The 72,089-nt window shown below is 34.1% G+C and overlaps 2 protein-coding genes and 1 long non-coding RNA gene across 7 annotated transcripts; 2 read left to right on the top strand and 1 right to left on the bottom strand.

Moving 5' to 3' along the window:
- Window positions 1-12,485: 12,485 nt before the first annotated feature.
- On the bottom strand, window positions 12,486-28,921 carry LOC143066321 (uncharacterized). The gene is made up of 3 exons (XR_012975553.1): window positions 28,595-28,921; window positions 26,112-26,219; window positions 12,486-12,644 (listed from the first exon to the last, which is right to left on the bottom strand). It is a non-coding gene; the product is annotated as an uncharacterized LOC143066321 (long non-coding RNA).
- A 5,179-nt stretch (window positions 28,922-34,100) lies between these two features.
- LOC143067211 (E3 ubiquitin-protein ligase TRIM45-like) lies at window positions 34,101-45,610 on the top strand. 4 transcript variants are annotated; one of them, XM_076240307.1, is made up of 8 exons: window positions 34,101-34,236; window positions 36,701-36,787; window positions 37,748-37,882; window positions 38,845-39,408; window positions 40,021-41,464; window positions 42,862-42,894; window positions 43,576-43,704; window positions 44,845-45,610. In XM_076240307.1, the coding sequence occupies exons 1-8, from the start codon at window positions 34,234-34,236 to the stop codon at window positions 45,453-45,455; spliced, it is 3,006 nt and encodes a 1,001-aa protein (XP_076096422.1). In that variant the 5' UTR covers window positions 34,101-34,233; the 3' UTR covers window positions 45,456-45,610. The 4 variants fall into 4 exon arrangements, with proteins under 4 accessions (XP_076096422.1, XP_076096423.1, XP_076096425.1 ...); XM_076240310.1 differs by lacking the exon at window positions 34,101-34,236 and adding an exon at window positions 35,743-35,841 and having other exon boundaries at window positions 44,845-45,609; XM_076240308.1 differs by lacking the exon at window positions 37,748-37,882 and having other exon boundaries at window positions 34,102-34,236; window positions 44,845-45,609.
- Window positions 45,611-53,200: 7,590 nt separating this feature from the next.
- On the top strand, window positions 53,201-63,608 carry LOC143067210 (uncharacterized). Of its 2 annotated transcripts, XR_012975878.1 has the most exons (5): window positions 53,201-53,569; window positions 53,951-53,984; window positions 55,551-55,640; window positions 59,534-60,379; window positions 61,715-61,820. XR_012975878.1 is itself a non-coding variant. In XM_076240306.1 (4 exons), exons 1-4 carry the CDS (start codon window positions 53,300-53,302, stop codon window positions 62,092-62,094), a joined length of 774 nt encoding a protein of 257 aa, XP_076096421.1. In that variant the 5' UTR covers window positions 53,209-53,299; the 3' UTR covers window positions 62,095-63,608. The 2 variants fall into 2 exon arrangements, 1 of the variants encoding a protein (XP_076096421.1); XM_076240306.1 differs by lacking the exon at window positions 59,534-60,379 and having other exon boundaries at window positions 53,209-53,569; window positions 61,715-63,608.
- Window positions 63,609-72,089: the final 8,481 nt, after the last annotated feature.

Here is a 72,089-nt window from a genome sequence, read left to right as displayed (position 1 = left end):
ACCTCCGACAGTAGGTATAAAGAAATACTATTGAAAGACGGTATATAAAGGAGCACTATATTTTACGTTAACCACTGACGGTAGGTATAAAGAAATACTGTTAATAGACGGTATGTAGGAGCACTATATTGTATGTTAACCACCGACGGTAGGTAAATTCAGATACTTTTGACAGACGGTATATATGAGCACTATATAATACGGACCATATAATACGTTATATTGACCATCGACGGTAGGTATCAATGAAAACTGTTGATAGACGGTTTATAGGAGCACTTTATTGTATGTTAACCACCGACAGTATGTATAGACACATAATTTTAATAGACAGCACTATATTTTACGTTAACCACCGACGGTAGGTATAGACAAATACTTTTGATATACGGTATATATGAGTACTGTATTGCTTGTTAACCACCGATGGTAGGTATAAACAAGTACTGTTGATATACGGTATATAGGAGGACTATATTGCATGTTAACCACCGACGATAGGTATAATAGGAGCACTATATTGTATGTTAACTACCAACAGTAGGTATAGACTAAAACTCTTGATATACGTTATATAGGAGTACTATATTGTATGTTAATCACCGACGGTAGGTATAGAGAAATACTGTTGATAGACGGTATATACACATGTAGGAGCACTATATTGTATGTTAACTACCGACAGTAGGTATAGACAAATACTGTTGATAGACGGTATATAGGAGCACTATATTGTATGTTTACTACCAACAGTAGGTAAAGACTAAAACTCTTGATAGACGGTATATGTAATAGCACTATATCGTATGTTAATCGCCGACGGTAGGTATAGACAAATACTGGTGATAGACAGTATATAGGAGCACTATATTGTATGTTAACTACCGACAGTAGGTATTGATAAAAACTGTTGGTAGACGGTATATAGGAGCACTATATCGCATGTTAACTACCGACGGTAGGTTTAGAAAAAAAAATAATAATAGACGGTATATAGGAGCATTTTATTGCATGTTAATCACCGACGGTAGGTATAGATAAATTCTGTTGATAGACGGTATATAGGAGCACTATATTGCATGTTAATCACCGACGGTAGGTATAGACAACTGTCAATAGACTGTGTAATGGAGCACTGTAGTGTATGTTAACCACCGACGGTAGGTACAGACAAATACTGTTGATATACGGTGTATAGGAGCACTATACTGTATGTTAACCACCGACGGCAGGTATAGACAAATTCTGTTGATAGACTGTATATAGGAGCACTATATTGTATGTTAACTACCGACGGTAGGTATAGACAAATACTGGTGATTGACGTTATATAGGAGCACTATATTGTATGTTAACTACCGACAGTAGGTATAGACAAATACTGTTGATAGACGGTATATAGGAGCACTATATTGTATGTTAACTACCTACAGTAGGTATAGACAAATACTGTTGATAGACGTTATATAGGAGCACTATATTGTATGTTAACCACCGACGGTAGGTATAGACAAATACTGTTGATATACGGTGAATAGGAGTACTGTATTGCATGTTAACCACCGACGGTAGGTATAGATAAATACTGTTGGTAGACGGTATATAGGAGCACTATATTGTATGTTAACTACCGACAGTACGTATTAGACAAATACTGTTGATAGACGGTATATAGGAGCACTATATTGTATGTTAACTACCGACAGTAGGTATAGACAAATACTGTTGATAGACGGTATAAAGGAGCACTATATTGTATGTTAACCACCGACGGTAGATATAGACAAATTCTGTTGATAGACTGTATATAGGAGCACTATATTGTATGTTAACTACCGACGGTAGGTATAGACAAATACTGGTGATAGACGTTATATAGGAGCACTATATTGTATGTTAACTACCGACAGTAGGTATAGACAAATACTGTTGATAGACGGTATATAGGAGCACTATATTGTATGTTAACTACCTACAGTAGGTATATACAAATACTGTTGATAGACGTTATATAGGAGCACTATATTGTATGTTAACCACCGACGGTAGGTATAGACAAATACTGTTGATATACGGTGAATAGGAGTACTGTATTGCATGTTAACCGACGACGGTAGGTATAGATAAATACTGTTGGTAGACGGTATATAGGAGCAATATATTGCATGTTAACTACCGACGGTAGGTTTAGAAAAAAAATAATAATAGACGGTATATAGGAGCATTTTATTGCATGTTTAAAATCACCGACGGTAGGTATAGATAAATTCTGTTGATAAACGGTATATAGGAGCACTATATTGCATGTTAATCACCGACGGTAGGTATAGACAACTGTCAATAGACTGTGTAATGAAGCACTGTAGTGTATGTTAACCACCGACGGTAGGTACAGACAAATACTGTTGATATACGGTGTATAGGAGCACTATACTGTATGTTAACTACCGACAGTAAGTATAGACAAATACTGTTGAAAGACGGTATATAGGAGCTCTATATTGTATGTTAACTACCAACGGTAGGTATAGACACATACTGTTGATAGACGGTATAATAGGAGCACTATATTGTATGTTAACTACCGACAGTAGGTATTAGACAAATACTGTTGATAGACGGTATATAGGAGCACTATATTGTATGTTAACTACCGACAGTAGGTATAGACAAATACTGTTGATAGACGGTATATAGGAGCACTATATTGTATGTTAACCACCGACGGTAGATATAGACAAATTCTGTTGATAGACTGTATATAGGAGCACTATATTGTATATTAACTACCGACGGTAGGTATAGACAAATACTGTTGATAGACGGTATATAGGAGCACTATATTGTATGTTAACTACCGACAGTAGGTATAGACAAATACTGTTGATAGACGGTATATAGGAGCACTATATTGTATGTTAGCTACCTACAGTAGGTATAGACAAATACTGTTGATAGACGTTATATAGGAGCACTATATTGTATGTTAACCACCGACGGTAGGTATAGACAAATACTGTTGATAGACGGTATATAGGAGCACTATATTGTATGTTAACTACCGATAGTAGGTATAGACAAATACTGTTGATAGACGGTATATAGGAGCACTATATTGTATGTTAACCACCGACGGTAGATATAGACAAATTCTGTTGATAGACTGTAAATAGGAGCACTATATTGTATGTTAACTACCGACGGTAGGTATAGACAAATACTGTTGATAGACGGTATATAGGAGCACTATATTGTATGTTAACTACCGACGGTATGTATAGACAAATACTGTTGATAGACGTTATATAGGAGCACTATATTGTATGTTAACTACCGACGGTAGGTATAGATAAATACTGTTGGTACACGGTATATAGGAGCACTATATCGCATGTTAACTACCGACGGTAGGTTTAGAAAAAAATTTAATAATAGACGGTATATAGGAGCATTTTATTGCATGTTAATCACCGACGGTAGGTATAGATAAATTCTGTTGATAGACGGTATATAGGAGCACTATATTGCATTTTATTCACCGACGGTAGGTAAAGACAACTGTCAATAGACTGTGTAATGGAGAACTGTATTGTATGTTAACTACCTACGGTAGGTATAGACACATACTGTTGATAGACGGTATATAGGAGCCCTATATTATATGTTAACTACCGACAGTAGGTACAGACAAATACTGTTGATAGACGATATATAGGAGTACTGTATGGCATGTTAACCACCAACGGTAGGTATAGACAAATACTGTTGATAGACAGTATATAGGAGCACAATATTGTATGTTAACTACCGACGGTATGTATAGACAAATACTGTTGATAGACGTTATATAGGAGCACTATATTGTATGTTAACCACCGACGGTAGGTATAGACAAATACTGTTGATAGACGTTATATAGGAGCACTATATTGTATGTTAACCACCGACGGTAGGTATAGACAAATACTGTTGATAGACGGTATATACACATGTAGGAGCACTATATTGTATGTTAACTACCGACAGTAGGTATAGACAAATACTGTTGATAGACGGTATTTAGGAGCACTATATTGTATGTTAACTACCGACGGTAGGTATAGACAAATACTGTTGATAGACGGTATATAGCAGCACTATATTGTATGTTAACTACCTACAGTAGGTATAGACAAATACTGTTGATAGACGTTATATAGGAGCACTATATTGTATGTTAACCACCGACGGTAGGTATAGACAAATACTGTTGATATACGGTGAATAGGAGTACTGTATTGCATGTTAACCACCGACGGTAGGTATAGATAAATACTGTTGGTAGACGGTATATAGAAGCACTATATCGCATGTTAACTACCAACGGTAGGTTTAGAAAAATACTGATAATAGACGGTATATAGGAGCATTATATTGCATGTTAACCACCGACGGTAGGTATAGACAAATACTGTTGATAGACGGTGTAAAGGAGTACTAATTCGTATGTTAACCACCGACGGTAGGTATAGACAAATACTGTTGATATACGGTGAATAGGAGTACTGTATTGCATGTTAACCACCGACGGTAGGTATAGAAAGAATGAAATTCAAAACAGTGTGGCTGTGGCCATTCATTGACACATTAAATTCATCCATTGACTGGGACAATTTACATGAGCGTTTGTCTGTAACGACCATTGTTCACGACGTACCTACGATAGACATTTAAACTGTGGGGTCAGCAAAGGTTTCTTTACGCCTTTAATTATAAAATAATTCAAAAAATTAATCAGGAATAACCTTTATGTTTTGATTTATATAATTGATATAAATCAAAACACCGTGTTATTTCTGATTAGTTTTTCGAATTACTTTATTAAGTTGTTGAGAACCTTTGGTGACCCCATAGTTTAAGTGTCTATAAAAAGTACATAGTGAGCACTGGTAGTTACATACAAACGTTCACCTTAATTGTCCCAGTCAATGGATGAATTTAATGTGTCAATCAATGGCCACAGCCACACTGTTTTGAATTGCATTATAAATACTGTTGGTAGACGGTATATAGGAGCACTATAACGCATGTTAACTACCGACGGTAGGTTTAGAAAAATACTGATAATAGACGGTATATAGGTGCATTATATTGCATGTTAACTACCGACAGTAGGTATAGACAAATGATGTTGATAGACGGTATATAGGAGCACTATATTGTATGTTAACTACCAACAGTAGGTATAGACTAAAACTCTTAATAGACGGTATATATAATAGCACTATATCGTATGTTAATCACCGACGGTAGGTATAGACAAATACTGGTGATAGACGGTATATAGGAGCACTATATTGTATGTTAACCACCGACGGTAGGTACAGACAAATACTGTTGATATACGGTGTATAGGAGCACTATACTGTATGTTAACTACCGACAGTAGGTATAGACAAATACTGTTGATAGACGGTATATAGGAGCACTATATTGTATGTTAACCACCGACGGTAGGTATAGATAAATACTGTTGGTAGACGATATATAGGAGCACTGTATTGTTATTGGTTGCTGTCTTTGATATTGATTTTACGTTTATCGTTTCAGCATTAATCGGGCTGTTTGTTTTCGTTTTTCGTCACATCTAGTCAGGAATGGGTTTTAATAGCATTTTACATGAATACATATGTGTAACTCATGGCTGATTCACATTCGTTTGTCTTTGGTGGATAAGTTTCTCATTGGCAATATTACCACATATCTTCTGAATTTTCATTGCATCATCTAAACATGTAAAATTCGTATATAGAAAATATATACGTATAGATAATATATATATAATATAAAAAAGTAGATGTTGTATGATTGCCAATAAGACAACAGTAGTGTTTGTGGGACAGAATGACCCCCATTAAGGTGGTCGTCGGACGCTGACGCCATATTCGAAAGTTGGCGCCGACGCCGACGCCATATTTGGGCCTTAAAGCGGACGCCATAGTCGACCCTGAAATCAAGACGCAAACTTCGGGTTGGACCATGTTACTCTGACATCGAGACGCCGACGCCGTATTTGTAAATCCTGGACGCTATTAATGTTTGACCAGGCTACCCTCCAGGGTGGATACTTTTAGTGACCCTAGAAAGAGTTTTTCAAAACTTGAGACCTGCTATACATCCATGTAGGTGTTTTAAGATTTTTTTTTCTTTCTTTTTTCATTATTTTTTTTTGTATCATTATTTTTCATTTAACCAAATAGAGCTACGAGTTTACTGTCATTCTGAATCGTGTCAGTGGATGAACAGTTGTTGATAATGTCCTTCATCTCGAGTCCCGACATCTCAATTTATAAACAAACGACAACCACTGAATTACAGTCTCCTAACTTGGGACAGCCACATACATAGAGAATGTGGCGGGGTTAAACATGTTAGCGGGATCCCAAACCTCCAATAACCTGGGACTTTGGTGTAACAGTACAACATAAGAACGAAATAAAAATCAGTTGAAAAAGGCTTACTCATCAGATGGAAAAAAATACAAATATATAAGATCCATACAATACATACAGACCATATATCGAAACCAATATATACTAAGCATTCAGCAAATCAAAAAAAATGCATGTTAGAACCAAAGATCATTTTCACACTGTATATGGGTTAGAGATCTTAAAACAGAGTTTTTTTGGACACTGTATATGGGTCAGAGATACAGTTTGTATACAGACTGTATCTAAAAATTAGACCCATAGATAAAGCATACAGAAAATGCATACAGACTGTATATAAGAGCCACAGGCAGTGCACACACTTTATCTTGCAGTAACAGGCAAAACATACAGACTTTTATTTCAACTTGGAACAACTTACAATGCATACATACTGTGTCTCTGATCCATAGACAGTGTTAACCGACTAAATCTAAGATATACCGACAATAGAAGTATCTTAGACTCATAGTCAAAGCATATAAACAATGTATAAAGACTAAGAACGACGTACAATACATAAACTTAATTTAATTTACAACAAAGAAAATGCATACAGACTGTATCTGGGAAGCACAGACAATGCATTGACTGTGTGTAATCAAAGAACCTTTGTGAGCACGCTCACATACTTCACAGCCCGACATTGTCACTAAGCAAACAAAATTTCAACAGATTATTTAGTTCACGCATGAAATTCTGTTGTGTAATTTCAGAAGATATGCAGAATAAAATTGAGAATGGAAATGGGGAATGTGTCAAAGAGACAACCCGACCAAATAAAAAACAACAGCAGAGGGTCACCAACAGGTCTTCAATGTAGCGAGAAATTCCCGCACCAGGAGGCGTCCTTCAGCTGGCCCCTAAACAAAGGCCAGAGGCTCCTGACTTGGGACAGGCGCAAAAGTGCGGCGGGGTTAAACATGTTTGTGAGATCTCAACCCTCCCCCTATACCTGTAACCAATGTAGAAAAGTAAACGCATAACAATACGCACATTAAAATTCAGTTCAAGAGAAGTCCGAGTCTGATGTCAGAAGATGTAACCAAAGAAAATAAACAAAATGACAATAATACATAAATAACAACAGACTACTAGCAGTTAACTGACATGCCAGCTCCAGACTTCAATTAAACTGACTGAAAGATTATGATTTCATCATATGAACATCATACCATCATAACATATATGAGAAGAACATAACCCGTGTCATGCCAACAACTGTTTTTAGAATAAATGTGTTTAGTTCCGATGCAAAGACCCTATCAGTGACTCAATATTAACGCCAAAATATGCAATCTTTAATGACTTGACAACAGTATCGTAATTATATCCCTTCTTAATAAGTCTATTCAAAGGTTTTGTAAGTTTCTGAGGTGAATACTGACACCTTTGTGCTTTAAAAAGAATATTTCCATAAAAAATTGGATGTGAAATACCTGAACGTATTAGAAGTCTGCATGTTGAGCTATATTTACGAATGATGTCTTTATACCGATGATAAAATTTAGTAAATGTTTTGACTAGTTTGTGATATCGAAAACCCTGGTGTAATAATTTTTGAGTAATTCATAAATTTGTCTCGTTAAAATCTAAAACATTGTTACATACACGAGCGAATCGTACAAGTTGAGATATATAAACCCCGTAAGATGGTGACAAGGGAACGTCACCATCTAAAAACGGATAATTAACGATAGGAAATGAAAAATCATCCCTTTTATCATAAATTTTAATATTCAGCTTTCCATTAGTGATATAGATATCAAGATCGAGAAAAGGGTAGTGGTCATTGTTAGTATTAGCTTTATTTAAAGTAAGTTCAACAGGATAAATTTCATTAATATACATATTGAAGTCGTCATTATTGAGAGCCAAAATATCATCCAAATATCTAAAAGTATTATTAAATTTGTTTATCAGATGTTGTTTCGATGGGTCTTTGCTTATTTTTGTCATGAATTGTAACTCATAACAATACAAAAACAGGTCCGCAATAAGTGGTGCACAGTTAGTCCCCATTGGAATTCCGATAATCTGACGATATACGGAATCCCCAAAGCGAACAAAAATGTTATCTAGTAAAAATTCAAGGGCATATATAGTATCAAAGCATGTCCAATTAACATAGTTTTTTTGTTTATTGCTACTAAAAAATGACCTAAAAGAGTTTGAACATATATATTCACATTCTGATTTTTTGAATGCCCATTTAATTAGGTGTGTGAATTTTTTCTTAATGAGAATGTGAGGCAATGTGGTATACAGGGTAGAAAAATCAAAACTTTGAACAGATTCAAAATCACCAATATAAGCATGCAATTTATCAAGTACTTCCAACGAGTTCTTGACACTCCAAAAGTAATTTATTCCACAGAAATATATTTAGGCCGAAATTCTAAGTTCAGAAGGCATAGTTCCTAATTCCTAACAAGAGTACACACGTTGAAATTTCTCGCCTTATTTATGTTGATAGACCTAAATATAAAGTTTACTACAATTATCACATAAACTTATTAATAACATGACCAAAGAAAATGAAATCTAGGTCATATGACCAAAATGAGGAATACATTTACACCTTACAATAATTCAATACAAATTAGGTCAAGGTCAGATGACACTTGGCACAAAAACTAAACACTGAACAATGAACCTCGAAAATGAGGTCAAGGTCAAATGAGACTTGCGAGGCTGACATCATAAGATATTTCCAGACACCAAATATAGTTGACCTATTGCATATAGTATTAGAAAAAACGAACAAAACTCAAAAGCTTAACTTTAACCATTGAACCAAGGAAATGAGGTCAAGATCAGATGACACCTGCCAGTTGGACACGTACACCTTACAATCCTTCCATACACCAAATATACAAGACATATTTCATATAGTATCTGAGATATAGACTTGACCACCAAAAACTTAACCCTTTTCACTGATCCATGAAATGATGGCGAGGTCAAGTGAAAACTGTCTGATGGGCATGCTGACCAAGGTACGCAAATACTAAACATAGTTACCCATAATATGAGAGAAATTACAAAAACTCTTAACTTTTTTTCAAGTACTCACTGAACCATGAACATGAGTTCAAGGACACTATTAATGGACATGTGACAGACGGAAACTTCCAAACGTAAGGCATCTGTATTTAAAGTATGGAGCATCCAGGTCGTTCGCCGTCTAAAATATAAAGCTTTTAAGAAGTGAACTAACGCTGTCGCCGCCGCCGCCGGATCACCATTCCTATGTCGAGCTTTCTGCGACAAAAGTCGCAGGCTCGACAAAAACAAGAATGTGTCTATCGTACACCGTTCCCCACTTGCCCTATCATTTTCTTTGTTCAGTGGACCGTGAAATAGGGCGAAAAAACCTTCTTTGGCATTAAGCTTAGAAAAAAACATACTATTGGAAACATATGTACTAAGTTTCAAGTTTATTTAACCTGACCTTCAACAAAAACTAACTTGACCAAAACATTTAACCTGAAGCGAGAAAACGGACGAAGGAGCAGACGCATAGACCGGAAAACTAATGCCCATGTACTATATATCGTAGGTGGGGCATAAAAAAATTAATCATGATTTTCTGCCAATATGCACATTTACATAGCATGTCCTAACTATCTAAAAAATTCATGAAACTCTGTTGTGGTCTTTAGACAGATTTTATGACAAACTGTTGTAGGAGTATATAGAAAATCAATGAATTGATAATTTCATAATTTCCTCATTATCTACAAAGATTTATAAAACTCTGTTATGTGGTTTCAGAGGAGATGCAATAACGAGAACAGGACTGACAGACCGATGGATCAAAAACATTGTACCATAAAGAACTTTGTTTGGTTTGGTATAATAAAGGGTCTGCTAAATAATGTAAGGCTGAGATAAATTAGTCATTTGGTCACACCAGTTTTTTGGCGAGGTTCGTTTTGTTCAGTCTGTGATGTTCTTTGTTGTGTTTTGCATTCTGTTGTTTGTTTTTTAATCTTTCTCTTTTTTTTTGCCGTGGTTTTGTCAGTTTATTATTGACTTATGTGTTTGAATAAGCCTTTAGTATCTTTCGCCTCTCTCTTCGGTCAATTTGATTATGTGGGACATACAGATTTAGACCCAAACTTGTCTCTGATTGTTTCGTGATTATTGCAGATGTAAATCATACTATAAAATTGAGTATGGAAATGGGGAATGTGTCAAGGAGACAACAACCCGACCATAGAGCAGACAACAGCCGAAGGCCACCGATAGATCTTCAATGTAGCGAGAAATCCCGCACACGGAGGTGTCCGTCAGCTGGCCCCTAAACAAATATGTATACTTGTTCAGTGATAATGGACGTCATACTAAGGACATACAGATTTAGACCCAAACTTGTCTCTGATTGTTTCGTGATTATTGCAGATGTAAATCATACTATAAAATTGAGTATGGAAATGGGGAATGTGTCAAGGAGACAACAACCCGACCATAGAGCAGACAACAGCCGAAGGCCACCGATAGATCTTCAATGTAGCGAGAAATCCCGCACACGGAGGTGTCCGTCAGCTGGCCCCTAAACAAATATGTATACTTGTTCAGTGATAATGGACGTCATACTAAGCTCCGAATTATACACAAGAAACTAAAATTATAAATCATACAAGACTAACAAAGGTTAGAGGCTCCTAACTTTGGACAGGCGCAAAATTGCGGCGGAATTAAACATGTTTTTTGAGATCTCAACCCTCCCCTATACCTGTAGCCAATGTAGAAAAAACAAACGTGAAACAATACGCACAGTAAAACTCAGTTTAAGAGAAGTCCGAGTCCGATGTCAGAATATGAAACAAAAGAAAATAAACAAAATGACAATAATACATAAATAACAACAGACTACTAGCAGTTATTGACATACCAGAACCAGACCTCAATTAAACTGATTGAAAGATTATGTCTTCATCATATGAATATCAGGCACAATCCCTCCTGTTAGGGTTTTAGTATTATACCGTCATGAAATATACAACCCTCTTATTTACAATATTATTTGATCAACACCTATTTACAAGGGTCTATTTGATATGATTTTTCTCATTGTGGAAGGCTGTATGGTTGCATATAACTGCTTACATCCACTTTATTTGAACTTGAGTGGATACATGTAGGTGTCTCATTGGCAATCATACCACATCTCCGTATTTTTACAGTATTGTATCAGTACTGTTACCTAATAACAGGACAAAACAAGACAGCAATTTGACAAAACTAAAGACATACATACTTGATTTTACTTCTCTAAAGATATAAACAAAATTTTCATAGTTCGTATCTGAACATGTACACAGCCAGGGAATTTTAAGGGACTATAGTTCAGTGTGCATTTATTTAGTAGCTAATCTGGCTACTTCCTGTTTATCAGACCGGTACCTTAGAAAAAAAATGTGACAATATATCCAATCTTTTCAAAAACCAAAGACTAACGTCACTAGAAGCAGCAGTTAGTTGTCATAGATACTCTAGATAGAAAGATAATCTGCCACTTTTATAAAAGGGACTACACATAGTTTTTGAAAGGGTATAATCGGTTTGTGCCGAAATTACTTTCTTTAGTCCAGAAACTCATTTGTGCTAAATGGTAATCTCCACCCACATTTAGGACTGGCAGTTATTTGTAGTCTTTATCAACAGCTTGCACTTTTTCTAAATTATATTTGCTTCTTTTAAGACTGACCAAAACTGTTTTTTTACCATTGTAGTTTGATTAAGGTAGTGTATATCAAACAGCTGTTGGAAATATTTTGGACAACCCTCTTATTTACAATATCATTTGATCAACACCTAGTGGTCTTTGGTGGTATCTCGCATAACATTAATAAGGTCTTTTTTAAAAGGCAACTTGAAATTATTGGTCCCATATTTATGTGCTATAGCAAATGTATGGGCTGCTGATCTGCATATATGATAGCAATATATTCTTATGTTTTCAATGACCCCTTATTTCTTCACTCCACTTTATAAGATAGAAATAAATGTTATTCCATATTTTATTGGGTTTTTTAAAGGTATCATAATTTAGACATAAAGACAAAACTAAGCACAGTGAAAAAAGTCTACTCTGTCCTGTAAAGTTTGAGATGTTTTTGTTGTTCAATCTTTGTCACTTGTACGGAAACACTAAATCTTGATAACCTACAACAGAAATATTATCACTTTTATTTCAATTCAATTGTTGCAGTTATCATGCATGTAATAGAGAAAATGATAAATTAGACCAGATCTCCACATTTATAATATCAAAACTAGAGGCTTCAATGAGCCTGTGTCACTCACATGATACTTTTATTTACAATTGATGCATGATACAGAAATTGTCCATACCAATCGTCAGTGTTTACCATACAATACAGTACTTCTATACACTGTCTGTATACAGTATTTGTCGGATTTTGTCCATACCTATCGTCGATGTTTGACATAAAATACAATACTCCTATATACCGTATATCAACAGTATTTGTCTATACCTACCGTCGGTGGTTAACATACAATACAGTCCTCCTATATACCGTATATCAACAGTATTTGTATATACCTACCGTCAGTGGTTAACATACGATATAGTTTTCCTTTGCACCGTCCATCAACAGTATTTGTCTATACCTAAAGTCGGTGGTTAACATGCAATAAAGTGCTCCTATATACCGTGTATCAACAGTATTTGTCTATACCTACCGTCAGTGTTTAACATACGATATAGTACTCCTTTGCACCGTCCATCAACAGTATTTGTCTATACCTACCGTCGGTGGTTAACATACGATATAGACTAGTACTCCTTTACACAGTCTATCGACAGTATTTGTCTTAACCTGCTGTCGGTGATTTACATACAATATAGTACTTCTTTACACAGTCTATCAACAGTTTTTGTCTATACCTACCGTCGGTGGTTAACATACGATATAGTACTCCTTTACACAGTCTATCAACAGTATTTGTATATACTTACCGTCGATGGTTAACATACGATAAAGTACTCCTTTACACAGCCTTTCAACATTATTTGTCTATACCTACCGCCGGTGGTTAACATACGATATAGTGCTCCTTAACACAGTCTATCAACAGTATTTGTATATACATACCGTCGATGGTTAACATACGATAAAGTACTCCTTTACACAGCCTTTCAACATTATTTGTCTACACCTACCGTCGGTGGTTAACATACGATATAGTACTCCTATATACCGTCTATCAACAGTATTTGTCTATACCTACTGTCGGTAGTTAACAAACAATATAGTGCTCCTATATACTGTCCATCAACAGTATTTGTCTATACCTGCCGTCGGTGGTTAACATTCAATATAGTGCTCCTATATACCGTCTATCAACAGTATTTGTCTATACCTACTGTCGGTAGTTAACATACAATATAGTGCTCCTATATACCGTCTATCAACAGTATTTGTCTATACCTACCGTCGGTGGTTAACATACAATATAGTGCTCCCATATACCGTCTATCAACAGTATTTGTCTATACCTACTGTCGGTAGTTAACATACAGTATAGTGCTCCTATATACCGTCTATCAACAGTATTTGTCTTTACCTACCGTCGGTATTTAACATACAATATAGGGCTCCCATCAACCGTCTATCAACAGTATTTGTCTATACCTACCGTCGGTGGTTAACATACAATATAGTGCTCCTATATACCGTCTATCAACAGTATTTGTCTATACCTACCGTCGGTGGTTAACATACAATATAGTGCTCCCATATACCGTCTATCAACAGTATTTGTCTATACCTACTGTCAGTAGTTAAAATACAATATAGTGCTCCTATATACCGTCTATCAACAGTATTTGTCTATACCTACCGTCGGTAGTTAACATACAATAAAGTGCTCCTATATACCGTCTATCAACAGTATTTGTCTATACCTACCGTCGGTGGTTAACATACAATATAGTGCTCCTATATACCGTCTATCAACAGTATTTTTCTATACCTACCGTCAGTGTTTAACATACGATATAGTACTCCTTTGCACCGTCCATCAACAGTATTTGTCTATACCTATCGTCGGTGGTTAACATACGATATAGACAAGTACTCCTTTACACAGTCTATCAACAGTATTTGTCTTAACCTGCTGTCGGTGATTTACATATAAATATAGTACTTCTTTACACAGTCTATCAACAGTTTTTGTCTATACCTACCGTCGGTGGTTAACATACGATATAGAACTCCTTTACACAGTCTATCAGCAGTATTTGTATATACTTACCGTCGATGGTTAACATACGATAAAGTACTCCTTTACACAGCCTTTCATCATTATTTGTCTATACCTACCGCCGGTGGTTAACATACGATATAGTACTCCTTTACACAGTCTATCAACAGTATTTGTATATACTTACCGTCGATGATTAACATACGATAAAGTACTCCTTTACACAGCCTTTCAACATTATTTGTCTACACCTACCGTCGGTGGTTAACATACGATATAGTACTCCTTTATACCGTCTATCAACAGTATTTGTCTATACCTACTGTCGGTAGTTAACAAACAATATAGTGCTCCTATAAACTGTCTATCAACAGTATTTGTCTATACCTACCGTCGGTGGTTAACATTCAATATAGTGCTCCTATATACCGTCTATCAACAGTATTTGTCTATACCTACTGTCGGTAGTTAACATACAATATAGTGCTCCTATATACCATCTATCAACAGTATGTGTCTTTACCTACCGTCGGTGGTTAACATACAATATAGTGCTCCCATATACCGTCTATCAACAGTATTTGTCTATACCTACTGTCGGTAGTTAACATACAACATAGTGCTCATATATACCGTCTATCAACAGTATTTGTCTATACCTACCGTCGGTATTTAACATACAATATAGTGCTCCCATCAACCGTCTATCAACAGTATTTGTCTATACCTACCGTCGGTGGTTAACATACAATATAGTGCTCCTATATACCGTCTATCAACAGTATTTGTCTATACCTACCGTCGGTGGTTAACATACAATATAGTGCTCCCATATACCGTCTATCAACAGTATTTGTCTATACCTACTGTTAGTAGTTAAAATACAATATAGTGCTCCTATATACCGTCTATCAACAGTATTTGTCTATACCTACCGTCGGTAGTTAACATACAATATAGTGCTCCTATATACCGTCTATAAACAGTATTTGTCTATACCTACCGTCGGTGGTTAACATACAATATAGTGCTCCTATATACCGTCTATCAACAGTATTTGTCTATACCTACCGTCAGTGTTTAACATACGATATAGTACTCCTTTGCACCGTCCATCAACAGTATGTGTCTATACCTACCGTCGGTGGTTAACATACGATATAGACTAGTACTCCTTTACACAGTCTATCAACAGTATTTGTCTTAACCTGCTGTCGGTGATTTACATACAATATAGTACTTCTTTACACAGTCTATCAACAGTTTTTGTCTATACCTACCGTCGGTGGTTAACATACGATATAGTACTCCTTTACACAGTTTATCAACAGTATTTGTATATACTTACCGTCGATGGTTAACATACGATAAAGTACTCCTTTACACAGCCTTTCAACATTATTTGTCTATACCTACCGCCGGTGGTTAACATACGATATAGTGCTCCTTAACACAGTCTATCAACAGTATTTGTATATACCTACCGTCGATGGTTAACATACGATAAAGTACTCCTTTACACAGCCTTTCAACATTATTTGTCTACACCTACCGTCGGTGGTTAACATACGATATACATGTAGTACTCCTATATACCGTCTATCAACAGTATTTGTCTATACCTACCGTCGGTGGTTAACATACAATATAGTGCTCCCATATACCGTCTATCAACAGTATGTGTCTATACCTACTGTCGGTAGTTAACATACAATATAGTTCTTCTATATACCGTCTATCAACAGTATTTGTCTATACCTACCGTCGGTGGTTAACATACAATATAGTGCTCCTATATATCGTCTATCAACAGTATTTGTCTATACCTACCGTCGGTGGTTAATATACAATATAGTGCTGCCATATACCGTCTATCAACAGTATTTGTCTATACCTACTGTCGGTAGATAAAATACAATATAGTGCTCCTATATACCGTCTATCAACAGTATTTGTCTATACATACCGTCGGTAGTTAACATACAATATAGTGCTCCTATATACCGTCTATCAACAGTATTTGTCTATACCTACCGTCGGTGGTTAACATACAATATAGTGCTCCTATATACCGTCTATCAACAGTATTTGTCTATACCTACCGTCGGTGGTTAACATACAATATAGTGCTCCCATAAACCGTCTATCAACAGTATTTGTCTATACCTACTGTCGGTAGTTAACATACAATATAGTGCTCCTATATACCATCTATCAACAGTATATGTCTATACCTACTGTCGGTGGTTAACATACAATATAGTCCTCCCATATACCGTCTATCAACAGTATTTGTCTATACCTACCGTCGGTAGTTAACATACAATATAGTGCTCCTATATACCGTGTATCAACAGTATGTGTCTTTACCTACTGTCGGTAGTTAACATACAATATAGTGCTCCTATATACTGTCTATCAACAGTATTTGTCTATACCTACCGTCGGTGGTTAACATTTAATATAGTGCTCCTATATACCGTCTATCAACAGTATTTGTCTATACCTACTGTTGGTAGTTAACATACAATATAGTGCTCCTATATACCGTCTATCAACAGTATGTGTCTTTACCTACCGTCGGTGGTTAACATACAATATAGTGCTCCCATATACCGTCTATCAACAGTATTTGTCTATACCTACTGTCGGTAGTTAACATACAACATAGTGCTCCTATATACCGTCTATCAACAGTATTTGTCTATACCTACCGTCGGTATTTAACATACAATATAGTGATCCCATCAACCGTCTATCAACAGTATTTGTCTATACCTACTGTCGGTAGTTAACATACAGTATAGTGCTCCTATACACCGTATATCAACAGTATTTGTCTATACCTACCGTCGGTATTTAACATACAATATAGTGCTCCCATCAACCGTCTATCAACAGTATTTGTCTATACCTACCGTCGGTGGTTAACATACAATATAGTGCTCCTATATACCGTCTATCAACAGTATTTGTCTATACCTACCGTCGGTGGTTAACATACAATATAGTGCTCCCATATACCGTCTATCAACAGTATTTGTCTATAGCTACTGTTAGTAGTTAAAATACAATATAGTGCTCCTATATACCGTCTATCAACAGTATTTGTCTATACCTACCGTCGGTAGTAAACATACAATATAGTGCTCCTATATACCGTCTATAAACAGTATTTGTCTATACCTACCGTCGGTGGTTAACATACAATATAGTGCTCCTATATACCGTCTATCAACAGTATTTGTCTATACCTACCGTCAGTGTTTAACATACGATATAGTACTCCTTTGCACCGTCCATCAACAGTATTTGTCTATACCTACCGTCGGTGGTTAACATACGATATAGACTAGTACTCCTTTACACAGTCTATCAACAGTATTTGTCTTAACCTGCTGTCGGTGATTTACATACAATATAGTACTTCTTTACACAGTCTATCAACAGTTTTTGTCTATACCTACCGTCGGTGGTTAACATACGATATAGTACTCCTTTACACAGTTTATCAACAGTATTTGTATATACTTACCGTCGATGGTTAACATACGATAAAGAACATCTTTACACAGCCTTTCAACATTATTTGTCTATACCTACCGCCGGTGGTTAACATACGATATAGTGCTCCTTAACACAGTCTATCAACAGTATTTGTCTATACCTACCGTCGGTGGTTAACATACGATATAGTACTCCTTTACACAGTTTATCAACAGTATTTGTATATACCTACCGTCGATGGTTAACATACGATAAAGTACTCCTTTACACAGCCTTTCAACATTATTTGTCTACACCTACCGTCGGTGGTTAACATACGAGATACATGTAGTACTCCTATATACCGTCTATCAACAGTATTTGTCTATACCTACCGTCGGTGGTTAACATACAATATAGTGCTCCCATATACCGTCTATCAACAGTATGTGTCTATACCTACTGTCGGTAGTTAACATACAATATAGTGCTTCTATATACCGTCTATCAACAGTATTTGTCTATACCTACCGTCGGTGGTTAACATACAATATAGTGCTCCTATATATCGTCTATCAACAGTATTTGTCTATACCTACCGTCGGTGGTTAATATACAATATAGTGCTGCCATATACCGTCTATCAACAGTATTTGTCTATACCTACTGTCGGTAGATAAAATAAATTATAGTGCTCCTATATACCGTCTATCAACAGTATTTGTCTATACATACCGTCGGTAGTTAACATACAATATAGTGCTCCTATATACCGTCTATCAACAGTATTTGTCTATACCTACCGTCGGTGGTTAACATACAATATAGTGCTCCTATATACCGTCTATCAACAGTATTTGTCTATACCTACCGTCGGTGGTTAACATACAATATAGTGCTCCCATAAACCGTCTATCAACAGTATTTGTCTATACCTACTGTCGGTAGTTAACATACAATATAGTGCTCCTATATACCATCTATCAACAGTATATGTCTATACCTACTGTCGGTGGTTAACATACAATATAGTCCTCCCATATACCGTCTATCAACAGTATTTGTCTATACCTACCGTCGGTAGTTAACATACAATATAGTGCTCCTATATACCGTGTATCAACAGTATGTGTCTTTACCTACTGTCGGTAGTTAACATACAATATAGTGCTCCTATATACTGTCTATCAACAGTATTTGTCTATACCTACCGTCGGTGGTTAACATTTAATATAGTGCTCCTATATACCGTCTATCAACAGTATTTGTCTATACCTACTGTTGGTAGTTAACATACAATATAGTGCTCCTATATACCGTCTATCAACAGTATGTGTCTTTACCTACCGTCGGTGGTTAACATACAATATAGTGCTCCCATATACCGTCTATCAACAGTATTTGTCTATACCTACTGTCGGTAGTTAACATACAACATAGTGCTCCTATATACCGTCTATCAACAGTATTTGTCTATACCTACCGTCGGTATTTAACATACAATATAGTGATCCCATCAACCGTCTATCAACAGTATTTGTCTATACCTACCGTCGGTGGTTAACATACAATATAGTGCTCCTATATACCGTCTATCAACAGTATTTGTCTATACCTACCGTCGGTGGTAAACATACAATATAGTGCTCCCATATACCATCTATCAACAGTATTTGTCTATACCTACTGTCAGTAGTTAAAATACAATATAGTGCTCCTATATACCGTCTAGCAACAGTATTTGTCTATACCTACCGTCGGTAGTTAACATACAATATAGTGCTCCTATATACCGTCTATCAACAGTATTTGTCTATACCTACCGTCGATGGTTAACATACAATATAGTGCTCCTATATACCGTCTATCAACAGTATTTGTCTATACCTACCGTCAGTGTTTAACATACGATATAGTACTCCTTTGCACCGTCCATCAACAGTATTTGTCTATACCTACCGTCGTAGGTTAACATACGATATAGACTAGTACTCCTTTACACAGTCTATCAACAGTATTTGTCTTAACCTGCTGTCGGTGATTTACATACAATATAGTACTTCTTTACACAGTCTATCAACAGTTTTTGTCTATACCTACCGTCGGTGGTTAACATCAGTATAGTACTCCTTTACACAGTTTATCAACAGTATTTGTATATACTTACCGTCGATGGTTAACATACGATCAAGTACTCCTTTACACAGCCTTTCAACATTATTTGTCTATAACTACCGCCGGTGGTTAACATACGATATAGTGCTCCTTAACACAGTCTATCAACAGTATTTGTATATACCTACCGTCGATGGTTAACATACGATAAAGTACTCCTTTACACAGCCTTTCAACATTATTTGTCTACACCTACCGTCGGTGGTTAACATACGATATACATGTAGTACTCCTATATACCGTCTATCAACAGTATTTGTCTATACCTACCGTCGGTGGTTAACATACAATATAGTGCTCCTATATACCGTCTATCAACAGTATTTGTCTATACCTACCGTCGGTGGTTAACATACAATATAGTGCTCTTTTATACCGTCTATCAACAGTATCTGTCTATACCTACTGTCGGTAGTTGCTCCTATATACCGTCTATCACCAGTATTTGTCTATACCTACCGTCGGTGGTTAACATAAGATATAGTGCTCCTATATACCGTCTATCAACAGTATTTGGCTATACCTACCTTCAGTGGTTAACATATAATATAGTACTCCTATATACTGTCTATCACCAGTATTTGTCTATACCTACCGTCGGTGGTTAACATACAATATAGTGCTCCTATATACCGTCTATCAACAGTATTTGTCTATACCTACTGTCGGTAGTTAACATACAATATAGTGCTCCTATATACCATCTATCAACAGTATATGTCTATACCTACCGTCGGTGGTTAAAATACAATATAGTGCTTCTATATACCGTCTATCAACAGTATTTGTCTATACCTACAGTCGGTGGTTAACATACAATATAGTGCTCCTATATACCGTCTATCAACAGTATTTGTCTATATCTACCGTCGGTGGTTAACATACAATATAGTGCTCCCATATACCGTCTATCAACAGTATTTGTCTATACCTACTGTCGGTAGTTAACATACAATATAGTGCTCCTATATACCATCTATCAACAGTATATGTCTATACCTACCGTCGGTGGTTAACATACAATATAATGCTCCTACAATGTATATACCGTCTATCAACAGTATTTGTCTATACCTACCGTCGGTGGTTAACATACAATATAGTGCTCCTATATACCATTTATCAACAGTATTTGTCTATACCTACCGCCGCTGGTTAACATACAATATAGTGCTCTTTTATACCGTCTATCAACAGTATCTGTCTATACCTACTGTCGGTAGTTGCTCCTATATACCGTCTATCACCAGTATTTGTCTATACCTACCGTCGGTGGTTAACATAAGATATAGTGCTCCTATATACCGTCTATCAACAGTATTTGGCTATACCTACCGTCAGTGGTTAACATACAATATAGTGCTCCTATATACCGTCTATCACCAGTATTTGTCTATACCTACCGTCGGTGGTTAACATACAATATAGTGCTCCTATATACCGTCTATCAACAGTATTTGTCTATACCTACTGTCGGTAGTTAACATACAATATAGTGCTCCTATATACCATCTATCAACAGTATATGTCTGTACCTACCGTCGGTGGTTAAAATACAATATAGTGCTTCTATATACCGTCTATCAACAGTATTTGTCTATACCTACCGTCGGTGGTTAACATACAATATAGTGCTCCTATATACCGTCTTTCAACAGTATTTGTCTATATCTACCTTCGGTGGTTAACATACAATATAGTGCTCCCATATACCGTCTATCAACAGTGTTTGTCTATACCTACTGTCGGTAGTTAACATACAATATAGTGCTCCTATATACCATCTATCAACAGTATATATCTATACCTACCGTCGGTGGTTAACATACAATATAATGCTCCCATATACCGTCTATCAACAGTATTTGTCTATACCTACTGTCGGTAGTTAACATAAGATATAGTGCTCCTATATACCGTCTATCAACAGTATTTGTCTATACCTACCGTCGGTGGTTAACATACAATATAGTGCTCCTATATACCGTCTATTAACATTATTTGTCTATACCTACCGCCGGTGGTTAACATACGATATAGTGCTCCTTAACACAGTCTATCAACAGTATTTGTATATACCTACCGTCGATGGTTAACATACGATAAAGTACTCCTTTACACAGCCTTTCAACATTATTTGTCTACACCTACCGTCGGTGGTTAACATACGATATACATGTAGTACTCCTATATACCGTCTATCAACAGTATTTGTCTATACCTACCGTCGGTGGTTAACATACAATATAGTGCTCCTATATACCGTCTATCAACAGTATTTGTCTATACCTACCGTCGGTGGTTAACATACAATATAGTGCTCCCATAAACCGTCTATCAACAGTATTTGTCTATACCTACTGTCGGTAGTTAACATACAATAGTGCTCCTATATACCATCTATCAACAGTATATGTCTATACCTACTGTCGGTGGTTAACATACAATATAGTGCTCCTATATACCGTCTATCAACAGTATTTGTCTATACCTACCGTCGGTAGTTAACATACAATATAGTGCTCCTATATACCGTGTATTAACAGTATGTGTCTTTACCTACTGTCGGTAGTTAACATACAATATAGTGCTCCTATATACTGTCTATCAACAGTATTTGTCTATACCTACCGTCGGTAGTTAACATACAATATAGTGCTCCTATATACCATCTATCAACAGTATTTGTCTATACCTACCGTCGGTGGTTAACATACAATATAGTGCTCCTATATACCGTTTATCAACAGTATTTGTCTATACCTACCGTCGCTGGTTAACATACAATATAGTGCTCTTTTATACCGTCTATCAACAGTATCTGTCTATACCTACTGTCGGTAGTTGCTCCTATATACCGTCTATCACCAGTATTTGTCTATACCTACCGTCGGTGGTTAACATAAGATATAGTGCTCCTATATACCGTCTATCAACAGTATTTGGCTATACCTACCTTCAGTGGTTAACATATAATATAGTACTCCTATATACCGTCTATCACCAGTATTTGTCTATACCTACCGTCGGTGGTTAACATACAATATAGTGCTCCTATATACCGTCTATCAACAGTATTTGTCTATACCTACTGTCGGTAGTTAACATACAATATAGTGCTCCTATATACCATCTATCAACAGTATATGTCTATACCTACCGTCGGTGGTTAAAATACAATATAGTGCTTCTATATACCGTCTATCAACAGTATTTGTCTATACCTACAGTCGGTGGTTAACATACAATATAGTGCTCCTATATACCGTCTATCAACAGTATTTGTCTATATCTACCGTCGGTGGTTAACATACAATATAGTGCTCCCATATACCGTCTATCAACAGTATTTGTCTATACCTACTGTCGGTAGTTAACATACAATATAGTGCTCCTATATACCATCTATCAACAGTATATGTCTATACCTACCGTCGGTGGTTAACATACAATATAATGCTCCTACAATGTATATACCGTCTATCAACAGTATTTGTCTATACCTACCGTCGGTGGTTAACATACAATATAGTGCTCCTATATACCATTTATCAACAGTATTTGTCTATACCTACCGCCGCTGGTTAACATACAATATAGTGCTCTTTTATACCGTCTATCAACAGTATCTGTCTATACCTACTGTCGGTAGTTGCTCCTATATACCGTCTATCACCAGTATTTGTCTATACCTACCGTCGGTGGTTAACATAAGATATAGTGCTCCTATATACCGTCTATCAACAGTATTTGGCTATACCTACTGTCAGTGGTTAACATACAATATAGTGCTCCTATATACCGTCTATCACCAGTATTTGTCTATACCTACCGTCGGTGGTTAACATACAATATAGTGCTCCTATATACCGTCTATCAACAGTATTTGTCTATACCTACTGTCGGTAGTTAACATACAATATAGTGCTCCTATATACCATCTATCAACAGTATATGTCTGTACCTACCGTCGGTGGTTAAAATACAATATAGTGCTTCTATATACCGTCTATCAACAGTATTTGTCTATACCTACCGTCGGTGGTTAACATACAATATAGTGCTCCTATATACCGTCTATCAACAGTATTTGTCTATATCTACCTTCGGTGGTTAACATACAATATAGTGCTCCCATATACCGTCTATCAACAGTATTTGTCTATACCTACTGTCGGTAGTTAACATACAATATAGTGCTCCTATATACCATCTATCAACAGTATATATCTATACCTACCGTCGGTGGTTAACATACAATATAATGCTCCCATATACCGTCTATCAACAGTATTTGTCTTTACCTACTGTCGGTAGTTAACATAAGATATAGTGCTCCTATATACCGTCTATCAACAGTATTTGTCTATACCTACCGCCGGTGGTTAACATACAATATAGTGCTCCTATATACCGTCTATTAACAGTATTTGTTTATACCTACTGTCGGTAGTTAACATACAATATAGTGCTCCTATATACCATCTATCAACAGTATATGTCTATAACTACCGTCGGTGGTTAACATAAGATATAGTGCTCCTATATACCGTCTATCAACAGTATTTGGCTATACCTACCGTCAGTGGTTAACATGGAATATAGTGCTCCTATATACCGTCTATCAACAGTATTTGTTTATACCTACTGTCGGAGGTTAACATAGAATATAGTGCTCCTATATACCAAGAGGGATAATTAACGGATCTGCATCTAGAATTTATCATGCTGCCCTTTTTTTGGATTTTTAAAATTCTTATAATACAACAGTAGTCAATTAGGGGCAGAACACCCATTGTATTATGTTTTCTTGCAGTTATATAAAAAAAAATGTATTTAAGAAAGATGGTATATTCTGGATGATATATTAGCACAACCTTGGTCAATTTGATTTCTCCAGTTACTTAGTGGGCCGTCAATTTTGAAACTAATATTTTTTCACATGAAGAATTTTGTAATACATTAATTTATTATCAAGTTTGGTTGAAAAGTCTGAATAGTTTCTGCTTTGTTCCAGTAATCAAACATTTTGTTTCATTTGCATCTATGAACATGTTATTCATTTTACACCACTCTTCAACCCTGTATAAATCTTCTTGAACATCATCATTTATATTTTCTAGATGTTTCCCCCTTATTTATGAATAGTGGTGTCATCAGCATATACAACGAAATAGGTCTGTTTCACAATTTTTAATGCATAAGGGAAGGTCATTTATAAATAGCACAAACAATAGAGGACAAGGTATAGAACATTGGGGAACACCAAATTTTACATGTTGTTGTTCAGAGTTAACATTACAAATGTATACCTTTTGTTATTCAGGTACGACTTAAAAAAACTAACAGTAGTCTCACTAAATCCATAAATGTCGAGCTTTAAACAAAGAAAGTCATATTCTACCAAATCAAAAGCTTTTTTTTAAATCTTAATAAAATTGCTAGGTTTAAATTACCATCTTTCATTTCTTGCAACCATGTGTCAATGATATTAAATAAATGTCAAGCTCAATCCAGTATATATTCCAAGTTATGGACAAATGATAATGCTATTAAAAATACCAAATCATAACCAGTGCCTTTCTCTTTTTCTATTTACAGTATATGACTAGATAATAATGATTACTTTTTTCAACTATTTTCATACTTTTTTGTTTCCTCTGCTTTTGTATTAAGGGCATAATTGTTTATGGCAAACTAAGCATCTACATAATCAAACTATTCCTAACTATACTCTACCTCAAATTCTGGAAACTGCACAATTTTTGTCATAGCAGTCTTATGGTAGCTGAACTATTTCTATTTTTTGTAAATCTGGATTAATAAGTCTTTTGTCACATTCTGGGGCTATAGAAAAAAAACATTACAGAATTATCAAAATTATGTGTGTATAATGTTTGTGTACAGTCATTCAACTAAACTAGAGGCTCTCAAGAGCCTGTGTCGCTCACCTGTTAATGTGTTTACTGATGTCGGCCATCTTCGTTGGTAGGCGGGGTCATTAGACACTTTTTTTTTAAATAGATACCCTAGTATTATGATTGTAGCCAAGTTTGGTTAAATTTGGCCAAGTCGTTTTAGAAAAGATTTTTATACAAGTTACAAAAATGACGAAAAGTTGTTCAATATTGACTATAAAGGGCAATAACTCCTTAAGGGGTCCTCTAACAATTTTGATCATGCTGACTTATTTGTAGATCTTACTTTGCTGAACATTATTGCTGTTTACAGTTTATCTCTATCTATAATAGTATTCAAGATAATAACCAAAAACTGCAAAATTTCCTTAAAATCACCAATTTTAGGGCAGCAACCAAACAACAGGTTGTCCGATTCAACTCAAAATTTGTGAGGGGATATATCTTATTCTGATGGACATTTAAATCTTGAAAGATTTGCCCTAAATGTCTTAGTTTCAAAGATATAAAGCAATAACTGCATTTTACCACTATGTTCTAATTTTAGCCATGTCGGCCATTTTGTTTGGTAGGCTGGGTCATCGGACACATTTTTTACAACTATAAACCACAATGATAATTGTGGCCAAGTTTGGTTAAATTTGGCAAAGTAGTTTTGGAGAAGAAGATTTTTAGAAAAGTTACAAAAAATGACAAAAAGTTGTTAAAAATTGACTATAAAGGGCAATAACTCCTTAAGGGGTCAACTGACAATTTTGGTCATGTTGACTTATTTGTAGGTCTTACTTTGCTGAACATTATTGCTGTTTACAGTTTATCTCTATCTATAATAGTATTCAAGATAATAACCAAAAACTGCAAAATTTCCTTAAAATAACCATTTCACAGGCAGCAACCCAACAACAGGTTGTCCTATTCGTCTGAAAATTTCAGGGCAGATAGATCTTCACCTGATCAACCATTTTACCCCATGTCAGATTTGCTCTAAATGCTTTGGTTTTTGAGTTATAAGCCAAAAACTGCATTTTACCCCTATGTTCTATTTTTAGCCATGGCGGCCATCTTGGTTGGTTTGATGGGTTACGCCACACATTTTTTAAACTAGATACCCCAAGGATGATTGTGGCCAAGTTTGGTAGAATTTGGCCCAGTAGTTTCAGAGGAGAAGATTTTTGTAAAAGTTTACAGACGACGGACGCAGGACGACGGACGACGGACGCCAAGTGATGAGAAAAGCTCACTTGACCTTTCAGGTCAGGTGAGCTAAAAAAGGACAAAAATTATTTTTTTGTGTATAAATAAATAATTGTGATTTTAATGTCTTAATATTATTAAAAAAACTTCAAAAGATTAAATTTAAATTATAATCTAAACATGAAAGAGCACATATAAATCAACCGTTTACTCAGATTTATATCTAAAACCAGTTATAACTAGCTATAATATCTTTGACTTCACAAATATCATCATCTAATTTTACAAATCAGTATTTATTTGGTGGCACTTCCTGCACACTAAGTATGTTATGCCTTAGGTTTAATTTTGATGCAATCACATTTCAGAAGGTACATGTCTTGAACTGTTTTAATGAATAAATTACAGTTTTAAACTCAGTTTAGGCTGACCTGAGGTCAATAGTCTTAAACAATGTCATCAAACTATCAGTTTTACTGTAATATATTGATATTGTGACATTTATGGGAAAGAGGATATGAGTTAGTCATATTGGTCAATACAATGGAAAGTTTATAGCTGAGACTACTATAACACTATGTGTTATACTAGTAGTCTCAGTTTATAACTATGTTAATTATATACATGACATATAATAATTAAATCATTTAAAAAACTATTCCAAAGATTTCTCTCAAATCATGTTTACATTTTTTTAGAGAAGAGTCTGTCTGAAATATATTCAGGGGTAGTCCAAATAATTATGACTTCTTAAAAAGCTATATTATGGGGGAAAAGGGGGGGGTCTATTATGTTTTTTTCATACAGGAGGAAGACGTCAAAGCAAAAAAAAAACACCAACAAAACAAAATAAAATAATAGCCTGTCAAGACGTCCCTATATCATAATAATTTGGTCTAATTTTGGGATAATACATTTAACTTCCTTTGATGTCGGGAGGGGATAAGTTTTGACGATTAATTATTCTTGAAACTAACAATAATTTTTTCTTATTGTTACTTTGTTAAGCGAGCGCGATGTGTGGTTCTCGAGTTATTTAAAAAAAAGGGGGGGGGTTGTTACTATATCAAATTTACCCAGTTTGGAGACAATAAATATTTAAAATCTAACCATAAACTCCAATGTTCCTGCTTTTTTTAGCAGAACAAACACGATGGCATTCTCGTCTCTGTTATAATCAATAGTTAACTCATTTCTTCTTCCAGGTTATTTCTTAATCAATTATGATTATCAGCTGTCTATCTATTTACCATGTTTATGTTAAACTGGTCCGTAATTCCATTGTAGTGTATCGATAAGTGAACACAACAGGGAACCAGTTTATTAAACGTCTGTAAACCGAGGTATATAATATACAAGGTTCCTGAGTCAGTAACCGTAACTATCACCGTGCTTTGTGCGCATGCGCAAGAAACACCAACAACAAGGATAAAACAGGGTACACAGTTCCGTAATTTCGTATATTATTCTTATCTTCATACTAAAGAGCTCCAAAAGTAGGCGTGCTTAGGTGCACTGGGCGGGTCTAAAAACCGACTCTCGGTGGTTAACGTCTCTCGATGGTTAACTTTAAGTGCCTACCGTAAATATCACCAAGTATTCTACTAAGTTAAAGATAAATTTTTGTTCATATTTTTTAATCATATACTCCGCGCATGCAACAGTTCGTAATCTTCAATAATAATGAAGCTGTAACTGTATATCAGAAGAAGAAGGTATGTCAAACATGTGCCCCATGTCCAGTAATACATGGTTTTGTCCAGTAATGAGTCATCAATTGCTGGACCATTGACCACAGTAGACAAGGGACAGTCTATACTACTATGTTATTATAGCAAAAGTAAAAAGTTCACCGAATTGGTTAAAAAGGCTTTTTCTAATGATAATGTAAAAGATTCCAAAGTTTGGAACAAGTTTAGAAAATATCGCAATTTTAGAAGCATTTTCAAATTTAAAAAAAATAACAACAGTACCGTACACCATATTTTGATCAAATAAAAAAATAAGAAGAATTTTAGTAAATTTTCGGATGAAAACATCCGATATATGCTAGCATCAACCTGTTTATTTTATAGTGTGCAACATCTTCAGTGGAATTTCTGACCGCTGATTATTTATAATTTTCATTTATCATTATGCTGACGATCAAGTAATCAAAGAGAGACGAATATTGCATTCCATTTGGGAACATTCAAGAATGGTTGTTTTTTTGGGAGGGGAACGCAGTGTAACGGATAAAAAAAAGAAAACTGCGTATACACTGTGTAAAATATAGATTCGACTGTGGTGACTTTTATCATTTTAATTGGTTATGAGTAATGTTAACGATATTGTAATTGATACTGATAAAATTGAGAATGGGAATTAGATGATGTACTTTTTCATCCTTCCTTTTCATTTCTTACTATTTGATCATTTCCGATGAAGGTAAATAAAAAAAAAGCGCCTCAGTACCATTTATATATACAATTTATGAATTGTATTTGTTTCTTCATCTGTTGTGTCAAATTCAAGTTATCGTACGCTTTCCTTGGCTTTTTTGCGGGATGCAAAATGCGTCGAAAAATTAGGACCGGAAACTTTGTTTCGTTTTCATTTTACTATAGAAATCCTTGGTTTAACCTGTATTCAACCTGTATAAAATTAAAATAATGGTTTCGAAATCACTTTTAAAAATACTGCAAAAAAACTAAACTGCCAAGAAGAATGAGAGCAATTGTCTTAGAATAATAAAATAATAATAAAATAATAATAAAAACGATAGTATCAGTGTATGTAAAGTGCGGATCCTAAAATATCATTTTTACTGTATATGCCATAAATGTCTAATGTAGAATGATAAATAAACAGACGAACTTTTTTTAATTTTTGAAGAAAATGAAGAAAAAATAGTTAAAATGTATATGTTCAGAAATACATAATACTAATAAAACAAAGTAAGAGATGCGAGCGGGATTTATCGCGCCTAAAGCCATCCAACTGTGAAATATATACCAAAATAGGTGAATTTTTAGGACATTTCACGAACAGATCGTGCAGGTGCTTTATAACTAACAGGTGAGATGTTGTTGCAGTAAAAAATATTCATTTTAATACAATTATTAAAGTTGTTTAACGTAGAATATGTTTTGTCATTCAGTTTCTTCATATTTAACTAAATTCCACTATGATGATTTCGTAATGCTAGTCATGTTTACTGTCGAATAATGACACTATTCTTTCATTTTAACTGTGGAGCGAATCATTAGTATTGTATATGGGGTGCATTTTCACTGTATAATTATTATTTTTTTATCTATTACAGCTCATTTCTTTAAGCATGTAGAGCAAGACTTTAGTTGATTTGCTTGCCTTTTTTATTGGATAATCATTATGATAACACCCAATTTAATTCAAATATTAAAAATACAGGTTAAACTATGCCTATTCATATTGTTTAAAAATGTCAATCTTATTTACAAAGTTTGTATAAACAATTATACAAACAAAGCAAGCAAGCCAACCAAAGTTTTGCTTTACATGCATTAGGAAATTAGCTGTAAAGCCTTAATTTAGCCGACTTGCTCAAATAATAGATAAAGTAAGAGAAAGATTTGATAAAATTTAACTTACGGATAATAGTTTGGTTTTAAAACACTCTACTAAATTCAATAGAAATAACATTTATTTCAAATGTATTCCATTTAGTTTCTTATAAAGCGTATAGAGATCTTTATCCTTATTTTTTTTATCCATTTCCATGACACTTCACCACTAATTACGTACATCTTGATATATATTGCACCTTTGTTTTCCCGTTTAAAAGGTTTTACACTGGAGCCCTTTATAACTTGCTGTTCGGTGTGAGCCAAGACTCCATGTTGAAGACCGTATTTTGACGTATAATGGTCTACTTTTATAAATTGTGACTCGGATGGAGAGTTGTCTCATTGTCACATACGACATCTATATGGCTCAAAAACGAAACGAGACGGGATAAAAAGGGATGAAAAAATCTACGCTACTTTTTTAATATATTTATAATGGGCTTTATATGAGTCAAAATAGAGTAAAATAGTGGGTCGCATTTGGGTATAAGCGTCACGCCGGATTGCCGATTTTTTGCAAGCGTGACAGGTGAAAGTCAAATGATTGTGTAGAGAAAAAATCAGGAAATGAAGTCTAGCGGGACACGGATAATTAAAAAAAATTAGAACTGCATAGTATAAGCGGGATACGGGAATCTGACAAAACAATAAGCGGAATACGGGAATCTGCCAAAACAGTAAGCGGGATCCGGGATCAGAACCCCCCAATGAGACACCAGAAAAAGATATTTTTGTATATTCATCCTATTGTTACAGTCATGCCTTCAATAACAAAAGTATCCGATGCATGCATTTTTTCATATTTTTGGTCCCTTTTTCAATTTTGTGGGGTCCAAATTTATAGACAAAAGTCCTTTAATATAGATATTTGGAATTCGTTGACATGCTGAATCTGACCATGTATCAAGTTTGGGGATTTTTTGCCTAGTTGCTGAAATAGCCCACATAGAGTTCCAAAGGGTCTAAAATCAACAAAAATGAATTGTAGCATGCATTTCGTGTACAATAACCCAAATGTGCATGGTTTTACCTCTGTGGTAGTATCCATTCGCGGATCTAGAATTTTTCATAAGTAGGGGCCCACTGACTGCTTAAGAGGGCCCGCTGCTGTCACGCTCCAGTGATTCACTATATAAGTTAAAATCAAGGAGAAACGTAATCTGAAGAATACAATATGACATTTTGAGAATCGCTTTTGTTACAAGTTTGAAAAGCTATATATTTGATGAAGAATGAATGAGGAGTTTGTATTTCAATTGGAAAATACATGTATCATAAATCCTAAAGTCATCAACTAAGTTTTTTTTTCATTTGTTGCAAGTGCATTTATCACATAATTTTACAATAAAAATTCCTCGCATCTTTGAAAATTCTACATTAATAATGACTGCACTAACAGTGATAATTCATCGCATCTATAGTTAAAATGGATCGCTTTCAATAATCGATATGCTATATTATGATGCACTTATTTGAAGTTTAATGCTATGTTTGTATATTATAAAGACATATCACAATGAAAATATGTTAAAACTTAACTTAAAATCCTTTAACTTGATATTTTCAAAACGTAAACAAACACAGTTTTCCCATGATCCTTTATTCTACAATAGACATACCCGCATATAACAGTAAAAATGAACTAGCTGGATTCGCACTTTATATACACTGAGTATTGTATTAAAAAAAAATTTATATAATCGAAATTAGCAGATTTACCAAGACCCAGAACTACAGTCACGATGATAAGAAATCGTTGGAAATCGTGACCATATGAGGCAACGCGACTTTAAAATGCACTACCAAATCATGAAGCCGAAATATGACATTATTTGACCATTTCATAAAATCTAAATTTGTATGGTCAAAAAACATGTTTTTGTAGTAACTACAAATATCAAACTCTACTGTCTCATGACTGTAAAATATATTTACTTTCAGCAATTCCAAAAACTGAAAAACGAAAAATTCAGTCATTTAAAACGTTTAAAATGAAATAAAAATGCAAAGTTATATGTCATACGCCTGGCATAGCTATATACGCTTTTCTTTACTTCTTCGTCGATTTATTCTTTTCTCGACCTGTTTTTCAAATTTATTTAATCAAAGTATGGTTCCATATCTAATTTCTTCATTTGATTAAATTAAATTTTCTAGCTACTTATAAATTTCCTAATAAAAGTTCTTTCTGTTTTTGTTTCTTTTCCAAATTTTATTATTTATTATAACCTCATTGCTTTGATTTTTTTTTATCATAGTTTATGTGCTTGTGTGACATTTTAAAAGTGCTTTTGGTTTATATTCTGATAACGGATGCTTGTTTTTTTTTATAGTCGACTTTATAACTGAATTTAGTTACATATATCTATTAAGCGGATATTTTTACGGAATTTTGTATGCTTGATTCCAATTATTGTCATTTTGTATGTATGGGTTGCTAATACTATTTATTTGTTAAGTTGGAAGTGCGAGGTTTGCATGGTTTGGCTATAATTTCACTGTAAAATATGTTCAAACTTCCATTTTCTTTAGGAATGCCTATGCAAAGTCAGGACTATAACAGTTGTTTTTCAGTTGATTTTTTTTCGTTTGCACTGTACAGTGTTAGTGTTTTTCAGCTTTTTATGGACTTTTTTCTGTAGTACTGTTAAATTACTTTTTAATCCAGTCAATCGTGTTAATATGTAGAATATTGTTCAATTGACAAGCACCAGAAAACACGAAACACCGAACAACGGTTATTGCTTACCGTTTTTACTTACTTTATTATTAAGTTATGTATTTATATATCTCAGGTGGAACCTTAGACTTTATAAGATTTATTTGTGTTTATTTGTTAATATTTTGTTAATTTAGGATTTTGTTATAATAATTAAATGTTTTAAACGTCTAGATAGTCGATCCGGAACATAACACAGCATTGACTTTTATTGTACTCTTCTCGTTCGAGTTTAATTTAAAAACAATACGAAACTTAAATATAATTATTTGAAAGGAGAGTCTTTATTTGAAATAACAATACAAAACAAAGACTTGCTGAGTGCTGAATAGTGAAACAATGAATACTTAACAACAGAAACTAAATACACAACAAAAAAGAAAATGGCGAACGCATCAGAAATACAAAAGTTATATTAATGGTTTTTTAAGCAGTATACAGAAATGGTATGTATTATTTTTTCACAATTTTATTCAATTTAAATGTTCAAAAGCAAAAACGCTCTAAATTTAATGTTATGCATATGAGTATGTTTTGATTGTGACACTTCTAAAATATGTCCCTGTTATTAAGCATTATATTCTACATAAGAATAGATTGGAAAACATTTTTGGAAATATTGAAACAAGAAGTATCACAAATTTTATTTTTTTTAAGCCAACACGAATCTCGCCGTATTATACCGTTCGCCACCATTAAAAAAAAGTAATCCTGGTATATGACGCCTCTGGGTGCGGGAATTTCTCGCTAAATTGAAGACCTGTTGGTGACCCTCTGCTGTTGTTTTTTATTTGGTCGGGTTGTTGTCTCTTTGACACATTCCCCATTTCCATTCTCAATTTTATAGAACACATGGTCTCCGTGGCAATTGTGCATATATTCGTCTACGATATATCCATTAGTATGTGTAAAACATGAGGCGTAGCCAAACTCGACAAAATAAAATTAGGCACATTCTTCGAGTTGTGCAGTATCAAAGCCAATCTCGACAAAATAAAATTAGGCGTAGTCTTTGAGTTGTGTAGTATCAAAGAAACTTGCTAGCTTAATTTTATTCTGGTGTTGGCATGAATGTCAATTATATGGTAATTTTAATAAATTTTATTGTTGACAAAACTTTAAATTTTTCGAAAAACTAAGGATTTTATTTTCCCAGGAATAGATTACCTTAGCCGTATTGGCACAACTTTTTGGAATTTTGGGTCATCAATGCTCCTCAACTTTGTACTTTTTTTGGCCTTATAACTATTTTGATCTGATGAGTCTTATGTTAACGCGCGTCTGGCGTATTAAATTATAATCCTGGTACCTTTGATAACTATTTATTTTTCATTCTGGAATCATCAGAATATGCTCTACATGCAAGTTATTGTTTAGATTATATAAATTTACAACATGTATCTATATACATATATGTAAACGCCGGAAGACTGTGTGTTGACCTCTAGATGTTCTTTTTGTCGATGGGTTGATGTATATCGTTGTCAAAACGTTAAACTGGTCAATCATTCGGCATTATATAATAGTCTTTTATCCAAGTAAAATAAGACACAGTATAATTCTAACAATGTCACCATTTTTACTGTAAGCTCAACATAGAAATATTGTGAAAACATTCATTTTGATAGAGGTATCGTGTATGATCATGTATACATACTCTGACAGTAGCATCCAATAAGTTTCAACATACTTTCATTGTACATGCTAACTGAGAAAACTTTGATCTTATTCCAGTTATCAAATTCAAAGTGAACTATCATTCTGTGATTCACAATGAACGATAAAATTGGAAATTTAATTATTTGAATTTTCTCCCCCATTACAATTTGCCATTATCTGCTCAATATTTGATTGTAAATGTAAATACAAGCTATTGACAAATAGTTGTCAAATTCCAGGTCTCTCGTGATTATTAAAAGAAAAACAAATAGTGTTTGACATAAAAAGTTTGTCTGGATTTTGAAATACTATGGTTTAATGTAATAAATAGAAAAACATCTGTATTTGTAAAACACTACATTTTATCTTCATGTGCTGACAATTTAAACACGGTAAGTGAATTATATAATGTCAAAATACTTTTAAACAAAAAACAAAAAATTAGAGTACATAAAAAAGAATAGAATAAAAAAAGAAAAACGGCACACATCTCGCAAATATTTAAAATTCTAAATACATAAGTCCAGTATTCATTAACGTCGGAAAGGCAGAGATGTTTTAAGAAACATCTTGAGATTGTATGGCAGCTTAACCACATTACTAATTCTTTCTAAAAAAAGTTGATTCCGGTATTGTCTTTCAAAAACGAGAAACTGGTATCGTGTTAAAGGTTTGATTCATTAGTCGAACAGACATATATATTAATATATTCATAAGATACGGATCACAAATTGCCTCAAAACGTTGAGAGTCATGAATTTTAAATAATTTTAATTTTTAAATACATGTCAAGAGACGCGTTGTGTTTGATACGGGTGTTAATTGTAAACCCACACTCTTATACTAACCTAAACATGTCCTTTTGACATCTTTTAGTCACATCTACAGAAAATCCTACAGAGAACGGCATGTTAGTTATGTTTCTGTCATAATATATACCAATCTTACCAAATATACCAAACTATACATTGAATTTTACTTGTGTCATAATATCTGACCATCAAACCAAAAAAACTATACATTGAATTTTACTTGTGTCATAATATCTGACCATCAAACCAAACTATACAAGTCATTGAATTTAACTTGTTTTGCAGACGGGTTACGTCCACAGAGGACGGCATGCTAGTTATGTTTCTTTCATAATATCTGGCCTTTATACCAAACTTTACATTGAATTTGACTTGTTTTATTCCAGACGGATCTCGTTCACAGAGGACGGCTCTATAAGTATTTTTATTTAACTTTCAGACAAGTTACGCCTACAGAGGACGATATGAAAGAGATGTTGCTGCCATACCGGGACCGTATACCAAACCATTACCCAAAACAATAAATGTAGGTATAGAACTGGTTTCATAAATACATGATTTGTTAAAGATCAATGTTACATTTTTTTTATAACATTTTTTTTTAATTGAACGTATGTCTAAAAGTGTAACATTAATTATATCTGAGAGATATGGGAAAAAAACTACATCATATGTATATTATTCTATATATATATATATATATAATCCCCACCCCTTTTATTCAGATGCAGTTAATTGATAAAAACTTTTCATTAAAAAAGAAAAAGACCACAAGAGTTACCTATACCAGCTAGTTTCTTTATCTGTTTTTTTCCCAAATTCATTTTAGGATTTAACACATTTTTTTCTAGATGATATTCATGTGTAAACTTGGGAGATTCACTCCTAAACGGAATATAAAGTCCGAACTTTTGTGTGTTAGCGACCCAGTATATACATATATCATTTATAATATATTGTTCGACATACTGATGTACCCATATTTTGACTATTTTATTTATTGTGTCTGTTTATTTAACGCATCAATGTAAAAATATCGGAAATTGATGAGACTGTCATTAAAGTGAGAGGGTTAGCGCTATAGAACCAGGTTTAATCCACCATTTTCTACATTTGAAAATGCCTGTACCAAGTCAGGAATATGACAGTTCTTGTCCATTCGTTTTTGATGCGTTTTGTTATTTGATTTTGCCATGTGATTATGGACTTTCCCAATTGATCTTCCTCTAAGTTCAGTATTTTTGTGATTTTACTTTTTTCGTATACTTTGTTAAAATCTGTTGTTCGATATGAAATCGTAATATGAAGACACCCATGTATTCACACAAGTAGTGCTATAGACGTCTTTAATGTAGAACACTAGCTAGTTAATTTAAGTTTTGGCATTTTGAACTCTCGTGTGAATAGAATAGTTGTCCAGCATTTTATGGCTCTGTATGGATATGTGATCCTAGTTATTAGTAGAATGATCATAATTAATCCACAGGCACATACCGCTAAAGATGTATTTAATGTTCCTAATGAACCGGCTGTTATCTTAGACAAAAACATGTACCATACAAATGAACAATTCGAGGATGGTTATCCTCAAGACAAAGTATATCAACATACTGGAAATGAGGTAGGTATCTGTGCGGAATTAAGACAGAGTTATAATTCGGAAGAAGAAACACATTCATTTTCTTCCGATCTAGTATTCTTGTTTCCGCACATAAAACATCGATCAATCGAATTCAAACTTTTCACCTTTTTTGTTATTTGGCATTACGCAACCTTGCTCATAACGTGACCAAAGACTCATATGGCCAGGTTGCAATACTTGTAGTTTGTAATTTGAAAAGCGATAAGAAATTTCACTTTTATACTATTTGCTATGTTCTTCGAAGAACATAATTGAATGCTAATAGCTATAGGGAAAGACATATTCCCTGATTAGTATATAAAAAACACTATTATCCCCCAAAAAGAATTAGATTTATTCAATTCTGACATGAACATTTACTGTGGATAAACAAGAAGTTTAGGCAGTTAAAATGCTCTGGTTTGAAAGATACAGCAGTAAATTCCACAAAATTGTTGTCATCTATTGAGAGTTATGATGAAATAGAATTAGGTCTCTAAAAACGTCTCCATGTAGTTATACACCTGTATCTCGTCAATGTATGTCGAATGCCTCACTGTGACTTTTCGATGAAGAACAGCAATACAAGCACTGTTCCTTTGCTGTGCATATATACTAATTTTGTGGGATAAATGAATACCTGACATCCTTTCTTTCTTTTAGATTTATTCTAGAAAGTCTGAAGGCTACAATGGGAAACTCTAGGAGTTGAGCAAATAAAACCTATGACATAGGTGTCCTGCCAAAGTTTTATTTGGTACAATTACGAAGTTTTATTATCCGAAATATCTGCAAAATTATCCAAATACTAGTAGATTGTATGTTTACACATAATGAAATAATACAACAGAACAGTTGTAATGTATTCACAAATGACAAAATCAAACTATTTTTTCAATAAAATACAGGGTTACATACTTATTTTAAGAATATAAAAATATACTGTTTTATTTATGTTACAGGCAACTTATCTAGACAAGAAGCAAATAGACTATAAGAAGGACATTCCGTTCTACAAAGACATTAAAACCGGACCATCATATATAAAACCTCGTGAACCAATATCTTTCCGCGAGAAGGTAAGCTACCGGAACCAAGAGGAATGGGAGAGAACAAAACCCCCCGGACAGTACACAAAGGAAGGCGACTTCATTAAAGAAAGCATTAAAAAAGCCCGACAAGAACGAATGGCAAAAGAAAAGGAACTGATTAGTAGGAGAGAAAATTATAACTCAAAAGGACCGCTTATGTCAACCCGTGCTGATCCTCCGCTAAAAGATGGATATGATACAAACGCAAAAGATGATTTTGATGTTCCCAAAGAACCTGCTATAGTTTTGGATAAAGGTTATCCAGATATGTCGACCAAATTTGGAGATGGGGGGTTTTACAATGACTCAGGTATACCAAGCGACATGATTGGAAGCATGAGTCCACGGAAAGGGATGGTCGGCAAAAGCTTTGGAAAACTCGAGGTTGCAGACGAGATTGCGATCATGTTACAAAGAAAGGGAGCCGGTGTGAAGGTGAGAGTAATGATAATCGTAACATTATTTTCAAATAACTTGTAGTCGGTTATTTTCTAAACTAGTGACACAAATATATACACAAAAGTATATCCTCTTTCAACAGCCTTGTCCAGTTTATGATGACGAAAGAAATGCATGATTATATAGCTCAATATAATATGTGGAATACATTACCAATAATAAGTTTCAATCATTGCAAAATGAACAGTCCTTTCCTCATTAAACAAATACGAATGTTTTATAAATTAATACATCATTTTAAACACATTTATATACCTTTAGCAAAACTTTTAGGAGTTTTGGTCAATGCTCTTCAACTTCGTACTTAAAGGTTTGTTTTTTTTTTTTTTTTTTTTTTTTTTTATTCGAGCGTCACTGATGAGTCTTTTGTAGACGAAACGCGCGTCTGGCGTAAATGCAAAATTTATTCCTGGTATCTATGATGAGTTTGTTTATCTTTTCAAAAAGATTTGAATTTTGATATCCCATTTTTATAGAGGAATACAAGCAAACGAACACCCAATAATTATAAGGTTCAGGTTTCATAAAACAAACTAGCAAATACAATATTTAGCAATTTAATTTTGAAATCTAATTTACCATTTTAAGGACCAAGAAGATCCAAAATCTGCAGGGGGTCCAGCCTCAGCGATCAGAATAGACGACTTAAAAGATGATTTTCTGATATGTGAAAATTGTAAAAGGGAATATGACGAGAAAACCCATATACCAAGAGTATTGCCTTGTCTTCATACATACTGTCAACGTTGCCTAGGTGATATTACACGCGACTGGACAGTTGCATGTCCAACCTGTAAATCTCAGCATCACATCCCTGGAGACAGTGTAGCTAACTTTCCGAAAGATAATACCAGACGCAGCCTTCGTGATTTCGTCCATCTAAAAAAGAAAGGACAGCGTGTTGCATGCAGAGATTGTCCTGATTCAGGTGTTGCTGCTTTCTTTTGTAAGGACTGCTACTCTTTTATGTGTCATGAATGCCGTAAAGCTCATCTCCGAAACTTTATGTCTAGAAATCATAACATTGTTTTATTGGATCAAATTCAAAACTCTGGTATTGAACCGTTCCTACGAAATGAAACTTGTGACCGCCAAGGTCACGATGGGCAACCATTGGTCTACTTTTGTGTATCCAAGACATGCAACAAACCCGTTTGCAAAATGTGCACTGTCTTAGAACACCAGTCTGACAGAGGACATATGGTAAGGCGACTTGGAGATGCATATGAAGACCACAAAGAACAAGTAAGTAATTTGGTCAAACAAGTAGAAGATAAAATTACTCTTAGCAAAACAGTGATGATTGAAACGGAAGACGAGATGCGTAATTTAGATAAGAAACAGACCGACATTACCAAAGAAATAGACCATGAGATAGATGAAGGGGTTCACATGCTTGAAGTACGCAGAAGAGAACTCAAAGATACATTAAAAGAAAAATGTAAGAAAAAGAGAGGAGTATTGCAGTCACAAAGAGAAGGCTTGAAGTATAACCTGTCATTGATGTCATCTGCTAAGGAGTTTACAAGTCATATAATGACACACAGTATGCCTGCTGAGTTTGTCCTCCTAACAGACACGTTACGTAATCGTTTGGTCTTTTTAAGAGACAATCATATTGACAGCTGTCCATTAGAAAACTCATTTATAGCCTTTGATAAAGACAAAATGGGAGCAGCGTTTAAACAATACATCATTGATATGGGAAAGATAAGATCAACCGCCATTTTCCCTCCGAAGACATTGGTAGAGGCTATGGATGTTCCAGTTGAGAACGAGGCCGAAGTCTTGAAAGTGTTTCTCTATGACAGTAAAGGAACACCACAAAAAGATAGCTTCGATTGTGTATTGGTAGATATTAAAGATCCAAAGGGAAGAATGCACCCGGCGACAGTGGAAGATTCCAAAACCTTAGAAGGATGCTATAGGGTTTATTATACGGCAAACATGACTGGAGCACATATTGCCTACGTCAGAGTCCTTGGAAGACTTGTCAGAGAAGAAGGATTTCCATTCCTGTCCAAGTCTCCAGGTAATATTGATAAATTGATTTTATACTGGTAAATTAACACAATATAATATTCTTATGATTTTTTAGCAACTGCTGGGTCCTTTTGTTTAACTTTCAACTGTTTTGATTTGAGCACATTGAGTTTTATGTCGACGAAACGTGTCCAAATTAAAGGACTGCATCTTTTATAAGTTTTCATAACCACTAGGTCAATGCCACTGCTGGTGGACGTTTCACCAGCACAGTAGTTAACACTTTTGTGCCGACATAAAGTAGCAATGATAATTATGTTCGTTTCTGTAAATTAACTGTTTTAAAAAATGTTAAACTATTCGGATCAATAGGGTTTTTGTTCAAACCCAAAGGTGATTGTATTAGCCGTATATTTTCGGAATGTTTGGTGGTTTTTGTAATTGCTTTCAGTTTCAAATTTGATTTTAATCTCTCACTGTTTAAATTCTAACGCCATCGACGTCTTTTGTCGACTATACTTTCCTCTAGCGTACACAATTATTCGTCTGGTATGATCTTTGATGAGTTTTTATAACCACTGGGTCGATGCCATTGCTGGTTGACGTTTCTTCCATGTAGGTATCACCAGCCGAGTTGTAAGCACTTCTGTGCTGACTTGGAATATCATTAAAATGTTCATTTTTGAAAATATACTGTTTATAAAACGTTCAATTCTTTGAGTTTTTCTATACCCACTCATATATTACACAAGCCGTATTTTGCACAACTTTAAGGTTTTTTATGCTCTCCAATATCAAATATGGTTTAATCATCTAACTGCATGTTTCATAGTCATTGATGAACTGTATGTCAACGAAACTTTCATCTGGCGTATCAAATAATAGACCTGGTATCTTTGATGAAGGCCTTTGATGGCATAACCACATCAGTAGTCTACACTTCTGCATTGATCTGAAATATCATTGATATGTTCATTTTCTGTAACTTTACTGTTTATAAAATGCTAAATATTTGAAGCAATACGATTTGTCTACCCCATGACTTATATTGCCTTAACTGTATTTGGACACTATTTTAGAAATCTTATTTTTAAAGCGTGTTAACTTCGAATTTGGTTTGTCTTTCGAACATCACTCGTATTCACTAGTTAGTTTATTGTCGACGCAACGGGCATCTCACGAACTAAATTGCAGAACTATCATTGTATGAAGCATCTCGTGAATAATTTTAATGTTATTATGAGTAACTGTATGGTGATTCATATGCTGGGTGAAGTAAGGGTAACTTGTTTTCCCTCTTATAATATCAGCCATTAATCCTCGGTCTACTCTTGAGACTATTATTATCGCACTATTACAAAGCCATTTCGATACAGCATATAACAAATTTATTTATTTTACCTTTTGAAACAAACCTTTATCAATAAATAATTATTTTATTTTCAGGAGAGATTGATAAAAGATTCGGGGATATACTGTGTAAGTATTCAATATTCGTATGCCCAGATAAAGACGGTAAAACGTACGAATTTTGCAGCTTTCAATGCGCTTTACTGGTTTATACTTGATAAGCAGACTTTTTCAGTAAACGTCATCAGGAATCGTCAAAACCAGAAGAGTATAAATAATATCGTTTGGAAACAAACGAATTCAACAAATTCTAAAAGACATGTGCAAGGAAATGATAACATTTCATTTACAAATATCTTTTTACACAGTGTAGCGTTTGTTAATTGAAATTGCATCTATGCATGCCTATTTTCACACAGAACAGGGACTATACAAGTTAAGAATTGCAATTACGGGTCTTTTAACACAGCTGGGGCGCTAAGCTAATCTGAAGTACACTTACATACATGTCTCTGTACACCTTAAAAAAAACACAATCTGCCACAAAAATTTCTGTTTTTTCTTCTCTCTCTCTCAATTATTCTAATGAAATGAAGAATGCAAAAAAAAGTTAGGAATATACTACAGGTATATAGACATAAAATATGTTATCGTTACACTTAACACGTTCCAATACACAAAATCTGTTATCGTTATACTTGACACGTTTATATAAGTACATGAAAACTGTAAACGTTATACTTGACACAATTATAGACTTCATATCTTCTATCGTTGCACTCATGGTAATTCATTTTCATTTTTGAACAGGTCCTGGTTTCCTGTTTGATTCCAGTACAGCTCATTCCGAACGAGAAGTTAGTGGTAATGGACGAATGTTGAAATCTGACATCACAACGCTGAAAAAGAATACAACCCGCCATGTTAAAAAGTTTAAAGGTAAATGTATGTAGCGTCTATGTGATGCATGTTTATGTGTTACTGTAAATGTTTTACTTCTAGAAAGACTTAATTAGATTTGGTTCTTATTTCGTCTAGTGTCCAACTAGTGTCTCTTAATGAGAATAATTGCAATGAATTGACAAAATACAGCTATAATTGGTTAACGTACTCTCAAGCATATCGTATATTGGTTTCCGAGATTTCGTATTCAGTCTTCCTGGAAAGGTGTTGTTTAGAAGGGATTTGAACTCGGGTGTCTTTTTCGGAGGCGCTTGACATTATAATTATTCGTTTATATGTGGATTTTTTTTCTAAATTTTCAATGAACATATGTACATGTATTCGTATTTAAAGTATTTATCAATTCACGACAATGCTATAATAATCTAACAACACAAAACAAACTCTTAATAGATCAAATGTACTGTAAATGTCAAATTTAACCATTTCGAATGTAAGGTATACAATTCCCTGTACCAAGTCAGGTGTCCATTCGTTTGATGTGTTTTATGATTTGACTTTGCCATTTGATAAGGGACTTTCCGTTTTGAATTTTACTCGGAGTTCAGTATTTTTGTGATTATACTTTTTTCCATTCATTTTTTAGACATTTGTTCCAGTTTAAATCCAATTGAAAGGTGTATCTTCCTCTGACAAACATTGTTAACACACTTCGACAAAATCAAATTTGTTATAAAAAGATATATGTGGATCAAATTCATTCACAGAAAATGATGATGGTCAATGCATGTGACGGAAACATTGTTTGATCTTTGAAGCAAAAACTGCCAAAATGCAGCAAAAATATAGTCAATATTTGGAGACGTTTTTAGAATTCGTTTAATACGTTAACTCTTAAGAATCATGGTATATATTGTACATGCTAATTTACTCAAGAGTTAAAAAAATCCATTGTGTTCAACACCACGTTGGTTATGGTATACAGTTAATTATTATTAGTGAACGAGGATTTTTTTTCTGCTGAATTGTTTACCAGATTTTAGAAAACATATTTGTTCAATAAATACCTTGATTGTCTGTTTAGAATCGGCAATAAACATAGAAAGCTTTGTCGATCGCGTCTCCACATACAATTTACATTTAGATATGATGATAAATACATGTTTCTCGTTACAGCAGGGAAGGCGTTCCCGTGGGACGACCCTTCTCAGGATACTGGTAGGACAGAAAAGGGGAAACTTTTAGATGAAAGTGACGCAAAGAAGCTACGTAAATATTGTGGAGTAATTGGAACACGGCCATTTAGAGACACGGGTCGTTATTATTATGAGGCGATGATTTCTTTTCGTATACATGTCAATCTGGTTAGAAATGCATTAATATTTGAAGTTGGTCTCGGCCGTTGGGATAGTATCCATGCAAGCTTTTACGTTGGTGCACAGTCATATGCATGGTCGTTTTCAGCAGAAAGATGTAACGAGCATAAACAACTTTGTCACAAATTTCGCCATAAGAGGACGCTTTTGTTGCATTCTCCATTATCCTCCGACACTGCTGGTACTGTGATGACGATGACATACGGGTTCTTGGTGGATGTTGACAATCGTCAGTGGTCTATAATTGACAATCTCAGCCAGAAGATTCTGTATAGTTTCAGAAATCTTGACTTCAGCGAACCACTCTGGCCTGTATTTGGTACTTATAACCCATATTCTGCACATGTAGAGATGCATCTAAAATCAGGTAGCTCTGTTGGTAAAATACCTGCAATTGCTACATTGATATAACATTAGTAAAAAACGTTCACTTCATTATTCTCCTTTCCAGTCACGTGTCTCTTTATAGTTCTTGATATCTATGATACTTAAAATATATATTATAGTTTGTAAATATAGTATACGATTATGAATAAATAGTTTTGTATTTATGATGACTACAGTAAATAATAAATGTTTTTTTAAGTTGCAAACTTTGGAAACAAACAATAAGTAAATAGGACAATGGTTATGAAAGGGAAAAAAATGTGATACGGTCACTTGTCGTCACTATATATTTTGAAAATCGTTAGAAAGAGAATGTCTATATTTTTAAATTAACTGTTTACACAATTTTGAATTTTTTGAAATACTAAGGCTTTTCTACCTCAGTCATAGATTAACTTAGCTGTATTTGGAAAAAACTTTTAGGAATTTTGGATCTCTATTCTCTTCAACTTCGTACTTTATTTGGCTTTTTTTTTTTTTTTTTTTTAACTTTTTTGGATTCGAGCGTCACTGATGAGTCTTTTGTAGACGAAACGCGCGTCTGGCGTATGTATAAAATTTAGTCCTTGTATCTATGATGAGTTTATTTACAACCACTGGGTCGATGCCACTGCTGGTAGAGATGTATTTCCCCGAGGGTATCACAAGCCCAGTGGTCAGCACTTTTGTGCTGACATGAATTATCATTGATATTGTAATATTTATAAATTAACTGTTTACAAAATTTTGAATTTTTTGAAATACTAAGGCTTTTCTACCTCAGGCATAGATTACCTTAGCTGTATTTGGAAACATTTTTCGGAATTTTGGATCTCTATGCTCTTCAACTTCGTACTTTATTTGGATTTTTTAAAAACTTTTTTGGATTCGAACGTCACTGATGAGTCTTTTGTAGACGAAACGCGTCTGGCGTATATATAAAATTTAGTCCTGGTATCTATGATGAGTTTATTAACAGGACCAGAAATGGTTAGGATGTTATGATCTGCTGGCTTTTTAGGCTAAACTTGTTTTTTTCTGAAAGACTTATTATATATAAATGACATGATTTATCAAGTGTATGTGTCCCTATGATTTTGAAACCATTATAGATAGGTAAAACTGTAAATAACAAAAATGATCAGCAGGGCTACTTCTACATATTAGTTAGAAGATACATATTAGTCTTAATTGTCAGTCGATTCTTCTTTTTGGAACTACTGCCCTTAAATGATGACTTTAACCACTTGTTATTGCCTTTGTTGAATCTATAGTAGATAAATGATTTCAAACTTGGAAACAGTCAAAATGATCAGCTAGATAAATGGAATAACAAATTGTTCAACAAAACAAAACTTCAGTAATTTTCTTAAATGAGGGTTTGCTCTTAAATGTTGATTTTTTTAAAAATTTATAGTAGAATAAAGAGAAGCAGAAAATATATCTGCAATACAAGATCATCAACAAAAAAGTGATTTAGTCATTGACTATATCGTTGTTGAGGATGCTAATATATCAAGGTGAGCTATACGCCCGCTTTAGAGCATTTGTTTGAATATCCGTAAACATGAATTCCTGCTTTCTTGGTGTTTAATAAAATAAGATTGTATTGCGCGAAAATAAATACTTGCATTATAATCGATCTAATGCCTACATTGCCAGTTTGATATTGATAAAAAAAATATATATATAAAAAAAAAGAAAAGAAAGAAATATACATACTTTTATGATACTTCACGCCCTTTCGTCGAACAAAAATTCCGTCACTTATGTCTCCGGTACTACTAAGCAGAGTGATGTTTGTGATATATTGTTAGCAGATTGATAGTAATGAGTTGTATCGTGTGCACACTTTTCTGATGTGTCGGACACATTATACATGTCTTCAGATTATTTGAATAAGAATGGGGACGAAGGTGGGTAACAGTAGTTTCCCGATACTATTTTAGTCTCATATATCGATAAAAAAAATAATTCAAGGTTTCAAATATGCATGAATCATCAACCATGTGAATTCACACTCCCGTCAAAATTTCACAATCGGGAATAGGACACAATCAGTAAAATAGCAGATTTTATTACTATACCTGTATCTTTAGAAGTTCTAAATGCTGCAAAAACATGTCGATGGTAAGATGGTTTTAGATGAGTCTGAAATATATCGTTTCAGTCTATCAATTCGTGATGGCGTTCGTAAAAATTGTGTAGCGTCGAAATTAGTTACCCTTCCTCAACTCTGTTAGGTCAGTTGTTGTGTAAGCAGCATATCAGTCAATCCCCTTGGTAAATTGATATGCAGTGAAAGAGGGTCTTCAGAAATACTGAGAAACTGTTTACTTGCGAGTGGTATCATCCATATGTGCATTTTAAAACCTTTAAAGAACGTCTGGATACTTTCAAATCTTCATCTTTATCAATCTCCGGAGATTGCATCTTTATATGAAATTAATTCTATGAAACCTTATGACTTTAAAACCCTTTATACCACCCTTCCCCATCACGGCCGACACTCGGCTAACCGAGAGATTGGTCGGTTAATCTATATTGAGTATGCGGCTATATCGACGGTTGTTCTGTTAATCGGGTTGGCTAAAGTCTGTTAATCAGGTATTATCGAGAAAATCATTGAAAATTCAGCATGTTTCATTGTATAACTTTCTAAATATATTTTCATCATAAAAAGTATTCATGTCTAACAAAACAATTCAATGTAATGAATTCAGTGGTGTAATTATTATTTTTCTAGCTTCGATGTACGATCTATAAAATGAAAAGGCAGATTACTCATCAATAAATTTATACACATTTTACACACATAAAATGTACACAAAATGACACATTGGTTAAATTTACTTGCATTCAATAGTTTGATCATATAAAAAAGAAAGGCATTATGTTTGTTAACCATATTGATATCATTGTGTGAAAAATCTACACGAAAATCTGTATTTTGTTGACATAAATCAATCTTTATTTAAAACCTGGTCTGTTAATGGGTCGGATGTATAAAACCCAGTCTGTTAATTGGTCTGTTAGGAGTTATGAATGGCAATAAAAGTATAATTGTATTGCTATATTGGGGTGTTATCGGATCAAATGAGTAGGCTCAAGACGAGCGGCTAAAATATACAAAAACAACACATGAGCAATGAAACATAATATATACGGAAACAACACATGAAATTGAAAATTGATAAAAATGGTTTCAAAAAGAGTAATATTAAAGTAATATTAATTTCATCCAAGAATGATCGCATATATCATGCTGATTCTGTTTAATTGTCATGAATGACACACATTTGTCATCTACATTGGTAACCAGTATATAAATTAGAGATAAACGTCGTAATGTAACTAAACATTAGTAAGTAAAATATATTGGGAAGACAAAATATGAAAAATAAAGAAAGAATAATGATTAAGATAAATAAAATGTAGAAAAAAATGACATAACAATTTAATGAATACAGAAATAAACAATACACCCAAATCCGGACCCTCATGGTATACACGAGAATAAGGATGGAAACGCAGAATGTAGAATACTATATAAGGACAGTAGAGAGTGATACATTGCTAAAAACTAGAGAAAAATAATACTTGCATGTTTAAGAATACACACATGAAACACCGATGGCTGTTGAAACAGTAACGGATTGCGATGTACTTATATTGGTGACAAATTCTAGAAGTTTACATGCGGACAACTATGGTGCAACTTAGTTAATGCCATTTTGCGTTTTAGCGCTTTAGCGTTTTTGCCTTACATATTCTATATGGCGAAAACGCGAAATTGCGAAGTCGAAAACGCGAAACGGATTTCTCGTTTTCGACTTCACGTTTTCGCGTTTTCGACTTCTCGATTTCGCGTTTTCGCCCTATAGAATATGAAAGGCGAAATCGCGAAAACGCGAAATGGATTTCACCGGCCACCATAGACAACTGTAGTTCTCCTCTGCACTTATGTAGAAAGGAACTAAACGGAATAAAATAAATTGAAACTTAAAATAACCAAATGTAGCTGCATTCGCTCCTTTCCGTTTACTTCTTTAGAGTGATTTGTAAACAATATATGATTAAGTAATAGAAGAAAAGAACCAATTGGATGTTGCTGACGAATAAGGGTTTAATGTCCAGTGACAAAATTCATGTTCATATGTGAACGAGAACACGTTATATGTACCCTGTGTTGTATAAGAAAGACACTTTCAGTCGGAATTGAGAACGTGCTACTTCGAACAGACACAAAAATTAAGGCTGATTGAAAACGTCAATAAAAAATTCATGTATATTCCAGAGGCCAATCCATATCACGCTATATTGAAGTGACAGACCCTTCAATAAAATACAAAGAAAGTCAAAATAAAAATGCTCTTTCTAGGATACTGTGGCACCGTATTGTCATTTTTGTTTACTCAGGAACATCTCATTCTTAAAATTTTCAAGGGAAAATATAAAGGTAGCAAAATTATTGTCGTGGCTAAATAACTCTTAACTGACACAATTTCAATTGTCCAACCCATTAACAGACTTTATTCCCATAATTTTCACTAAAACGTGGTATTATTCACGTTATTTTACAATTATAAAATATTTACTAATGTCAATTTATTTTTTAGAACCACAGTACTATTTTTTGTCCTTTACATTTGTTTGTTTCGCCTTTTATTAAAAAAATTGCTATGCGTATAAGCATAAATACTACATACTTGCGTGACGCCTTTTAGTTTTACTGAAAACTGCGCAGACTAAGAAATGTTTTTACAAGTGCAAAATGTTCTATGATAGATATCATTTTGTCAGACACTTTTCTTTTTTTGATTTGGTTCTTATAACATGCCAAAAATCTGTATATTTAATAGAGTTTAACATTAAATTAAGCGTTTTACTCTTAACAGACGTATAACCAACCCGATTAACAGACCAATCGCCCATATAACCGCATACTCAATATAGATTAACCGACCAATCTCTCGGTTAGCCGAGTGTCGGCCGTGCCCATGTAAAATTGAAAAAGTCATAACATACTAATCGACAATGATTCTCAATATAAAAATGATAGCATACACTATAAAGTTATTGCTTTGGCATACTATATGACATATTTTGTTAATAGTGACATAAAGGTAAAACATGCTACACCGAAGAACAAGTGATCAGTATGATTGAGTTTTTTTATTAACAATATTGTTGAATTTGGAGGTAGACTGTTTCAACAAATTATCGGCATTCCTATGGGAACGAACTATTCAACTCTCCTTGATGACCTCTTCTTATATTATACGAGTTATACACTTGTCAAAAAGGAAAAGATTGAAGAAGCCATATCGTTCAGATATATTGATGATTTTCTTTCCATGGACAATCCAAACTTTTTTTATTGGGTTCTATTAATATATCATTCAGAACTAGAAATTGAAAACACGGCTTCCTCAGCCTCATTTATATATACTTATATTTCGAATTTGACATAAGCGGTAATCTCAGTACCAGAATCTATGCCGCATGATAAAATTACTTTTGACCCTAATCGTACACCATAGTCGATACCTGTATCTTGGCATGGCAAATGGTCAAGTTTTTTCTATGACTATTTATGACGCCTTTACACTAAATCCATTTGATATCGGATGTGCACTGATTGATAATTTAGTCTTAGATGCATGATTTTTTTTTGATTATTTGTAAGTTGCTTTGAACTAGCTGTCAGTAACTGTGAGTGCTCTCAGATCTGCCTTTTTGTTGTTGGGATATACAAGTACCTGAACACGTTCACTCTGTGTTTCTGTTAGATGTATTTCGGATTGTATCCATCTGATGATTTAATATAAAAAAGAAGATGTGGTATGATTGCCAATGAGACAACTGTCCACAAGAGACCAAAATGACACAGACATTAACAACTATAAGCCTTTTTCAACTGATTTTAATAGTTCGTTCATATGTTGACCTGTTACACCACCGTTTCAGGTTACGGAGGCTTGGATCCCACGAACATGTTTAACCCCGCAACTTCCTGTATGTATGTATCTGTCCCAAGTCAGGATCCTGTAAGGATCCAGTGGTTGTCGTTTGTTGCTGTGTAACATATTTGTTTTTCGTTCATTTTCTATTGTGTATTAAGATACACCCATAGTATTATATCAACTATCAGCTTCGACGAATTGCGACAGTGGTTATGCTAGTCGATCTTTCGTACTCATTTGGGAAAAGAGTTTTATAAAAATAAGGAGATGTGCATGGTATAAATGCTGATGAAACCATCCACCATTGACAAAATGAAACGAATGTAAGCAGTTAGAGGCTCGGTTTGACGACTCCGTACGGCTTTCAATAATATCCAAAACCCATACTATAAAATATCCCGGTATGACAAAAATCTGTTCTGTCCTGCCAGTCGTGTTACTCAATGAAACCAATTTTAATGCACTAGATGCACAGGTCGACAAATGTATCTTCTGTGTTGTTTAAGGCCAATACATTCGAAAATATGATAACTTAATTTATTAAACTTCACGTTAAAATGCGATATTTTGTTTGGCTAATACGAGAGTGTTAATTTACTCTATCACATGGCTGAGCGGGTGACAATTTTTTAAATGTCACCCTCTCGTCTATACCAACCACAAATCAATAATTTAAAAGACAATGAAGTGAATTACATCAAGTGATTAAAGAAAATGCTTAAGTTCTACATTTTGGCTAAGTTTCTATTATTTGACTGTCAAAATATAAAAATAAATAAGCATATTGCTTCACTTCTGATTTTAAAGATATTAGTAACGTTGTTACATGTACGTGACGTCATAGAAAATACTTTTAAACTAAAATTCATCTGTAAAAGTCAATAATGATAGGACATTCAGTATAATAAATAAAATAACACATAGCTGAGAGTGTGATAGTATGGTTGCCGGTTAGGGAGCTACCATTTGATTTTTATGGGGGGGCTAGAATGAAAAATTTTGTCCTGCTTTTTTTTTTAGTTGTAATCTCTGTCCTGCCTTTTTATTTTTTACTCTATTCGATCCTGCCTTTTTTTTTTACTCGTTATCCTGACTTTTTTTACACAAATTGTCATCCTGACTTTTTTTTTACCAAGTTGCTCATCCTGCCTTTTTTTTTACTCAAAACTCCTGTCCTGCCTATTTTTTTCAAATTTCATATTTATATAATAAATTTCATATCTGTGACGTATTTTAAATATTTTCATAAATTAGACAATTTCTTTACATTCTTTACCTAATACTAGTCACAAAAACATGTACGTAAGAATCATTTTCAAAAACCACAGGAGTGCCAAGCACAAATCAAAGATATCTTAAATATTCTTTTAAATAAGTAATTTAATACATTGTTTAAATTCCAAATTAAACCACAAAGCTCATTAAATGTGGTTATTTTTTATGTCATCATATTCTATAAATTTACCATATTCTATAAATTAAAAATGATCTATTTATTTTTTCTGAGGGTTGGTTGGGTTTTGAAACTCAGGATACCAGCTAAAACTTAAAAAAAAATATCATGTCGAAGCTGAGTGTCGAAGACACGGTGAAAATTTTGCAGCTCAAAATGCAGGACATGAGTGCACAGGGTATGATCTGATGATTTCAGATAGAAATAATAAATATCCCCCAAGTACATAGTAGGATAGTATACGTGATATATATTTTAAAATATTTTGGTCTTGTGTACTTATCAAATAGATTAGTACAGTTCTGTGTAACTGTGTGTTATAGTAATCTGTAATCTAAGGTTTCGTTGTAAATATTATGTGTGTCTATTTTTAGATATAACCTACGTACAACTGAAGTCATATCAACACTTCCTCAACTAGTGCGCAATATTGAAAACCTCTGTTAACGTTTCCCTATTTCTGAGCGAAAATGGAGAAAACCAAAACCAGACAACAGGATGTAACGGAAGAAAATGACAATTTTGGGACTATTGTACAGTTCGGGTTATTAGTACTCAATGTTTTGTTGATAATTGCAATTTTTGCAGTTTCGGTTTCATGGACTGCATTAAGAAACGGGCCAACAAAGGATATGATACCTGCCCCTAATGCTGACCGTTCATTGTGTGTTAAAACAGACAAAACAAAACAATGCGATAGAATAAAGCCGGAAAAATATATTGCAGACGAAATTGATAAGGTAAGTGCATATTGATTTAACCCAGTTTTGACCTAGTTATCTCGTTCTTTGTGTCTAGTAATTTAAATATTTTTAAAGGTTTGTTTTACTCTTTAACAGGTTTGATTGTTGTCCAATAATATAATATTTAATTTTAAACATGTGTAATGATTGTTGAAGTCGACATGTAGTGGTTACGGGTTTTTAAGAAATGAAAACCGAAAGTAAAAGTGAATATGAAATCTATTTTAAAAAGTATATGCAACTCATACTGTACAGACGCCTGATCATAAACCGAAATAACACAATCAAAATCAAAAGTAAAAGGGGACTTGCAACAAAAGAGAAATGAAATACTTTTGAATTGGTCTTAAATTTGCATTTATTTTTCATATTTTCCAGAACATGAGAAAACTTCAAATGCAATATATGGCAGGTAGGTAGATAATGCCAGGTACTTGTTGTTTCAACAATAAAAAAAAAAGGTTGAATATAAAGTTCAACATTTTTAATTGATAATTCAATTCTTTATTTCTTTAAACACATTATCTTTTTCGGTACTATTGATGCGTGAGGAAGTAATTGAATTGACGACGTTCATATTAAGGGAACCACTGACAAAAGTTCCTAACGTAAATAAAGGCAACTAGTATACCCACAGGCACTTGTCTCAGAAACAAAATTCTTATATACCTTAATATAACACAGGATATATAGGAACATTTTTTAACGACAATGCAACACACAGAGAAACGAACTATAAGATAACAATTGCCATTTTCCTGACTTATTACTGGACATTTTAAGAAAAGATGTGGGTTGAACCTGGTTTTGTGGCTAGCCAAACATCGCGCTTTTATTGCAATGTTAAATATAACACTAAAATGACAACATTACGTGACAGGAATAAAGTACAAATAGATGTTAAGCACAACCACCGACAATATTCCTAACGTAAACACAACCACGGAAAAGCTTCTTAACATAAAACGCAACCATGGAGAAGGATCGTGACATAGAACAAACCCACCGATATGGTGCCTGATGTTCCAGACGTATAAAACATTAACGATATTAACAGTTAAATTTTTTTTTATAAATGGGTACTCTCTTTCAGGAGCTTCAGAAAAGCAAGTTGCTTCTATGTTACTGATATTTTCAATGACTTTCATTTTTCTTCTCCAGAAAATCTTAATTACTGACAAGTTCGTGGTGTATAACAAAGCCACTTACAAGGTGCATGACGTAAAACTCAAATTCTGACAATGCTTTTGACAAAGAAAGACAACAACTGAGAAGACACAAGTACTAACGATGTCGTACGACAAAACCATTGACAAGGTTTCAGACGTAAAACGCAATCACCGAGAAGGTTCCTGACATATACATGCCAAAACCACCATTATGGTTCATGATGTTCAAGACAGAAAGCGGTTAACAGTTACATTTAATTTTTTGTAATTGGGCTTTTCTCTTTACCTAAATACTTTGAATAACACAATCAGGAATTTCAGAAAAGCAAATTGCTTCTATGTAACTGATGTTTTCAATGACTTTTTTTTTCTTCATCAGAAAATCATAACTATTGACAAGTTCATGATGTATAACAAAGCCACTTAAAAGGTGCATGACGCACAACTCAACCACTGACAAGGTTTTTGACATTGAACAGAACCTCCAACAAGGTTCCTGACGTAGAAATACAACAACTGAGAAGGTTCCTTACGAAAGACACAAGCATTAACGATGTTCCAGACTATCAATGCGTAAAACACAACTACTGACAATGTTTCTGGCATCATATACACAACCAAACTCAACGTTCCTGATGTAAACTAAAATAACCTACAAGGTTCCTGACGTAACGTATTTTAACAGATACTAGTTCATTTATTTTGTAATAAGGTTTTTCTCTTTATCACAATCCTTTAAAAAACAAAATTCATTTTAGAAAAACAAATTGTTTCTATTAAATTGATAAACTCAATAATTTCTTTTTTAGAAAAACTTAATTATGCTAACGTTGTTTGTCGGAAATCTGCGCCATCTGTTTACTTATTCCGTGGTATAAATAAAAGTGCTGAAACCAGTGGTAAGTCTATGGTATAAATTTAAGTATGCAACCTGTTGATAAATTCACAGCATAAGTACAATTATTGGACCTAGTAATTCTTTGGCATCAATATGGATATTTAATCTAGTGGTAAGTCGACGGCATTAGTACAAGTATTGAACCTAGTGGCAAGTCGACAGCAATAGTACAAGTATTATTGATCATAGTGGTAAGTCGACTGTATTAGTACAAGTATTGAACCTTGTGGTAAGTCGATTCTATTAGTACAAGTATTGAACCTTGTGGTAAGTCGACAGCAATAGTACAAGTATTATTGAACATAGTGGTAAGTCGACTGCATTAGTACAACTATTGAACCTTGTGGTAAGTCGACTGCATTAGTACAAGTATTGAACCTTGTGGTAAGTCGACAGCAATAGTACAAGTTTTATTGAACATAGTGGTAAATCGACTGCATTAGTACAAGTATTGAACCTTGTGGTAAGTCGACAGCAATATAACAAGTATTGAACCTAGTGGTAAGTCGGCAGCATTAGTACAAGTATTGAACCTTGTGGTAAGTCGACAGCAATAGTACAAGTTTTGAACCTTGTGGTAAGTCGACTGCATTAGTACAAGTATTATTGAACATAGTGGTAAGTCGACTGCATTTATAGTACAACTATTGAACCTTGTGGTAAGTCGACAGTAATAGTACAAGTATTGAACCTTGTGGTAAGTCGACAGCAATATTACAAGTATTGAACCTAGTGGTAAGTCGACAGCATTAGTACAAGTATTGAACCTTGTGGTAAGTCGACAGCAATAGTACACGTTTTGAACCTTGTGGTAAGTCGACTGCATTACAAGTACTATTGAACTTAGTGGTAAGTCGATTGCATTAGTACAAGTATTGAACCTTGTGGTAAGTCGACAGCAATAGTACAAGTATTGAACCTTGTGGTAAGTCGACAGCAATAGTACAAGTATTGAACCTTGTGGTTAGTCGACAGCAATAGTACTAGTATTATTGATCATAGTGGTAAGTCGACAGCATTAGTACAAGTATTGAACCTTGTGGTAAGTCGAAAGCATTAGTACAAGTATTGAACCTTGTGGTAAGTCGACTGCATTAGTACAAGTATTGAACCTTGTGGTAAGTCGACAGCATTAGTACAAGTATTGAACCTTGTGGTAGTCGATAGCATACACACACGTTTTTAACCTATAAGTACTACAGAATAAATAAAAGTGTTGAACTTAGTGGTAAGCCTTCTTCATAAATTGAATTGCAAAACCTAAATATAACTAACATTTAGTCAGTCTAGTTAATTTATATCTTTTTTCTTTATTGATTTATAGACGATATGCAGACAAACTTACCATATAGATATTTTCTTTCTAGAAAATTTGATGTAATAATTGAATTTTAACCAATGATCATATTCTCACTCGGTTTATCCCTTTCATGAGCTTAAACCCCATTATAGAAATAGATTCAAATATGTAAAACGCTCGGCGAGCCTCGCATTTTAAATTTGAAAATTAACTGTCTCGAGTTGACCAATATCGTATCACACTATGCAGTGGTCGAATCTTTATATAATTCGAGAGGTCGGGAAATGGATATATTGGGTAAGAAGTTGAGGAAAAGCATATATCAAGGTTAGCCCTTTAACGTATAACTTCGCATTCTTATTCTATTTTTAATGTGTTTATACTCATTATTTCTATTTTTTAAATTTCGAAATTGCTGCAAGCAAAAATATTATTTAGTTATGAAACCCTTACAATTAAACAGCTTTAGTATTTAGTCTGAAATGTATTGAATTTGATGTAATGCAACTTCTTGTCCTGCGACTTTATTCAGTAGAACTAATATAGAAACAAAATAACTTTTAAGGTAATTGCATGTTTATTTTACATTTCATCATGTATACTTCTACAAGTTCTTTTTTTAATAATTTTTATAAGTTAAATATGTGTGTGTTTGTTCCGAAAGAATGGATCTTTTCTTTTTAAATTTATTCTATGTAGTTATGAAGTCTGACACCTGTTTTCGGTCCAAGGCTTTCTTTACAGGTAACACTTAAAAATTGTTTGATATCGATTTTAAAAAAAGTAAATGAAGGCCATTTAAATATGAAAATTTCATAAAATCTATAATACTAAAATGACGAGGTCCAATTTGTCAGCCGTCATCAGGTAAAAACGGCAAATCAAAGAATTCAACTTTATATATAGCTAATATAGGACATTGGTGTTGATTAAAAATTACACCACTCCAGACCCTTTTGCAGTCCACATAATTAATATTGCCAATAATTAACAAGTTCCGGGTCGAATCCGATACCGATACCAATAGTATATTCACCTGTTACCTATTACCTTAACTGTACGTTCCGCATCTAACAGGCGCACCACCATACGGTGTATTTAGGATTTTGCTATATACACGGGTCATAACCACAGGGTTGACACTACTAAATTCAACCATTGTCACATTGTTCCCTATTGTAGTATTTTAATCAGTATGACTTTCTAAGATGACAATACGAATACTAAAAATTTGGACTTAAATTAAGGCGTATAGGTACAGTTTTCAATTTGTTAGCCGGCATGACGCAAAACAGCGAATCAAAGATCAAATAACTAATATAGGACAATTAAAAAATACTTCATTCCAGGCACTTTTGTTTTCCAAATAATTAATATTACCAATAATTGATAAGTTCAAGGTCGACGGGTTCAAACAGAAAGCTTTTTTAAAGCAGAGAAAACTGTGCATCTTATAATCGGCATGACTTTATCAGATAATACGCATAGTTCTATACTTTAATTAAGTCACGGACCCGCGATATCACGGGTGTGTTCTAGTAATATTGAACATATTTCATGTAGAATTATTTTTATAAATTGTATTGGTTTTTTTAAAATCTAAAAATCTAGTTTTGACGATATTTTTATGGTACTTCATTTACGATACAACTTATGGTACTGACTTAAATTAAAGCGACAGTAGTTTCCCGATGTTCAAATATCCTGAATCAATTAGTGAAAGACAAACCAAGGCAACAAATAATGACGGAGGTACTCGCAGTCTCCTGCTTTACATACACCACCCGCCATGGGAATTTACAATCAGTAAAAATGTCTGGATTGTTAATAGTACATAATCAGTAAAATTACAGATCGGACAACCATACTGCTATCTAAAGATTTGAGAGCGCCAAAACATGCTACTTAAGTAAGGCACAGTAACGTATTTGATCTCTCTTTACTGGGGATTAAAACTACAACTTTATGCACCGTCAAAACAGTATAACTGATTGCTGACAACACTGAGGGTATAAATATACATGCATTATATGAAAGCCAAAGTCAATACGTTGCTGTCAGATACCACATTTGATACAAGTCTGAATGCATTAAACGGAAGCCGTGGCGGATAGAAATCTGGAAAAGTCTTAATAAATTATTCGAAAACCCTTAATAATAGATTAATTAAAACATTTCGAAAAAAAGTCTGAATGCATTATAAATGTTACACAGATGATAGATTGTTGACAACACTTTGGATAAAAGCCTGAATGCTTATACGAAAAACATTGATGATCAATTGCTGGCAACACTTTCGATAAAAGCCTGAATGCTTATACGAAAAGTATTAATGATATATTGCTGGCAACACTTTCGATAAAAGCCTGATTGCATTATACAATAACCACAGATAATAGATTGCTGACATTCCTTTGGATAAAATTCTGGACACATTATACGAAACTCACAAAAAGGATGATACAAATCTGAATGCATTATATGAAAACAACAGATTACTGACAACACTTTAGATAAAAGTCTGAATGCTCATACGAATTCCAGGGGTGATAGTTATCTGGCAAAATTTCGATAACAGTCTGAATGCATTATAGGAAAACAACAGATGACAGATTGCTGACAACGCTTTGGATAAAAGTTTGATTGCCTTATACAAAAGCCATAGATGACAGATTGCTACCAACACTTTACAGAAAAATCTGTATCCATAATACGAAAGCCACTGATGACAGATTGCTAACAACACATGGTTAAAAGTCTGAATGCACTATACGAAATCCACTATTGATATATTGCTGATAACACTTTGAAAAAAGTTTGAATACATTATACGAAAGCCACCGATGCTAGATTGATGGCAACACTTTAGATAAAAGTCTAATTGTATTATACGAAAACAAATAGATAGAAGACTGATGGAAAAACTTTGGATAAAAGTCTAAATGCATTACTGTATTCACAGTTCCAGCATTCCCGACAGCACTTGATACTTCACATACGTGATTCATAGCAACACTTTAGAAGCATTATACAACAGCCACAGATAGATTAAATGATGTGATGCATTATACGAAAGTAACATATAACATATTGACACCAGTGTTGTGGTTATATATCAGAATGTATTATAGAAAAAAAGGGGTCTAATCATGCTAAGCAAAGATACGTTTTGTATGGACACAGTCATGACAGTCGAATAAACAACAATAAAGCTACATCAAAGAGCTACAAACACCAAACTTATTGACGAAAACCATGGAATGAAGTTTGATTTAACTGTACCAGAGAACATTGTATCAAAAGGGGTCTAACGCAAAGAAGAATGGGTTGGACACATTGGAATACACATCAAAAGAAGTACTTACAAGAGCTAATAATGCCAAACTAATTGACGAATACCATGGAATGAAGTCTGCTTTAACGGTAACAGAGAACAAAAGGTATCGGTAAACTGTTTTAGGTATAGTAATTTCCAATGGTATTATGTTTCTTTTCAAGATTGGAAAACATCCGAAAAAATTGTTTAGAATGACATAATATTTTGTAAAAAAGATTTTTGAAAAAGTGGACATTTTGTGGACTATCCAAAAACTCGCAAATGTTTGATATTTGAATGCTTATCTATTATGATGCTCCATTTTTGATAAAATTAGGACATTAAACCAGCTTCAAGGTCAGAAAAAGCCAGAAATGTAAAGATAAGAATGTTATCTGATACTACACACGAGGTCCATAGACCAAATAAGATTTAAAAGACTTGTGCTAGAATCCATTGACAATGACAAGTGCATTTTACCTGACAAACTGGGATCATTTTGTAGTCTGGGGGTTTCCAATGAACAAGTTAAATGGTTTCATAGCTGAGAAAAGTGGAATACCAAGAGGTCAGAACGATTAGTCAAGAATTAACAGACAACACCACGACAAGAAAAAAAACAAAAGCAAATGGACTATGTAATTTCAAGTTGTTTTCCATTCGTTTTATTGTGTTTAAACTTTTTATTTGGCAATGATTAGAAAATTTTGGTTTTTAAATCTTCCTATGAGATTGGTATTATTATTCCAGGACTAAATCGTTTATGTCATATAGAATATTCCACTTGACTTAGTTAGATGACGTCAGTTGGGTAATAACCCCTATTGACAAAATTAACAGTCTTCATCACTAAAACTAAGTGAACAAAATTTACCCAAAACTATTCTTCTACTACACAAGACGATACAGTTATAACAGCTAGTGTGTACAGTTGACAGGCGATAAACGGTATGCTTATTATACGGTCAAGGTATTGTTCAATGTTTAGGACCGAACGGTGACATATATTTGCTTACATTCTCGTCTTTATTTTAGTTTTGCAATTACGATGGATAGTTGACTCATTGGCATTTAAATCACATTTCCTATCTGTTTTATCTGTTTGTTTTTGAGACAGACTGTATATCGAAAATTAATTTTCAGCGACTGGCTTTATAGGGCAATTTTTATAGGGTAATACTAAGATCAACATCATTCATTTCGTGGTCGCTGTGTGCTTTATCATGGAATCTAATATCCCATTAAAAAGATACAAACACTCTATTTATGCCTGTTTGAAAAAATGATTTTAGGTAAAGCATTCTGTTTCAGGAACACAGTTAAAATATCGGGGTAAGTTTCCTATTTATCTTCTTTCAAACCTGGTTCCCCTACTGAAGCTGCAAGTTTTCTGTTATATTAAGAATTTATCAAAAGTATGTGTCGAAAATATTGTAACTTTGTTATTCTTGTTTTACAGGCAATATCAGATGGCAACAAACCGCAGAAATAAATAAAACAGCAAATATTTCGCTAAGTTATGATCCTACAAAAGGTACCTTTAAAATAAATAAAGGTGGGATGTATTTTATCTACAGCCAGATCACAGAAATGGCCGAAAATCGAATGCATAACGGCACAGCACTTCAAATTTTCCTAAAGAGTAATGGAAAATTGCAGCCTATACTTGAAAGCGATTCTGCCCAATGTATAATGATAAATGCTGTTGGAAAGCGAGCTCATTATGTAGGGTCTGCATATTCTTTGATAGCAGGGGATGTTTTATCTGCGGTTCATTCGCATCCACAACATATCGTAGATAGTCACGACACGTTCATGGGTATAAGGGAATTGATGTGAAGCATATAACCATTGCGTTTGGTGCTAATTCCCATGAGGAGCCGTCCTGCGTTCCTTTATTCCTTCAGACTTAAATAATGTCGGTGCTTCATACATTATAATACGGGTCAACAGAGTTTTTGTAAAGAAGCTGAAGTATGAAGGTAATCGAGTTATCTCCCGTAATAAGTCCGATCAATAGATCCAAACAATACTGTGTCTTTTCCATCGGATATATTTCAATGATTAGATCTGAGGATTGATTTGTTGAAATCATGTATACATATTCATCATTTTAATGATTCATATTGGATATCAAAATCACTATCTGACAAGTTCTCAATACACTATTTGATTAATTTCTGTCATATATGTTTTGACACAATTTCATTTTTAGCCTTCACGTCATATGTTCAGTTTGTGGGATAGTGCCTATACACTTAGTTTATGTAGTAATTAACAGTTTACACGTGTGGTGAATCTAAAAGGTCATTGGTTATAAAACAATAGAGGGGACATCCTGGTAATCAAGAGGATTAAGCAGATGCATTTGACCCTCATTATTCCATACTACTGTATCCCAAAATGCCTCAATATTAGTGTTGACAGTCCTATGAACTTTACTATCACGAGTGTAAATTGTAATATATTACTGATACTTGGGGATGTTTTATAAACATCATATAATCCATCAAAGATTAAACGCCTGACCAAAGTCGAGGTGTATTACGTTTGCGCGCATTACCATTACATTTGCGCGCAAAAATCGTTACGTTTGCGCGCAGCTTTTGATTACATTTGCGCGCATTTTTTTTTACATGTAAACTCAGGTAAAATAGAGGTAATAATATTTAATAATTATTTTTTTTTCAAATATTTACAAGTATAAGTAAACCTTTCGTTAATCTAAGTCACCTGCTCAACAACGAGGAGGAAGGAGGATTTCGAGAAGTATAAGTCCGTTTTATTATGCACAAACACTAAATCCTAGAATTATATAAAGAAACAAATGTTAAAATGTTAAAACATAGCTAATCTAAATCGTAAAAGTACATATAATACATTACTTTACATGTCGGTACGTGCCGAAAACTTGAAGCCAACTGCTTTTAGAAACGACAGTCTGTTAACTTCTTCATCCTGGTATTTTTCTGAATTGCTCCATCAAATAATTTGTTTTCTCTTTTTCACTTCTGCACACTACTGCTGCTGTATCAAGCCCTCTTATTTTGATGTATGTGGTGGTCTGCATTGCGATTTGAAAGTCAATATGCACGATCCTTTTTCAAAAATTAATAATTGATAGTCATATTTATTATGAAAATAAAAAAAATATAGTCATTTGTAATTTGATTTGATTACTATTTATATTTTACTTGAGTTTACCTGTAAAATGAATGCGCGCAAATGTAATCTAAAGCTGTGCGCAAACGTAAAACATTTTAATCCCCAATGCGCACAAACGTAGTGCGCCCCAACATATATCAATATATATTGTTATCGTGCGATATTGTGTTTCATGTGTTTTACTCGCAGATTTAGTTTTCAGATTTTGTTGTTGTTTATTTTAAATATATTGAGATTGTGTTGTTCAATTTAATACCAAAGTATCTCAGTACGTTTGATAGTATACTAAAAGAAATGTCTGTGATTGAAAATCAATAAAATGATAAAAAAAAAATGCACGTTAATTATTCTTCTTTACATCTAAAGAATGATATGTAATAACATCCGGCTGTATACAGTTATAGTCATGATAGTGTCGTATCCAGATTTTAAAAGGTACACGAAAAACAACCATCTGGTCTCGTATTGTTTAGAAACAAGTTTTCTATGATTTTCTAGGTACTTTCTGTTGTAGGACAAATACCAACATAATAATGTAACTTTTCTGTATCGTTCGTCCCTCTTTTTTCTAAAGACACAGAAATATTTTGTTTTGCCTTAACCTGGATAACATGAACGCCAATGCTTGTCATGTAATGTTTTGCGAAAACTATTCTCAAGTCTTTAAGTAATGTTTTAGTTGTTACTTGATAATTACAATTTAGTGGCATTGCCATAGGCAAATGAATTGTGTATTTCGATGTAAGAAATGAGACCGTAAACCATGTATATATTGCGAATTATCTGTTTATTTCAATGTGGTAATTCGACCGTTCACCATGAATAATAATGCGAATAACTTGTTAATTTCAAAACTAGTTTACAAATAAAATTTGGCAATGTTTGTCGTCATGTTCCTAAAATCAGTCAGTTGAATGGGTGTCGAAATGCTCAAGAAAATTATTTATGTCATTAATTAATTAAGGAATATAGGAAAACCAAAAAATCAGAGACATGTGCCAGGATTCACTACTCAGTCATTTGGTAGGCGCGAGAATGCAGAAATAAACATCATTGTAGCTTAAATTAGAAGTAAACAACATAAATTCACAAAAAAATGATAATGTTATAAATTTGGCAATTTCATGTGAGTTAATTTATGTTTACGATTAAAACTGACAAGGACATGATTAAAATCAACAGAACATACTTCGCTGATACGGACTGGAATGATACGTTATCGGCTATAACCACGTGAATTACTGATCTTTGAACGATATTGCCAAACTATTGTTTATGGGTCATATGAACTACATTTGGTAGATATGTTTCAGTTTGGCCATTATACTTTTGATAATAATTTGCTTGGTTGTTTTATTCTTCCTGAAGAAAAAACAGTTGATAATGCAACGGAATATAGACTTATATAGGATAAAAAAGAAGTCTCCAGATAATTAGAAAGTTTATTAGTAACCAAGAAAACAGGACATCTTCAGACAAGCGTCCTTGTCATTATTAGTCGTCCTAGATAGGTTTTCAATCATACTATACGTACGGTTATAGAGTATTCATGTCATACGCTAGATTATTAATCTTCATAGAAATATGTCCATTTCATGATTACATTTTCGTCCTAGACGAACCTTCGCCGTGCGTTTGCTGCTGATTAATTGTCCTTGGTAAAGTTCTATGACATGAGTTGGGTTATTAGTCGTCCTAGACAAGTACCCATGCTTTGTATAATAATCGTCCTAGGTGAGCGCTCATGATATTAGTGATTTTGTAATTGTTCTCCTAGACCAGCGTTAAAGCCACGAGTAAAGTTATTAATCGTCCTTGGGAAACGTCCATGTCAAGAGTTAGTTAGACAAGCACCTATTCTAATGTGGACCGTAAGTAGCCATAGACCAGCGTCTATATGACGAGCAAACAAAACAAGTACCCATTATATATGTGAAAGGTTGTTAATACTCATAGACAAGCGTTTATGCCATTCGTTGGGTTATTTGTCGCGCTATGCGTACGTTTTGGTGGTTTTTTTTGCCAAGACACGTTTTTGATATCCGCAGGATTTTGGTTATTGATCGTCCTTTAGAAAAATCTCCGTCATAATTTTGATAAATATAATCCCCGTGTACCTGGGGTTCTACGCAAACGTCTATGTCATGAGTTTAGATACAAATGTCGTAGATAAGTGTCCATACCATAAATTCGGTTATTGATCGATCTCATAGAGGTTTCTCAACATCTTACGAACGGACGAAACTCTACGAACGTATCGTTAAGGAGCAGTAATTTTGTTATAATGATAATTATCCACGATAAATGTCTAACGATATTGCAGTGTGTTTAAAGACAACATTTAACAATTGCCAAGTCTTTTTGCAACCTTGCATTATTTTTTGTGGTTAAAAATCGGAGTTCCAATTTATTTTCTGTTGTTGAATGTTACGTATTCGTTTGTTTACATGTCGAATATATGCGTTCGATTTATTTACCTTACGTTGTTTAAAACAATCTGATTTGCATTTCCTTTGATTGATTGTTGGATGTTTGACGTTCTGTTGCAAGTATTCCCTGACGAGATTAACGTTTGTAAAAGGATTGAAAAGTGATTGAGATGACACAAGTTTATTATTTTTCATTTATTATATCCCATAGGCGGATCCAGGGGGAGGGGGGTGGCCCTCCTCATTTCGTGGAAAAAAATGTTGATTATATAGGGAATTACTGAAGCATGACTGGATGGTCCTTCACATCCAAAGCCCAGTCAGCGGGCCCCCACTTATGAAAAGTTCTGTATCCTCCACTATATCCACACATCCTTAAGGTTCGTCATAACAAACGGACAAATATGGCTGTATTTACATGCATAAAACTACTCTGAGTACAGACTTACCTGTCAAGTTGGAAAAGTGTTAATGCCTAGCATCCACTAGATGTATTAAAGTTAAATATTTTTAAAAGGTGCATTTTCTTTAAATTCCATTCCCAAAGTAAAAAGAAAGATGAAAGATATTTGAAAATAAAAACCGAAGAATATATGTACAACATTCCATAAAAACTCCACGAATTTTTTTTTTTATATATATGCTAACAAAGAAAATAAGAACTGCCATGAAAACAATACAAACCATAAAAACCTCAATACATTACAGAACATCTTTTTTAAAGTGTTTTTTTCCTCAAATATTTATTTCAATGTTTCCCTTTAGTTATCTTCATGACTGTATAAGTTTAGCTAGAATATAAATCAGTTGTAATGATTTATGGTCAAGAGGTGATCATTTGGATTTTAGAGTTGTGGCAACGAGGTTACCCCGGATCCGAGGATGTTTTTTTCAAATTTGAAACTAGAGGCGTTCACTCGTTTGACCTCATGTTTGCGAAAGACATTCCTTCATTGATCTGATCATTGATAAGATTCAAAAAGATTCCTTGCCTCTCAAATTCCAAAGTTCTGTATATACGCTTTTCATATATGTACTAAAAATTTCGAAATTATGTTGTCATTTTTAACAAAATCTTTTGTACGATTGCTGTTCTGGGTCTAAATATTTTATATTCTTCGCCCTAATTTATTGATCAATTCGATTTTCAACATTTTTTATTAAACCGTTAATAGTATATCATATATTATATATACCAAGTCAATATAATATGTCTATGACTCAAAATGATATTACAAATTCCAAAATGTATATATTTTTTTATGTAAAAGAAATTTCAAAGGGTAGAAGATCACAGCCTATAGTCCAAACTTATTGAATAAATGAATGCACCCTCTTTTCTCCTTACGGCAAGTTACGTCAAGTTAGGTCAATTTTCGTTCGTTCTTATTCGATGATGAGAAACCTCTATTTAAACGTTCAAACGCTATGGGGTTTTTTTCTGGACAAACTTTTTTTTCCGCCTTCGACGAAAGACAATCTATTTTTTTGGCGACAAGTCGAAAACAGTTTTTTTCTTTCAATTTTAGCATTACATATAGTGGCAACTGAGGGTGAAACAAACAATTTTTTTTCTCAGGGTCAAAAACAAATTATTTTTTTCTCCAAAAACTGGAAACAAACTTTTTTTTACCAAAAATAAACATAGCGCCCCCCCCCCCCCCGAAAATCAAATGGTTGCTGCCTAAGGCATGTCACATTCTCACGAACATTAGCAAGAACTAAAGCACTACCAACTTATTTTACTGGGTTTATATGTGCCATAACAAAGTCACCTGGTTTACACTTGAGTTTTGATGTCTTGGTCGTATCATCAAAAGTATTGAGTGGAGACCTCGACATAAGACTGTAGAAGACATGGTTTTCAGACTCATTAGAGCAACCTTCCACTAAAGATTTGACCATCTGGTTGCAACGTTCAAGAGATTTAAGAAGATAATCTTGTACATTTATTGAGGCTTTCATTATGTAGAGATATTTAACAATGGCTAAGGATGATCGGTAACGTTAAATGGATCGGTCATATTTGAATGCATATACCCTTTCAAATCAGAGATACTCGTCTGGTCTCGTGTCGTTGTCGTTGGCTTGTTTTCTTCGTGTTCAATTTCTGCATCTGTGGCTAATCCCGATCTTAATCTCATTTCAGAACTAAAATGCACAAGGATATGTCTTGTAAGCATCCATCGAAGTAAAGCGGTTTTTTTCTTGTCAGTCCTAATATGCCTCTACAACCTTTATGTCTTTAATAATAGTTTTCTCTGTAGCAATATCATTCCAGATACTATGTTAGGCTCCATGATTATGTCTGCTTGAAAACTCACCTGACATAAAGACAGATTTTACCGTTTCAGACAGATTCAACATATCCAATATGTAGACTGGTGTCCACCTAGCATAGTTCTTCCGATTGGTAATGAAAAAGCATCGGAACATTGCAGCTAGCATTTGCAAATGTAAAAGTCGCAACCCATTCCATTCAGCCCTAATGTTCTGTAACAATATCTAACTGCACGAAGAAACAAATACCAAAATTCGAAGGTTGGTGATAGTTTACAAGAGTGTATTCTGAATCCTTAAAACATTGGCAACATGCGTTCTTTAAAATTAGGGGAAAAAAACTATTCAATACCCTCAGCGTTTTCATGTGTTTCAGCAAAGGAACTGTGACAGTCAAAGAACGCCTTCCATACATTTGGTTCAATATCAATTAAACGATTTTCGTCTTTAAACCAATTGAAAAATGCTTTTAAATTAACCAAAAGAGCCTCATATACCAAAGTTAATCCTCGAACACGTCTGGTATAGACCATTTTACATTTTGGCAACATCATGCAATTAATTGTCAAATGTTTGCACAGCATATTGTTTACCAGCACAGTTATAGTTGTAAATACTATTGCCATGTCGCTAGGCTTGGCATATATAACCGGAGCATAGGTTACAGACGAAATTGCAGTTTAAGCCTTTTGTAAGAACAGGTCCAAAATGGAACAATTTGTTCAGTGCTTTCTGCAGAAAATGGAATCGAATCTAAGTTTTGTCTCAAAAGAAGTCACAGAAATGACAAAGACAGGGCAGATATATCTCGGTTTTCCATGAAACAAGACACAATCTTCCCATGAACATTAGAATAACGATGAGGTCCATACCGTTCTGTTGTATGTCGAAAGGTAAACAGGCCAAAAGATTGGTATTCGAATCATTCAACGTCAAAGATCTTTCTAGTTCCCGTTTAACCTTTATGGAACTCATGTGGGCGTTTGATGATTCGTTTTGACACTGAAATAAAACTCTAGGCATGGAGTAAAATGTATTTTTACCATCGATTGTTTCAGCATTTAATTCAATATTTTCTGCTCCCTCCTGTATAATACGACCACCTTTTCTAAATAGAGCAATACCATTAGGTACATAGGACATGTCTTGGATTCTGTCTACTTCAAAATTTACTAAAATTGAGAAAGGAAATGGGGAATGTGTCAAAGCGACAACAACCCGACCATAGACCAGACAACATCCGAAGGCCACCAATGGGTCTTCAATGTAGCGAGAATTCCCGCAACCGTAGGTGTCCTTCAGCTGGCCCCTAAAAATATGTATACTAGTACAGTGATAATGGACGTCATACTAAACTCCGCATTATATACAAGAAACTAAAATAAAAATCATACAAGACTAACAAAGGCCAGAGGATTCTGACTTGGGACAGGCGCATTACTAAACTAGTCCATTATCTACGTACTTCAGAATAGACTGCACAAAAACTATGAAAGTTTGGATTTTCAATATTTTAAAGCCAAGCTTATGATGTAAACGTAATGCCAAAGCAAGATGAAATGGGGTTAACAGGTTTATGTTTAAAGCAAGTATGCATTTAGTTATTGCAAGGAATTTTCGCAGTTTGTAGACAGAAAGTTTAGAGACATTACTAAAATCTTTCAATGAGCATCAGAATAACGAGGAGGTCCATATCATATTCATAAAGTATGATATAATATATCATGGAAATATTAAATCACTCGCAGTATACTTTTACTTTCATTTTCATTTCTATAGAAGAGGATGACGAAATAGAAAATTCCCGACTTACAAAATGGTGGATGAGTTGAAGCCTTCTGAAATTCGATATTGTCAGAGTTCTATCAGGCCAACATTTTTTAATGGAGATAAAATTGGTGAAACACTTGACGAAATATTAGAAGATGAATTGGATGTCGATGATATAAGTACTATACAAGTTTGTCGTAAAGGATCCCGTTGGTATACTTTGGATAACAGACGACTTTGGGTCTTCAAAAAAGCAGAAAAGTTTGGGAAGTGCGATGAGATTGAAGTAGAAGAGACTGATGAAATCGAAGAACGAAAGTTTACTACTAATTGTAGAGGAAAATTTATCGAAGTTCGTGGAGATCCTGGGGGTACATACTGGAAGAAAAATATGAACAAAATGACAACACTCAAGAATGAATATGTATGTCTATCACAACTTCGATATTCAAGGAAAACTATTAGTGGTTCTCCCGGGAATGAATTAGATACCATATTAAAGGGGAAAGCAGATATATCAGATTTAACATCACTTTCTGTCGTTCAATATTTGCCAGAGGACAATGATGAAGACTCAAGGTATTATGTCCTCAGGAATACTAGTAATTCAAAGTTATGGATTCTAAAGAAAGCTAAGAAACTTGGCCTTATTGAAGATGATTTTGATGTAGATGTGAAGATTAAAGATATAATTCATGAGGAAGAAGAGATTGTTGAACATTTGTTTGATATTAAAAGTGGAAAACGAATCTATAATGAGGAGGATCTAGGAGGAAAACTTTGGAAAAAGAAACTAAGACTAACCAATCCAGATGACGAGCTTACTTCTATGTTTGGATATCTAAATTTAAAACATTGATTAGACATTATTTTTATAGATATGTGTGTAAAATATTTAGTGATTTATTTGTTAAAGGGTACCCTATCTAGTATCAATCTCAAATAGTACATGTGCTTCGAATGGCGCATAAATTTGTCTTTAAAGAGGTACGACTAATTTGCCCCTTAGTGTTTTTCCTATAAGTGTAATTTTCATAAGATAACACCTTATTCACTAGCCCGAACACATCATACAAATGGATAACAACTGTCATATTCCTGACTTAAAACTCATAGATCTGCACCCGCGGCGGATTCATCCAGGATCACGCCCCAGACTTCGACGCGCACCGCGGCGGCCCTCCTACTCGTCAAAGCAAGTAGAAAATGGTGGGTTAAACCTGTTTTATATTTAGCTAAATCTCTCATTTGTATGACAGTCGCATAAAATTACTTTATATTGACAACGATGAGTGACAAAAACCCAGATATAACAGGTAAAAATATCATGAATTGGGGTACATCAGTCAACATTGTGTTATAATCTGTCTGTTATACGTTAAAATGTCTAAAACATCATTAAAGGACTTCATTGAAATTGAATAGAATAACAACTGAAGTTAAAAAAAATATCATCCTTCTGAAAAGCCTGGTATACTCTCTATTGAGAATTGAAATCTTAAAATTCATTAGAAACATTGTTACATGATGTTTCGTCTATTGTATGTATTTGTTGGTTTCTTTCGTAGCATGATAGACGTTTCAAAGGTTGTGGTGGGGTTATATATTATGTGTTTGGTGTCTGAAGTACGGTAATATAGTTATGTCGGAGCTCGGACCGAGATTTAAAGAAAGGTTATTTTCATTTACTTGAACTGAATCGAACCACGGTTAGGGGACTGTGAATCCATCAAGGCTAAGAAGTTAGTGCTTCTGTAATGATATAATATTTCTTTCTGAAATTCCCGTTCCTAAACATGTTCACAATTACTACTGAAGAATATAAGGTCCTAACTCCTGGGTTTTAAATTTTTTGGTTAAACGTTCCTGATCACGATAAATCCAGAAAAGTACTGCGAACGTACCTGTTAGTAGGAACAAAATTTGTAAAGTGTTTTTCCAGTTGGATGTTCTGTATGATCTTGGTCGACACCCTTTTTGTTTGCTAAGTGGAAAGTTAATTTGCAATTAAACTGAACCAGAATCTCACATGAGTGATTCCGCATCTGTATTTTTGTTTGTTTCATTCTTGGCTGTCCTTTCTTCTTTAAACTTGTTCTAGGTGCAGAATAATTCAAATAAATACACCTCAGTAAATGTTATCAAATGTTTGCTCTGTATAGCTCATCTGGATTATATTCAAAATACATC

Source organism: Mytilus galloprovincialis, chromosome 3, assembly GCF_965363235.1.
Source record: "Mytilus galloprovincialis chromosome 3, xbMytGall1.hap1.1, whole genome shotgun sequence".
Lineage (NCBI taxonomy): Eukaryota > Metazoa > Mollusca > Bivalvia > Mytilida > Mytilidae > Mytilus > Mytilus galloprovincialis.
The sequence above is the reverse complement of the archived record's forward strand: the minus strand, read 5'-3'. Positions and strand labels throughout refer to the sequence as shown.

Coding starts and splice junctions, on each gene's coding strand:
- LOC143067211 (XM_076240307.1), top strand. Junction 41,465..42,861: donor ATTCCTGTCCAAGTCTCCAG/GTAATATTGATA, acceptor TTTTATTTTCAG/GAGAGATTGATAAAAGATTC. Junction 43,705..44,844: donor CCATGTTAAAAAGTTTAAAG/GTAAATGTATGT, acceptor TTCTCGTTACAG/CAGGGAAGGCGTTCCCGTGG.
- LOC143067210 (XM_076240306.1), top strand. CDS start 53,300: ATGGAGAAAACCAAAACCAGACAACAGGATGTAACGGAAGAAAATGAC. Junction 53,570..53,950: donor TTGCAGACGAAATTGATAAG/GTAAGTGCATAT, acceptor CATATTTTCCAG/AACATGAGAAAACTTCAAAT. Junction 53,985..55,550: donor TCAAATGCAATATATGGCAG/GTAGGTAGATAA, acceptor TTTCTTTTTTAG/AAAAACTTAATTATGCTAAC.